General features: G+C 36.4%; 5 protein-coding genes across 5 annotated transcripts; all 5 read right to left on the bottom strand.

The window, feature by feature from the left end:
• Positions 1-867: 867 nt before the first annotated feature.
• On the bottom strand, positions 868-3,425 carry LOC113328160 (phenylalanine ammonia-lyase-like). Its single transcript, XM_026575246.1, has one exon. The coding sequence runs from the start codon at positions 3,336-3,338 to the stop codon at positions 1,032-1,034; it is 2,307 nt and encodes a 768-aa protein (XP_026431031.1). The 5' UTR covers positions 3,339-3,425; the 3' UTR covers positions 868-1,031.
• A 2,718-nt stretch (positions 3,426-6,143) lies between these two features.
• Positions 6,144-10,332, bottom strand: LOC113328243 (PHD finger protein ALFIN-LIKE 4-like). The gene is made up of 5 exons (XM_026575351.1): positions 10,102-10,332; positions 9,951-9,983; positions 7,861-8,089; positions 7,088-7,223; positions 6,144-6,698 (listed from the first exon to the last, which is right to left on the bottom strand). Exons 1-5 carry the CDS (start codon positions 10,223-10,225, stop codon positions 6,423-6,425), a joined length of 798 nt encoding a protein of 265 aa, XP_026431136.1. The 5' UTR covers positions 10,226-10,332; the 3' UTR covers positions 6,144-6,422.
• Positions 10,333-41,132: 30,800 nt separating this feature from the next.
• On the bottom strand, positions 41,133-45,124 carry LOC113328172 (PHD finger protein ALFIN-LIKE 4-like). Its single transcript, XM_026575260.1, has 5 exons — positions 44,864-45,124; positions 44,691-44,723; positions 43,079-43,307; positions 42,018-42,153; positions 41,133-41,749 (listed from the first exon to the last, which is right to left on the bottom strand). The coding sequence occupies exons 1-5, from the start codon at positions 44,961-44,963 to the stop codon at positions 41,483-41,485; spliced, it is 765 nt and encodes a 254-aa protein (XP_026431045.1). The 5' UTR covers positions 44,964-45,124; the 3' UTR covers positions 41,133-41,482.
• Positions 45,125-48,558: 3,434 nt separating this feature from the next.
• On the bottom strand, positions 48,559-50,695 carry LOC113328170 (6-phosphogluconate dehydrogenase, decarboxylating 2, chloroplastic). Its single transcript, XM_026575259.1, has one exon. The coding sequence runs from the start codon at positions 50,513-50,515 to the stop codon at positions 49,043-49,045; it is 1,473 nt and encodes a 490-aa protein (XP_026431044.1). The 5' UTR covers positions 50,516-50,695; the 3' UTR covers positions 48,559-49,042.
• A 1,138-nt stretch (positions 50,696-51,833) lies between these two features.
• On the bottom strand, positions 51,834-56,027 carry LOC113328348 (alpha/beta hydrolase domain-containing protein WAV2-like). Its single transcript, XM_026575465.1, has 7 exons — positions 55,623-56,027; positions 55,040-55,075; positions 54,829-54,907; positions 54,551-54,722; positions 52,937-53,101; positions 52,515-52,758; positions 51,834-52,144 (listed from the first exon to the last, which is right to left on the bottom strand). Exons 1-7 carry the CDS (start codon positions 55,858-55,860, stop codon positions 52,128-52,130), a joined length of 951 nt encoding a protein of 316 aa, XP_026431250.1. The 5' UTR covers positions 55,861-56,027; the 3' UTR covers positions 51,834-52,127.
• Positions 56,028-72,089: the final 16,062 nt, after the last annotated feature.

Genomic DNA, 72,089 nt, shown 5'->3' on the forward strand with positions numbered 1-72,089 from the left:
CGAAACTGGGTAGGCATGTGTACCAGTACGCATACCTATGCAACTGTCTGTGAGCTTAGGTTGTTTGGGTTCGCATAATGATTATTTAACCTTAGCCATTCACGAACTCAGGACCTTGGGGTGCGCATATTGAGTATGTGTACCTCCCCACATTCACGAACTCAGATCCTTAAGGTACGATACTGGGTATGCGTGCCTATGTTATTCCGGAACTCAGATATCTAGGTACACGTATAGGATATGCGTACCTAACCTGTGTCCATAATTTCAGCAATTCTGAAAACTCTCTTTAAACAATTTGAAACATTCCCAATCACCATAGATAATGAATATCATTGCATGACAATTTCCAAATGATCAAGTTAAAACTAAAATAGTTCATTAATAATAAATTGTTCTTAACCGAGAATTTTAAGGATGTAAACATCCATTGCCTGAGAAATTTATCAAGACAAGCTTGACTCTAAATTTCTTATTTTCAATATAAAATCTACTAAAATTATATGATATAGTCTTATAAGATAGAATGATAAATGTCGTGAGTAAATAGGATGGTTCATGTCTTCGCATACCTCTTTATCGACAAAGTTTATATTTCTTCATTTGATCTTTAATCTTTAAACTTCGAGAGTTACTCAGTGATATCTAATACTTAACTACCATACTCTAATATTCCTAGTCCCAAACTTGAATTTACAAGATTAGAAATCGAGGTATATTTTTATGTATCTAGTATTGAGAGAAAGCTTGAGATAGCAAAATTTGCGAGTTCGACCGAACAGTTCTCCAACAGACTTGATAAGATGTTAAAACTTATATGCACCCTAATTTACTGATAAAAACCAGCACAACAAAAGAAGATGTATGTGACAACACAAATTAAAATCATTTATTCAAGAATATTTTAACAAAGAAATGGTTTATTACATTTTTATGAAAATCCAAGACTCATTACATTGACAATGAAATAAAAAAGTTAACCAAAACTAGCCAATAAGATTTAACAAACTTAAACCTTTGTCGTTTCCTCTCTATAGATTCCAGAATCCACGACCACTTGTTGCAGAAGGAGATTTAGCCTTGTCGAACCAACCCCAGTATTCGGGATTGTTATGTGCCGGTGATGATGCATCTGGCCTTGGCGTAAATGGACCGGAAGATCCACCCCAGAATGCCAAACATTTCTTCAAAACATCACCAAGTTTACCTTCATTCACAGCTTCATAAACCTTTTCAATATCTTCTCCAGGACTTATTTTCTTATCACCACTTAGCAATGAAGTCCCAACTTGTCCCCTGACGAATTGGTAAATCGGATACGTTCTGCATTTCTTGATTCTGTTAGCAATTGGGAAGTCGCCGTTATCGAATTTCTCTCTTGCCTTTGTTACCTCATCACCTAAGGTTGCTTTCAGTTCATCTTGAAATATTGGAATTCTCTTGAATACCAAGTACTTATCTTCCTCGCTAATCTCTTCTTCGCCTTCTTTGGCCGGACAAGCGTTAAGTGCTTTCTCTACTAGTACTTCGCGGAGTTGAAGTAAAAGTGCGTAAGACGTGTTGGTAGGATCATCAAGATATGAGAACACGGGCTGGTGTTCAATGACTTGCAAGAGCTCCTTCTCGCAGAAACGAGACGCTAGCAACGACCCATCTGTCTCATTGCTGTAAAGCGTTTTCTTTACTACTTGTTGCAGAACATGCTTAACAACTTCTCTCATGTTCTCCTCCAAATGCCGAAGATCGATTGCTTGGCACAACGCCACCATGTAAGTTGACGACATGAGCTTCAAGATATCGATAGCCTCGGCACTCTTCCTTGCTGAAATCAACCCAAGAGAGTTCACATCCTGGTTATGTTGCTCAGCACTTTGCACATGAGTTGTCACTGGATTCGCCAAGTATTGAAGCTCCGAGCAATAAGAAGCCATGGCGATTTCGGCACCTTTGAACCCGTAGTCCAAACTTGGATTTGGGCCACCACTTAGATTCGATGGCAACCCATTGTTATAATAATCACAAACAAGCTCGGAGAATTGGGCAAACATAAGTTTACCGATTGCAGCAAGGGAAATTCTAAGGTTATCCATTGAAACTCCGATTGGAGTTCCCTGAAAGTTCCCTCCGTGTAGTGCAAGATCGCGAGAAACATCGATCAAGGGGTTGTCATTAACGGAATTGATTTCTCGTTCAATCGAATGAGTAGCCATACGAATGACTTCAATTTGTGGTCCGAGCCACTGCGGCGAAGTTCGAAGCGCATATCGGTCTTGTTTCGGCTTAGTTAGTGGATTTTCTTTGATCTTGATTTTTGCTTGTTTCATGTAATCGCTCTCATCTAAAAGGAACTCCATGATTGCTGCTGCTTCAATCTGGCCAGGATGATGCTTCAATTCATGAGTAAGAGGATCGGTGAATTCAGAATTCCCATGCATCACTTCACAGAACAAAGCCGAGAGAACTTCTGACAAGAGCGCCAGAATGTTTGCGTCAAAACAAACGGTGGCGGCGACCGCCGATCCGACTGCGGTACCGTTAACTAAAGCAAGACCTTCTTTAGCTTGTAACTCAAACGGAGACGGAATTCCGGCACGTTTCAAAGCCTCCAAGGAAGTGATGACATCACCTTCCGGAGTTATTACTTGAGAATTGTGTCTTCCGGTTAGTAATCCGGCAATGTACGACAATGGAACGAGATCGCCGGAAGCAGTGATAGTACCCCTCAGTGGCAATTTTGGCACCAAATTTTCGTTCATCAATTTAGACATACCTTCCAAAACCTCCCACCTTATGCCGGAATACCCTTGCATAAGAGTATTTGTTCTTACAAGCATTGCAATCTTGGCATAACTCGACGGTAAAAACTCTTTTCCGATAACTCCAGCATTGAGAAACCGTATAAGTTCCGTCTGAAGATCAGTAGTCTTATTAGTACGCCGGTGAGAAGTCGCCCCAAAACCAGTCGTAACTCCATAAGTATCAGTTCCACGAGCAATATTATCAGCAACCCAGTTAGCACTCTTGGAAACACGTTCATGAGCCACAGCCTTGTCTAGACTGACTTTCACTTCGGGTCGTCGAGCAATCGCAGCAACTTGTGCAACAGTCAGAGTTGTTCCTTGAAGATTCACGACCTGTGCTTGTTTGAATTGTGATAACATTTTCCTAACCTCATCAAAATGAGAAGATTGGAGTGCTTCGGCTGCTTTTTTCCAGTGTAACGGAGCGGAGACGTAGGAATTAGCGGTTCCGCAAATTGGGTTTACTCCGTCTACCGGAAGTGGAAGTGTTGGTGGTAGAGATATCTCACTTGGACGAGGAATTCCACTCTTTTCCATCTCTAAAAAATTTGAATCAAAAAATTAACAAAAAAGTTTGCAAGTCTCTGTGTGATGTTTTTGCTAGAGATGAAGATATTGTTAGATTGGTTAGACTTATATAGTGATGGAATGGGGTGTAAAAAGGTCTAGTCTTCTGGTGTATAAAATTCATGGTTGGTGAAGTTGAACCAATTGCCTGGAAATAGAATGGAAATTTGCAATTTTTGACTCTTGACTCGAGAGTGCTAAAAGGTTTTGAGTGGACAGGATTTTCCCCTCATGCAGTGTAGTACTGAATGGGGGAGTTGGTGGGTGGACACTGTTATACTCTGTATGGTCATGAATAAAATTGGCCAACTTTTCACATTTGGTTGATTCAATTCTTAATTGGAAATTATTGGATCATAAAGTTATTAAGAAAAGGGGCAAGTTGGTTTTTTTAAATAACAATGTTATCATGGTTGTGTGATGGTATGATTAGGAATCCACCATGAAGCCTAGTTAGCAATTCGGGATTCGGCAAACGCACGGAACGGCAAACGTACGAGTATTATACGGTTTTGTAAAATCCAGATTCGGTCCAAAATTCGGTCAACGGGACGTGATTCGTCAGTAATTCGGAACGGCATACGTACGTGTATAATTCGATTTATAAATGTGAGTTCAGCTCTGAAAATTCGGTATCTATATATAACAAGTAATTTGTATTTATAAGGTCATAGACCAATTTTTATGCATATGTGTGAGTTATTTAAAGAAAAAATAAACTTAATACGATGATATTAATAATATATACAACATTAGTTATCCAAGAGGACGTCGTATGGTGGTTTAGATGCTTGGTTAGTGAGTTTGAGATCTCTCTCACCTTCACCTTCAAATCTCTTCAGTCATTTTTGTTTCATAAAAATTACAACACGTCTAATATTCGGTCGTGTATGCTCGGGAGGTAGTAAAGCTCAAAAGGTGGAGTCTTTGAAAAGTAAAAGCTAAAGAATTTATGGAGAACTAAGCGGACGTATCATTCGGGATACGTAAAATTCGTGAACGATTCGCGAATAATCCGGGAATGCCACATAATACGCGACTTGGGTTCGGAGTTGCAAACGTACGCGAATAAGACGGTAAAATTCGTGATACGGAAAAATTCGCGAATGATTCACGAACTTACTAACTAGGCCATGAAGTACTAGTGAGCATATAGGTTGCTGATTAATTCTTTTAACTTGTTTGACTCAACAGTTAGAAATCCCATGGTTAGATCCAAGGGGTTCACAGTTTCATGACTTTCGTCTGAGATTAAACCGTTAGACTTAAGGGATTTTTCTCGACATTCATAATTCATCTGATTTTAAACTCTTCTACCTTTGGGATATTTTTCCTGGATTTTTTCGGTGGGTGCAGAATGACTGATAATTCGAGGTATAGTTTTTTGAAACTTCTTTTACTCTGTGGTTATTACCAAGTGGAAATTAGAGCCTTCTGGCTCTTGGTATTAACAACTCAACTGTCGGATGGATACGTGAAATTTTGATATTACCTCCGTCCCTAATTAGATGATCTATACCATAAATAAGTGGAGTAATAGATTAGTATTATTATAAGGAATATGTAAAACTTGATAGCCATATTTATATTCATTAGGTAGTTGTTTTAAAATGCTTTTCAATGAAACAAAATTTACGAAAATTCGTTGTATAGTTTGAGAGATAAATCATTTCTAAATTTACAAGTAAATTTTAACTAGGTCATCTAATTAGGGCCGCATGAAGTATAATTTTGTGATGGGTTATAATAGTTAAATTTAGATTTTAAGCAGCCACAAAAAGAAAAAGCAAATGATCAATTAAAAAAATGCGTTCTTTTTCTATGGATTCTCGTGTGAAATTCTTAGTTTTTATTGTTTTTAATGAATCATCAAAATGGACCATACTTTGGATATTTGAAAATTATGTGCATGATGACACGCTTACATGAAATAGTTGGTGAAAATTCTGCAAGTGGAGAAAAGACTTCGGTCTCGAGTCCTGATGGTGATGGTGATTTGTATTTGTCGATCTTGACCGCCTCTTTCCTAGGTGTTTTATAAACAAACATCACCGAGGTGTTCTTCCATATGCTTCCTTCTCAATCACATGTCAGTAGCACCTAGCAAGAAAAGTTGTAGAAGAAGAAGAGGAGATCATGGCTCGTGGGGGTAACTGAGTTGGTGGATTATACACCAATTAAGCACCAAAAGCCAAATAAAACAATCATCACAGATTGATAATAACGCATATAAAGAGCCAAAACCAAGAAATTTAGGTTCACCAACTCAAGGAGTCTGCGCAATACTAAAAGGTGGCCGCCATAACAGAATATCGGAGTATCTCTCTACAGTCTAAAAGTAGCATTTTTCAACGATTTTTCTTTACATATAGCAGACAGTAAGCCAATGTTTCTATATGAGCAAAATTTTCAATTGAATACAGGCAACAATTCTAGTCAGTTCTAACTTTTAAGCAAAAAAAATATAGCTTCTTCAAAATATTACAGACACGAAAAACCTATCTCGAAACGTTCAGTCAGGAGCCTCAGTTAGTCATAGGCCGTTGCTGCATGGTCTCTGTATCCTACTAGTTTCAATTCTCAACTAGCAATTCTACTACACTCATGCAAATTGCAAAGAATGATGCATATGAAGAAAAAATAACTGTTCATGTAGGTATATTATACTATAAGCATATGGAAGAAGACCGAAATCTTGATATCAACAAAGGTCGAGTAGAAAAAAAGGGATAAAATTAATCAAGGAAATGAACAGTTATTAAATAGAACATACGATACGAGAAAAATAAAGGTCAAAATCAATTTCCTATTGAAGGGAAAAATATAATTGTGACCCTAAAATTAAGAATCCAATAAAGGACAATTTTTAAGACCTAAACATAGAAATGTTCAAGACAGACACAGAATTTGCAAAATCCAGGAAACTCAAACACATGCTATGCCTAAACAAGGGCAGGCGAAAGAGATAAAAGACAGTTAGTATTTTAGCAAGACTTCACCATTTTACGAAGAATTACAAATAGTGAGAGATAGGAAAAGGCACCACTGTTATTATCAAGGGCGTGATCTCTTGTTGCTGCAAGATGGACATTTGTATTGCTTGATATGTTCAGCCCTAGCTGGAGTTATCTTCACACATTTTCCATGGAACCATTTCTCGCAGATGTCACAGCAGATCCAAAACTCATCCGCAGCGTAGTTCTCACCACATGCACCACATAAAGCGTCCCCATGTTCATCCTCTTCGTCGTCCTCTAAACCCTCATCGTCTTCCCTTGGGGGTGGTGTTGGCTTGGCATACTTGGTGAGCTGAGGCTCAGATGCTCGCGGCTTTATTTGGCAAAAGAATGACAATGTTAATGCAAATTACCATAAAATTGAGAAGCTTGCAATTAAGGGAAATGGTGCGGCGTGCCTGGGGCATACATTGGGATATCCACACGATTATCCTGTGCAGTAACTGCGGGAACATCTCAGGCCTATGCCATCGACACATTAAAGTAAATCTCCTTGGAGAAATAGAAGAAACTTTCACATTTTATCTTTCTACAGATAGAATATATTTCATTTTCCAAGATGAAAGGTCCAAGAACTACGCCATCATATGCCTGGAAAGCAGCATTACTTAAAGGGCGAGTAGCATTCATTTGTCTTCCCAAAGAGAGCTTTCTACTTATTATCTATCGAAATGGTAAATGGCTATTCGAGTAGCTACTTACCATTTTGGAGTTCGACTTGGGTTTGTTGCTGCTGTGATTTGAAACTGAAGACTTTTCCTTCACATGTTTCTTTGCATTTCCAGTCACAACTTCAAAGATGGTTGGGAGATCATTCATCATAGTAAATAAACGTTTCCTGATCACAAATAACAGCAAACAACTTTGTTAAGTTGATGTGAACCATGGTACATGCACCACAGTAATTTGTAATTCAAATATAATGTTACATGGCTATGTGGCTCATCTTAGTGGGGGTGGGTGATGCCATGGTAAATATGCTATTTCTTTTAAGTTCACAATACTTGATTCTCAAAGGCTCCAAAATCTACCAAATTTCAGCCATAAGACTATTTTGAGATGGACGAAAATTCTCCTCCGCTAACTAAATAAACCCAGTGGCACTTCAGGATACGCAAACTTACTACCACTAAAGTTTGTCTACTTATACCCAGTCGTAATGCAAGAAAAAGGACTGAATGGTAGCCTTATTTATACTCATTTGTTAAGCTAAAAGCAGGTAGGTAAACTGCTTTAGCATAAATGTTAAGGCTATTGCAGCATCAATTGCATGGACGTGTAAATAATGAATATCGCGCATCTCAATGAATTTTGGAACACTAACAGAATAAGGACAGTGTCAAATTCGAGACTTCAAGCTATATGATGATGTTAGTAACAGGTCACCCGTTCAAAAAAAAAGTAACAGGTCAAGAGGTTAACATGGGCATACATCAAATAATTTTGAAGATATCTACAATTGAAGAAAGACGTACCTTTCATTTTTATCAAATCCAAATCTAGCACCAAAATAAAATGCAACAGCTAGAAGCCATGCATCGCTGTGGACTGCAACTAAAGCTAACCAGTCTTTTTCTTGCATTCCATCTCTAGCAAAGTTAATACCCAGTGCAGGTTCTGGAAGTTCAGGGGGGACTTCTTCAGCAGGCAAATTGACCTCCCACTGCTCACTAGGAAACCCATACAAGCACAAGTTTTCCTTCTCTGCGAAGTACAATATAAATTGAGTGATACACAACAAGGAAGAGATACTAATCACACAATGCGAGAAAAAGAGCAGAAGGACAAGAAGAGTCCAGGAATGAAAATTCTTTCCAGTTCAGAGATCTAACATTGTTCTATACGAACATAAATAACATGCAGATGCAACATATAGAGTAACTACCAATTACTCCTCGATAACAACCACAGGGCTCTAAGCGATAGATGCAAATAACCCAAGTAGCATCTAATCCACCTCAAAAATAAGTAGTGGTTTACTGACATGACAGCAGGTATAATCCGAGAAAGACTAAGACGAAATAGCAATATAAGCAAGACTTTACAGAAGGGTGTCATCAGTTCCAGCAAGACTTAAACGAGGTAGAAATGATCAACTTTTAAATCAAATCAACGAGGAGGTAGTGATGATCGACTATTAAATGTCTCCCTTAAGGAAACTCAACAAATCAAAAGCTGGCATTGGAAGTAAGTAACCCGATTATGTAGCTATAAATTGGGAAAGACCCAGTAGTCCATCAAGGAATCGGATGATTGATGAAACTTGCAACTTGAAGTAAACCATGCAAAAACTTTCTCTGCAAAACGCAATGTGAGTACGCAGGATTTTTTTTTCAAACCTAATATGGTAAACGAGCTCATACCCTATATATTTCCAAAAAATCAAGGAGCCGAAAAGATTAGGATCACGACTAACTATATCTCTGAGCATATAGAAAAAAGAGGTTCAAAATCATTTTCTAGGTCCAGCACTAACACAGCTGAAACTGCACTACCACGTACACAGAATTGATACCTATCCAGTCAGGAATTACTGTCAAATAGACCCAGGTTTGGAGGAAGAAAAAAATTTCCTTGAAATCATTATCATTAAAATGATATTCTTTTATACTACTAACAAGATGCCCTTCACAGAAATCGTACCCCAGAAGAAACAGAACAGTTTATAACATATTTCTACAACACTCTGGGTTACATCACGAAGAAAGAGGTAATCGCCAACAAACACCAACTTAAACAGTACACCTCAAGCTCTCAAGGTATCAATGCAGTTTAATTCAAGTGACACCATCAAAGGTAACCTATACGCCCACCATGCCCTCCCTGTACAGTCTAAGCACATCACCATATATTCATATAATCCTGAAAGCAAGGTAACCTTTGTGAACATATTCTCTTCATTCAAATTAGTTTGGGACAACACAACTCATTTTCATCTACAAAACCAATAAAACCCCAGTTCACCAAAATTCCGAATTCAACTACACCCCCTAGTTAACACATTTCCAAAAGCTATTATCCACTCCTTCCTATGCATCAATAGAACCAACACTGGTTTTAGCAGAGTCCCCCAAGTCCCATTACAGTATCCAGGCAACTAAAAGAACCTCTTGATACTACAATAACAAAATCAGCTTGCTAAACACACAGAATAACTACATCTTTGAAACTTGACCAACGAATTAACACCCTGTAATCCCTCAGGTCCTCCAAGCCACAATTGGTCTTTCCATAACAAAATCAATAAACATATCCTAATACGGAATCAAGTGATTCTCTTCAATAAAAACTAGGGTTGAACAAAAATTAGATACTGATATTCCTACTGTACAATCGAATTGCACCATTTCCAAGTACCCCGATTACCCGGAAAAAAAAATATATAAGCAGCTGAGAATTGGAAGAAACTAACAACACATCAGAATCAGTACTAGTATAAACGATTCCACAAAAATGACAAAAAGAAATTGGAAAAAAGAAATTCAAACAAAAAAAAACTCAATTTCTAATCTGAGAAATGAAAACCCGGAATAATAAAACATGCAAGGAGATATAAAACCCTAACCAGGATCACATTGGCGGTAAAACTCTTTAACATCTGCACAAACAAAAAAAACCCAAAAAAAAAACAGTTAAAACCCTAGAATTCAACATCAAATAAAAATCCAAAACAAACCCAGAAAAGAAGGTGAAAAAAAGAAGATAACTGCAATTACCTTGAGTAAGAGCTTTAATCATTCCACTTCTTCTTCCTTTGAAATCTCTAAAAACTTCTTCCACTGTTCTTGGATTATACTGTCCTACTGCACCACCGCCAACAGCTCCACCACCTCCGTCCATGATTTCAAAGCCCTTCAAAGATTATAAACAAACAACAGAAATTCTGATTTTTACAGATTTTTCAGAGAGGGGGGTTAAGGAGGGAAGAGAAAAGAAGAACTGAAGAAGAAGAGGAGGAAAGAATAAGGGCTACTAATTTTACATTAAATGCCCCCTTTTTTAATTACGTTATTTATAATTAGATCCTTACATTTAACATGTAATTTCAGATGAGTGTCTTGTTTTGAACTCCGTTGTAGATGTTCATAGTTTTTGTTTTGCTACCGTAAGTTTTAAGTCAACCGTTATGAATAATTTGCTTACCAACCCCACGCCTGAATAATTTTGTGCGATACTATAGGGTTTTTCTTTTTTTCTTGTCTGACTCAACTAGCTCGTCTGGATTTGACCAATATTACCGCTATAATGACACTTGGCTTATAAAAAGGATAAGATAGTAGAGTTATAAGAAAAAATTGATTTTGGTCGGATATGTGGCCAACAAGACAAAATAATAACTGACTAAAAGACGCTGAATCAGATGTATGAATCAAGTCAGATGCCGAGTCAAACATTAAAAAATAGAAAGACATATCTAGCTTGCCCTAAATCAGATATCGAATCAGATTCATACCGCGAGGCAGGCCTATACAAAATTTTAAGGTCCTTTTTATTCGTACTTATATAGAGATGGTAGTTTATGTTTTCTTATCGTAAGTCAATTGATTGGGTTGTTTTTTGTATTGTACTCCAATAATATTGGGTTTTTTTTTCCTGACTCAACTGATTCATCTGATCTATCTGGATCTAACTTGTAACGTCTGAATCTGACTCTTCATATCTTAATAAAAAATTATAAAATAGTAGAATTACTGTTTTTTTTACTTAAGTCAAATATGCGCTTAGCGAGTCAGGACTCATTTCAGAAATCAGGAAATAAAAAAAAACGATTTCGCATCTAACTCACTCCGAGTAACATTTAGATAGCAAATTATATCCAAACAAACATCGCGCACGTCTCCAGAGGTGCTAGCAAACTGCTCCTCAATTGTCTTGGCACATTTGATGGACTAGACCTGGGTGGTTTGTTGGTTATATGTCTTTCATCGGAATAGATCTGTGTTATTCTCTGAGAAATTTGTCGTTCTCGTCTTTTCAGATAATATTTATTCTGCGAACTCAAAGAATCAAATTGTTTGTTCCATACACAAAATCACATTACGTACTACAGCGTGGTGTCCAGTATGCTTTATGAAACCAAAAACCTTGACATTTTTATTTTCTGAACAAAGGGTCGGACTCACATACTTGAGGGCCATATGTTCAAATCAACCACAACTAGATTTTTTTTTTATCTCTTAGAAATTCTCACTAACTTTATCCAAAAAAAAAGGAAAGAATTTATTGAATAGATCTAATGTGAATCCAACAAGTACTTATTTGCAATAAATCCAACAGTCAAATATATAAAAATCTATATCCATGATTGTCAAATTAATTCCCTTCAAAGTTCTCATAAACAGATAAAGACTCTCACATAAAGAGATCGCTCTAAGCATCAAAATCAAAGACATTAAAACAGAAAAACAACAAATTGGTAGGTACACAGAAAAGAAATGAAAACAACATTATAAACAAAATTTAGAAAGCGACAAAAACTAACCACTACATAAAATTCAATCTGGAATAGATAACATTGATGTTTATAGCAATGGAAATCTAATTCCCATACAGTTTAACAGAACTACGAGGACAATAAACCATTAATTATCAGTTCAATAAGAACTCTCCTCATGTGAGTTGTTATTCCATGCAAAAATAAAAGAATAACAATCAAAAACAACCTTTACCAGAGAAAAGTTAAATCGGTTTTAGCTATTATGTGCCAATAGTAAAAGTCTAACCGAAACTCATATGCCATACAAAATACACAACTTATGTAAACATAAATTGATAATAGCATCATTGTGACTTTCACACATGAGTTTTCGTCAATATTTATCTCCTTATGATCCTTTGATAAAGCATACTAAAAAGTTAAAATTAAATCCTGCTATATCAAAAAGTCACACAAATCATAAGGGATCACATATTATGAGACCGGAAATTAGGATTAGTGAAAACCGAAATAAAATCTCATAACTGAATACAAAGCATAAAATATATTCATTCATAAAAAGATATGCAATCGAAACCATCAAAGCGAATGATATAAAAAGATTTAAAAATAAATCTTAATCATTCATATTATTGATAGATTTGAATAGACTTTACACAAAATATTGAAATAAATCAACAATTTGATTAGTCTATTCATAAGGTTAAGTATTACAGCAACTAACGTAATCCTTAGTGGTGTTCTGATTGTTCACTTAGGTTTTTTCAGTTTTCAAACTCTTGAAGCATGTCTCGAGAAACTTGTAAGCAACCACCTCTTGTTATTCAAGTTTCTCAACTTGTCCTTTCATGTCTACAAGATCAACTATTGTCTCTTAATTTTATTCTTTAACCAATCTTGATTTCGAACTGTTATTATGAGATTGGTTCTCAGTTCTTTAAAACCGTTGATGAAGTTCATCATACTATCAGTTCGTAGGTATCCACTTGGTTTCTTTCAAATCTTGAAAATTGAAAGCAAGTAAGCAAGACTCCTCTTGAGATCCAGTAGAACTGTCAGACTCATACTCAGACATGTATTGATTTCTATACATTTTTTAACTTTTAGAGCTTCCTCCTTATTAGCCTTCGTTACACTGCGAGTTATTGAAGGCATGCTCAAAGATTTAAATAAGAATTTATCATGGTTTTTGAATACATATAAGAGGGAATTTTCTCATAAGTTATAAGAAAATATATTTCAGACCAGAATTATCAAAGGATTTTCCGTAAATCAAAATATACACATTATATTTTTTTCATAGGTTATTGTCTGAAATCCCCATGCTATGAAGAGAGTATTCTTTAAATGGTAATATTTAAAATCCGAAAATCTAAATAAATCTAAATTACAGAAAACTAGTGTTAACATGAACGTTGGACAACATGGATTCTTCATATGGCATATTATGTGTACAAATGTATAATCTATAATGTTAAAATTAAAATAAGAAAAAAAACACAAAAAAATCATTTCCAAACTTCTCAAGGGAGTACAAAATATTAAATACGGAGTCCAATTATTAAAAAAAATGAACAAAAACATATAACCATAGGTGCGTATTTTAATAAGCATCATATAGTGGAAATTTAAAATCTTTAGTCTTACAAATTTAGCGGGGTTATTAATTTAGCACACTATCTTAGCGAGGATACTAATTTATCGCAGATTAATTTAACGAAGTTCTACAGTAATTGGAATTTAGAAAGGGTAAAAATAGAATAAATTTTTTTTTTTGAGTTTCCTTCTGGAAGATAGGAATATTTATAAATTAAGGCTTGTCAAAAGTAAGGGTATTTATTTAAATTCCCTACTTGGCAATATATTTTTGACAAATTTTATTCATGGACAACAAAAATTACAAGCAAGCAAAAGGGACATCGATTTCCCAAACTTCAACAGAAACAAACACACCACAAACAAAGAAGAGAAAACCAAAGCAAGGCCAAATAAACAAACGAACATGCAAATGAAGATTAATTATTGCGTGTGAACTAAGGCGAGTGTTGCATGTAATTAAATATATAATAGCGTAAGAGCAATGCATTTCTGGTCAATCATCACAGTCATCATCATCGATCACCACCACCACCGAGCTTTGCTCGAGAGGAAGCTGGACAACCTTGTACGTATAGCCGACCATTGTGGCCGATAAAAAATCCATCGTTCTTGTCATTAACTTTTGTACTTCCATTTTCCTAAAGGTTATGTTGAGTGTACGAAAAAGATATGCCGTAAGAAATCCGTGTTGCCATCATACTTCCCTTCACCCTAATCATAGATGGAACATTGACAGTTTTCACAGACCTTTGGTAATGTCACCTGAAATCTCAATCTCACGTGAACCCGATTTAATGAATGGGACACCAAAGGTTACACTCATCTTGACTCCCACTGATAATGAAACACTTGTACTCCAATTGGTCGTATTAGAAAATTTAGTCTTGAGATTTAATTCCAATGTTAAAGAATTTGGAGTTTTGTTGATCAATTCATCACTGACAAGTGCAATTTTGTGCTCATTGTAAATCCTTGCATCATTGAGGTGATATCTGATATTTTCGATCTTCCTTGATATAACGGGCTGCTCAATATCCATGTAGCTCCAATCGTCGGGATAGGTATTAAGTGTGGAGAGGTAGTTCTCCTTGTTATCTGCTGAGTGCATGTTACAATAACAGTTGCTCTGTAGACTTCAGATGATGATGCGGTTGCCACCAAGTATCATGGGGAAAAACATAGTCCTCAAGTCATGGAAGTTTGTGGAGTTGTCCTGCATTAACAATACCCAATCACTATGATTCATATTCATTTAATACTTTCAAAAGCGACTACTCTTCAGGCGAATGCCTCCGTCACGACTTGGAGACTCTTCGAAGTCAAATAGTGAGGAGTTGTCAGCTTTGTTATTGTAGTCCATATACCTGTCTTCGAAAGCCTTAAGGTGGTTTCCGCTTTTTACGCCCTTGATCCTTGTAAGGTCAGGCAGTACAATGATAGAGTCCCAGTCAAGGGAGGTGCATACATTATATTTCCCAACGTCATCGTGATAATGCGACAATCTAATATGTACACTGCTCAAAATCACTTTTTGGTATATTTTTTTTTCCTTTTTCCAATTTACATAGAAAAGTGTTGAAGAAAAAAAAGTCTTCATTCATTTGGATGTTCTCCATGAAATACTAATTGCAGTGAGGTTATAAAAAAGATATGAAATTCAAGTACAATATTTCCAATTTAGAAAGATACATCAATCTATATATATATATATATATATATATATATATATATATATATATATATATATATATATATCTAGATATCAAAATCAAAGACATGAAAACAGAGAAACAATAAATTGGTAGATATAATAAGATTAAAATGAAGTCAACATAATAAGCAAAAGTTGGAAGGCAACCAACACTAACCATTACATGAAATTCAATCTGGAATAGATTACATTGTTGTTTATAACAATTGAAGTTTGTGTATGAGCTGAAATATGATTCCATGAATATACCAATTTTGACTGCTCGATAGATAGCATACGACGAGACTCAACCTTATATTTCATTTTCTGTTGTTTAAATTTCTTTTGGTTCCGATATACAAATGGGAAATTTATTTTTAAGTTAGATATTATCTTTTTCAATGTGCAACTTCTGACTGTAAAACCATTTATATGCTCGTATTAATTACATAAGTAGGTTTGTACGTAATAACTGCGTAATCGTTATTCAATTCATATTAATAAGTCATACTCATTAATAAAGAAATTCCTCCGGACTCACTTCTAATTTTTGTTGTCGGGATCACCTCTTTCAGCAACCTCAGTAGGTTTCTTTTGTTTTCTTCATCTTCATCTATTTTAGGCATTTCATCATTCTTGAATCTTCATCTTCAATATGTTTCCAACATGTGTTTCTACCTCCTGATTGATTGTATGAATAACATGCAGAAACATGTAAGTTATGATCAGTTAATTCATAAATTCATGTATCATCTTTGAATGTTATTTAAACTACTTGATCGTAACTTTTTGTTGTTGTGTACTGGGTGCGGTTGAATTTCTTAACATTTTATGTACGTTGTCCCATAATGATATTTATCAATCGATTATCATGAGAAGATATTAGACAAAAATATAAGTATATAATATAACAGCTAATGACATTTTGGATTCGTAATAACAATAAAAATATATTTTATTTAAGAATTTGAGGATTAAAGAGTTTCAACTTTTTTACTTTAATCTGTACATTATTCAAAATCACTTTTTGGTAAAAACCTTATCTTTTTCTTTTGCAAATTTTTATAGAAAGATATTGAAGAAAAAGTCTGCATTCATAGATTAACTTCTTGGACGTTCTCCATGAATCGTATAGTTTAAATCCTAAAGTTGCAGTGAGGTTAAAAAAAAAAAAGTCAAGTGTAGTATTTCCAATTTAGGCAAATGGAGTTTTGTTTTGCTCCAACAGAATTGTGCCGTTTTATATTATCATCGTTAGCAAATAGTGCGGTATAAGATACAGATTCGTTTTAATTTTTAATAATGCTTTCAGAATAACAATCTTAGTTACAACGGTAACTAGTCAAGATTTTACATTGCGTTCTTACCGATTCCTGGGTACCCATCAATTCCTAAAATTGAAAACCCGTCTTTACCGAATCATAAATTTCCTTCATGCCAACAACTGAAACAACATCTTCTACATATGAAACTCTACCAATACATACATTACCCAAGTCTACTTCCCGATAGACTCAGCGCAACCATGTATGATTTTGCCAAAAAGTGATTTTGGATAACATATTAATCTTTAGCCATGAAGTCATTGGCGTGTAACGTAGATACGCAAAAATTAAAGACATAGGAGTGGGATTCTGTTGCGATGACAACAATATTTAATCGAACAAATAACCTGTGTGTAATGTACGTAATTGAACAAAAATCTTTTCTTCCTCTATTTGTTCCTTATTTTGCTACATTCTGTTAGAGCACTGCTCGGTCGAACTCGCATACGTTGCTATCTCAAGCATGTTTGTCAATGTTAGTGATCAAACCTATAAGTCTTGATTTCTAGTCTACTATAACTAAATCTCGGACTAGGATAGTAAGTGTATTTGATCTCAAGAACTCCATGGAAATCATCATATAAGACGAAGAACTACTCAAGGAACTTGTGGAACTTCATCGACTAAAAGGTATGTGGAGACTTGAACTTATCTATCACTCAAAATCCAGTCTACTTTATTTCCTATTTTGAGACAAAAGTCGTTTTGCTATGTAGACTTTGATTATACACATTTGCTATTTCGAGCCGAGTTTATCTCGCTTATCTATTTCTCGAAATATGTATTGGTAGGCTTTCGCTTTGGAAAATTTCATCTTTACCTAGTGACGAAATTCATGTTATGTTTCAATCACTTTGAAAATTGCCTTGATGAAAAATGGTTTGTGAATAACAACTATATAACGTCCTCTAAGAATGTTTCAATGATTGAAATGTGAGTTTAGATTATATAACCATTGTTGGATATAAGCATTGTGTGGAAACACATATATGTATAAGTCCTTATTCCTTGAACCAAAGTATGCGTACTTTGTTGATCAGGAAAACCGGAACAAGAGTTCTGAACTCAGTCCGCAAACTCAGTCCGCGAACTGGTAGAGGTTCTCATCCCGAGAAAATCTGCGGGAGTTTGTGAACTCCTTCCGGGAAATTAAGTCCGCGAACTAAGTCCGCGTACTTGAGTTGGTTATATCTAAAGACGATAATTTGTGAACTTATATTTATATTAACTAAGGAATGCAATTTGCAAACCGGGGCTATAAAGTTCATGAATCGATTCGAGTTAATCAAATCGTTTTTGCTTCAATTGTGTCTTGTATACTTCTATAAGATTTATGCAATTAAACAACCCTCTAACTAGTTCATTTGAGTCATTTGAACTAGTTATGGTGAAGAAGAATATATGGTTGATATGAAAGTGCTCATATGGCTAACCATTTGGTTAACTATTGTTGAACCAACAAATGCACATGTTTGGGTACGGTTACATAGACCTAAAATCGTGCATTTCATTTGTGTGTAACAAGCTAAGTTTTCGATCCAACGATTGAAAGATATTAGCTTGAATCTAATCAGGTTTTCATCTAACGGTGAATATTGAATGCTTTGTTACTAAGATAACATTGATTCCAAACCCTGATTTGAAAGACTATATAAGGGAGAACTCTAGCAACTGGGAAACCTAATCCCCACACCTCCTGTGTGATACTAGTTGTATAAGCTAGAGTCGATTCTCCTTTAACCTTAGGTTTCTTCTCGAGACCCTGTAGGTTAACGACTTTAAGACTTCATTGGGATTGTGAAGCCAGACCGATACTACTTTCTTGTAGTTGTATGATCTGATCTTGCTGATTCTATCGTGTTGAGTACAATCGTAACGATTGGCTTGAGATTAATATCTCTGATAGGCAAGATATAAAAGTAGTCATAAACATCTTCGTCTCATCGTTTGTGATTCCACAATATCTTCTTTCGTCGCGTCGATTAAGATTATTGTGAGGTGATTGATAATACTAGGCTGTTCTTCGGGAATATAAGTCCGGGTTATCAACTGGTTCCAGTTCACCTTGATTTATCAAAAGACGGAATAAAACTCGTAGGTATTTCTGTGGGAGATAGATTTATCTATTATCGTAGACTTTTCTGTGTGATACAGATTTGTTTATTAAAATCTTCGACTTTGGGTCGTAGCAACTCTTAGTTGTGGGTGAGATCAGCTAAGACAATCAAGTGCTTAGTATCCTGCTGGGATCAGAGACGTAAGGAGTGCAACTGTACCTTGGATCAGTGTGAGATTGATTAGGGTTCAACTGCAGTCCAGACCGAAGTTAGTTTGTAGTGGTCTAGTGTCTGTAGCGGCTTAATACAATGTGTGGTCAATCTGGACTAGGTCCCGGGGTTTTTCTGCATTTGCGATTTCCTCGTTAACAAAACTTCTGGTGTCTGTGTTATTTCTTTTCCGCATTATATTTTGTTATATAATTGAAATATCACAGGTTGTGCGTTTGAATCAATCAATTTGGAATCCAACCTTTGGTTGTTGATTGAAATTGATTGATACTTGAACATTGGTCTTTGGTATCGTTCAAGTGATTTCTCTCGTATTTAATCAGACTCCCAGATTTCTATTTGCTTGAGTAAGTATTGAATCGAGAAAGAGAGATATACCTCTTTGATATACTTTCATTAAGATTGAGTCTGACTGTCTTGATGATTCTCTTAAAAGTATATTGGAGTTAGTCCATACAGATTGCTAACCGATATATTGGGAGTGGTTGTTAGACCCTCGCTTTTTCAATTGGTATCAGAGCAGGCAAACACGTTTAAAGACCTTGTCAGTCTGTGGTTGTAGCGATCTGATTATGGACGAGTCTATCTCTAATAAGGTACATGTTCATAAATTATCAGATGATTTCAAAGCTTGGATTCACCGGAGAGGACTGTCACATCTAGGTCAGTATCTAAACATTCTCTTAATGTAAAACCTGTTGAAGTCTGGGAAACACGCCTAGAAGAACAGCTGGATGAACTTTCTGATGAAGGTGATTCAGATATTGATTGAGATGTTGATGAGGAAGTCTCTGAGTATGTCAAGGTTTTGAATTCGTTAGAAAAGAAGATGACAACTTCTCATGTCACTCCTCTTCTGACTCCTCTCTGTCGAGAAAACATGAAATTGAGAAGATATTACGCAAGTGTTTATCTTTCGAATCGTTCTAACAAATCGATCCTCAAGGATTCTAAGGAAAACCTACGTATGAAGTCACTTGAATGTGATAATATCTATCAAAAGTACTGTTTGTTGGAAGAGAAACTTGCAGAATCTGAAGAAAGGATTAACTCCCAGCAAACAAGTTTTGGCGACAAGAAAGCGCTTATATCGCTCGAGAAAAACGCATTGAGGCTGATTTAACTGCTGCTCTTGATAAAATCAAGATGTTGGAAGATGACTTGAAAAAGTTCAATACTAGTTCAAGAAATTAACCACTATGCTAGGATCAAGTAAAAGTCATTGTGATACACGAGGATTGGGTGATAGGCACATTTTTATGTCTTATATAATCTCAATTGTATATATTATTAGTGCTCGATTTTATATTTATTATGGATTTTTATGTCCATGTAGGTATTTTTGGAGAAATAAGCTTTTGCGGCGAAATTGGCTAAAAAAGTGGTTTTTGCGCTCGTGGGAGAAAATTACTATACGGACTCTCACTTTGGATAATGGGTAACCTAATTACTAAGGGGTGACCCATTTCCAGGCATCTGCTAAAGGGATACCAACCACAGATAAGGGGGAGGTCACTTTCTTCCCAAATTTAAATAAAAAAATTTGGCGGGAAAATATTCATCACGTCTGCATGATTTTTGGGTGATGATTCGATCGAGTTCCAGAGCGATTCAATGGCTGAAATTGATTGGGTTTACTCCATAGGCCTAAACAGGCCTGGTGAAGTCTTTTGTTTGAACCCAAATCGGCTAGAATAGCCGGAAAAAGAAATAGAAGTCAAGTTATACACGGTTTGCTGTTGGAGCTATTTTTGGGAGTTTTAGGGAGATTAAAAGAGGGATATCCTTCCCAAAGATACATATTTATCTAAGGAAGAGTTTGAGATAAGTTGGAAAGCTCAGAAACGCGTGAAACAATTTTGGGAAGAGATTATTGCCGTAACTTCCAAGGAAGGAAAGAAGAGATTTCGAGGATTTTTGGGGAGATTAAATCGCTCTGTTTGTTATATATAAGTTGCTGGGAGGTCAAGGAAGGAGGACGTACTTTTTGGGGAAGTTTGAAAACAGAACAGAGCTAAGAAAAATTCACAGAGAAGAATATCCGAGTTGCAGTCGAGAGGAAGAGGAAGAACAGAAAACCATCACCTTTTCTTTCAAACTGTAACAATTACCCAATAATTATTACTGTTAGTATTTCTCTGTAACACTGCTTTCTGTGACAGTGCGTTTTGTAACAATTACAACTGTTACAAACACGCTGCTTCATAGCTTCTCTTCTATTTAATCAACTTTTGAGCAAAAAACATGTATCTTGAGCAAGTGATTAACATGAGGAGATAAACCCCCTTGCTGAGGCGACGGAGGAAGCCGTTTTTCTAATTATTATGTGGTAATTTCTATTTTTAATTATTTTTGCAATTTCTTATATGATTTTGTGCCTTGAATAAAAATAGTTTTAAGGACTAATAATTGAGTCGTTGTGGTTTCTTTTGATAGAGCATGCTTAGCCTAGGGTTCTTGATGTTTTATGCTTCAGATATACAATTGTTACTTTGAAAATCTACTTTTGCAATATTAGAATCACTTTAAACAGAAAAGAATTGAATGATATTGATTAGATTGAATCACTGATAATTGGTTAATGTGGAATCTTGAGTCTCAGTACATTTTATAATCTTGATAACAACTTTGATTGAGTTTTCTATTTTACTTTGAGTTTAAAATCGAATTTTCACAAGTCTGAGTGAACGACAATCTTATTTACCACTTCTACAATTATATCAATTTTTGGCGCCGCCGACGCGGACTTGTATTTAGATTTGTGATAGGTTTCTTTTTATTTTTATTATTTTTTGTTCTTTTTTACACGTTTTGGTATTTTTCAATTCTTTTCAGATTTGGAGCGAAGCTACAAGAGAAGAAATAGTGTTATAAAAAGAAAGCATCGCCAAACAAGGAAAGAAAAGAGAAATCCGAAAGGAGTGAAGAATAAGATTTTGTGTATAGTTATTTTGTTTTATTTTTAGAAACTGTAAATAGGGTGTTATTTTTGTAATTTTTCTTTTCCTTTTTGGACTTTTTGGACATTCTTGGACATTATTTTTAAACTCTAAGGAAGGGTCAAAATTAAATATCAACTGTTTGCAGGGAAGGACGACAATTACGATACTGTCTCGGCCCCTCGGGTTCGTACACTGACATCGAAGTCGGTGGCCTGAGTCGACTTCAACGGTTCATCGCCCGTCTGGTACGGGAGGTAAGATTCTATCCACCCACGAATCCCCTGTCAATGGATTTTATTTTGTGTGACAACTCACACCCCTGCAATAGAATGTCGAACTGGTATTACAATAGCCAATACAACGAATATCAGATTGAGTTTCAAAATGGACGTTGCTACTTTGACCATAGTGTGAATAATGGTTGGGAACATCAGCCTTTTGAAGGTTATGGTCCATACCATAGTGAGCAATTACTATCCACGCCAACCTGTCATACGAGCAAAATTACTCTCTACTAGAGTCAACACGTAAGTTAGCTGATTCGACACGTAAGTTAGCAGAAATGAATAACTTAGTTATGGACAAAACCAATGCAACGAGTGAACTCTCTTTCCTAGATTCAATCAGGAAGTCATGTGAGTCGACTCAAAATATTTTGTTAGAGGCCCAGAACATAACTGCTCTTAATTTCCAATATAGTGTTTCCAATAGTACCTTTGAAAATGAAGACAATTATTCACATAATCAAGATGACGAGGATAAAATTGGTAACACTACTTGTTTAGATGAGGTTCAACCATTTTCATGTTGTTATAATGATGATTATGATGAGGATAGTGTTGATGAAGAATTTGAAATAAGTAGGCATAGTGATCAGGAATTTGTTACTCCAATTGAGCTTAATAATGATAATGTTTCTAGTTCAAATCTAAATAATTTTAATAATTATTCACATATTCAAAAGGACGAGGATTTGACTAGAGATACTCCTGTTTTAGACGATGCAGTATTTCCTTTTGATTACGAAGCTAATAATGGTTTAGAGGAACGAGTTTTTTATGAGAATATTGTTTTAGAGTCTAGCGATTTAGAAACATTAGTCTTAGACAAAGAAAGTGAACTCATAGATATGAGTGAGGATGAACCTGACTTAGAAGAATCAATTGACCATTTTAGGGAAGTTGTGACTAGTCTTTCTAGAGACACTAAAAACTCTAAGTTTGGGGGTGATTATCATTCTCCATGTGCTTTAACTGTTACAAAGGTCCCTCATTTGGGACTTGACATATGTGCCTCAACCATTTTACAAAATTATCTTCATACACTTTTTTCTGAACCTAGTGATGTTCATAAGGAAGTTCAGTTGTTAGAAACCCATCCTCTGGTTGATGTTGTTTACCCAGGCTATGATATCCAGATTGACTTTGTTTTCCCACCAAATATTTTTCAACTGATTGTGGGAATGTGTAAGTTTCAGATGTGTCAGTTATTAAGTTTTGAGACTAAACCTAATTACTTTAGGAGATTAGGGTCGGCGCATTTGTTTAAGGAAGACCACCACTCTCGTTGTAGTCAGCTGTGTGAGTCAAAACTGATTGACTTTAAGGATCCAAAATTATTCAGGTTATTATTATGTGCTTTTAAGTTTTTATTTGAGTTTTTCCAGACTCTAATACCTGAACCGGATCTTAGCTTTGAGGAAATGCAGACCATGAGAATATTTTATTTGGACCCAGTCACAGAACCCGAACCTGAACCACAACTACATATAGTTGTCTTCAACAGGAAACTAGACAAGGGTGTGCTTTATTTGTTCATTCTCTTGGCATGTTGCAGATTCCTTTTACTTGTGATAACTTTATTTGGTTTTAATGACCCACAGAAATTTCGGCTATTACTTTAAGATTTTATAAGGTAACTAATCCTTTCTTAGTCTGGTTGAAGACGTTAAACTTAGCACTTCTTGGGAGGTAACTCAATCTCATGCAACACGGTAATATCTTTCCTTATCTCTTTTGCTTTAAATGGTAACAGTTTCTCCTAGTTCATGCTTTAAATTTTATCTTTAGAACATTGAGGACAATGTTAGATTTAAGTTTGGGTGTATGGGAGAAACTTTTTAGTTGCATTAATAAACTCCAGAGCCTAGAAATTTATGTTTATTAAGGATCGCACTAACTAATCTAAGTGGATGGAAGCATTTTGGTTGTAGGAGTTGAGGAACCAATCTGATTAGATGCAACATCTAAAGAGTCTATTCATAAAAGCACAGCGCTCAGTTGTTAGAAATAATATGATAGTTTCACCATATCTCGTTGAGTCCTTTTCACTTCTATTTGATGTTGTTTTGTTTTTAAACTATGTTTCTCTAAGTGATTAGGTGGGGCTCACGATTCAAGTTGTTACCAATGCTAGGGTGAATTAGAGTGATTGAGATACCATGAAGAAAAAAAAAGGTTGAAAGAAAAAGAGAGATGAAAAAAAAATGAGACCAAACCATTTGACCAAAAGGAATAAATTCAATAAAATCGACCACTGGTACCCTTGTATATGCCAGTTGTGTTGACCTAGAGTTAGGTTATCGACCACTGGTTCCCTTGTATATACCAGAGTATTGATATTAGTCAGACTAGTACCTCAATCCATTAGGATAGGTTTATTTTAGCGGAGGCCTTCAAACAGATATGAGAAACACCGTTCACTTAGTAAACATCAAAACCATCTATGTTTTTCTCTATTTCCATCTTCTTGATCTATCCATGTGATTAGTTTTGACTCCGGATATTGATGTTCATAGTGCGACTATCTGAGTAGAGCTCTGTCACTTATATATGAATTTTAGTATGCTTGAGTGCAAACTCGTGTACAACAATTGGAATTTCGCATCAGGGTACTTCCTCTTGTAGTCAATAAGTATGCCAACCAAGGAGATTCTTTAGTGCCTTCCAAGGTTATGCATAGATAGTTAGGGTCTGGAGTATAAAGGTTTTGTGGGTCTACCTCTGGTAAGCCCTCCCGAGACTATAACTCGGCCACTAGGGCCACCTAGGGGTTTAAAGGCTTATTGCATACGCTAAATGCAATCGACGATGCCTGCGACAGTGAGTTAGGATTTTATTTTCTATTTGATTTGCTCGTGGACTGGCAAATAATAAGTTTGGGGGTATTTGATAGGCACATTTTTGTGTCTTATATAATCTCACTTGTATATATTATTAGTGCTCGATTTTATATTTATTATGGCTTTTTATGTCCCTGTAGGTATTTTTGGAGAAATAAGCTTTTGCGGCGAAATTGGCTAAAAAAATTGGTTTTTGCGCTCGTGGGAGAAAATTACTATACGGACACTACTTTGGATAATAGGTAACATAATTACTAAGGGGTGACCCATTTCCAGGCATCTGTTAAAGGGAGACCAGCCATAGATAAGGGGGAGGTCACTTTCTTCCCAAATTCAAATAAAAAATTTTGGCGGGAAAATATTCATAACGTCTGCATGATTTTTGGGTGATGATTCGATTGAGTTCCAGAGAGATTCAATGGCTGAAATTGATTGGGTTTACTCCCTAGGCCTAAACAGGCCTGGTGAAGTCTTTTGTTTGAACCCAAATCGGCTAGAATAGCCGGAAAAAGAAATAGAAGTCAAGTTATACACGGTTTGCTGTTGGAGCTATTTTTGGGAGTTTTAGGGAGATTAAAAGAGGGATATCCTTCCCAAAGATACATATTTATCTAAGGAAGATTTTGAGATAAGTTGGAAAGCTCAGAAACGCGTGAAATTTTTTTGGAAAGAGATTATTGCCATAACTGCCAAGGAAGAAAAGAACAAATTTCGAGGAGTTTTGGGGAGATTAAATCGCTCTGTTTGATATATATAAGTTGTTGGGAGGTCAAGGAAGGAGGACGTACTTTTTGGGGAAGTTTGGAAACAGAACAGAGCTAAGAAAAATTCACAGAGAAGAATAGCCGAGTTGCAGTCGAGAGGAAGAAGAAGAACAGAAAACCATCACCTCACTACACCATTTTTTCCGATTCGAAACGGTTTTTGAGCGTTACGAATCGGGGTTGTAACGGTTCCTGACCGTTACGAAAAGGGATGCTACAATTTTTTCGCAACGGCCCACTAGCCATTACGAATTTTTTTTCGTAACGGCCCTTGTAACAGCTTAGAGCCGTTACTACGTGGCACCGTCGTAACATGCTCAAGCCGTTACGAATTTATTTAGTAACAGAACGTTGTAACACGTTAAAGCCGTTACGAATTTTTTTGTAACTGTAAAAATATTACTGTCGGTCAACCTTGACCTGGTCAAAATCATTCAGCAATGACCAATTTTGACCGGATCAAGGTTGACCGGCAGCTCATTCTCGACCGGGATACGCCGGAATTCCAAATAAATACACATTTCATTCTACCAATCATCCATATCTAAAAATAGTTTCAATCAATTCATACTCTACTCAATCAATTCATATCTAGACATTCATATAAAAAACACAAATTTTTCTAAGTACCAATTTTTTTTTTTGTTAAGTATCAAATTCTGAGGGAATACATAGATAGAAATTTACTAAGTTCCAAAGTTCAGTTCATAGAAACTTAAAAAACTTTCTAAGTTCATAACTTATATCTAAGTTTTCCCATGTCACATGCTAACAGGAACAAAAACACGACTCACATAAAAGCCTTCTCATGCCGCAGACTGATGCATCTGAAGTAGGATTCACAAAGCTGATGGAATCCAACGCGACAACAACTATGCATCTTCAATCCAATGGCCATTGCTCTTACAGAATCTCTCTACCAAGAAAGAAGCAGCTACGTAGTACTTCACCTGCAGACACAAAACACTGTTAACAACGGTTTAAGATGTCAAGAGAAAAGCTTTAAACTACAGAACTGGTAAAAGGTTTAATGCATACATCAGGTCCACGAGAGATATAATCACCAGCGTAACTGGTGTACATTTCACTAACATCATTGCTGCCATAAGATCCTGGCACCATATCATTCATGTAAATAGGAATCATACACACAATTGGTAAACACTTAGACCACCCAGAAAAGACTCGAACTCGAAACAACACCAAAAATAAATAATTAAACTCCCTACCTCCACTATAACCTAGACTCTGACGACTGCCATAAATCCCATGCGAGTCCTGAGCAGAGAGAGAACTTCTGCTGCTAGCACCATACCCCAGGTGAGATCTCCCAAGCCTAAATCATAACAGGGTATTATAAATAGGTGCTCAAAAGATTCCAATTACAACTACTAGCAGTAAGATGGAACTCACAAACCTGTCATTGTAAGCTTCCCCTTAATGAGAAGCACTGCCACCTACCCCATAATCTAGCTGAGCCCTTTGGCGCGGACCAGCATCAGCATAATACATCCCCCTAAGGTAACATACATACAAAAAATAATCATACTACTAAAAAAACAAATAAGTACAACTATTGCAATAACTGTACTCAAGACTAAAACCCCTGAAACTAATCAAACAAGGACCAAGGTTATTAGATGTGCGTACTTGGTCTCCTTGTGTAGGACCAAAGTTTGATAACCATTTCACCACAGAAGATGGTACATTTATATCCATGGCTTCTGTTGGATCTGTTTCGCATACACGAGGTAAAGACAACGCAACAAGTTCACAATCACATCAGGCTGGCAATACATCATTAAACTTATTATAAGATTTTGAAATCAGTACAATGATTGCCCACATCAAAAATTAAAATAATTACGAGTTTGAAAACCTTTTCAAATGTAGTGGATATTGAAATCAAGAACCTTGTAGTTTGTAAAAACCCAGGACTATATGTAAAACTTATGCAGGACTAGGAGCAGTTCCTATTTTGTCTGTGTCCATCGGCTCGCCTGCAGCGAATTCACCCTCCCCCTGTGCTCGCATCGACATCAGCACCATCGGTTTGGGGTTCGGCTGTGCTTTTGTGGTGGAGGTAATGGGTGATTTGCTGGAGTAGGTGGCTTTGGCGCTGCTGCTTGGGTTTCGTCATCACTGGCCTGCAACAAACCTGTTCCAACGAAACAAACAAAATATATTCATCACTCAGAAAGAAATTGGATGAGGCAATCAATCACGAAGCCAAACTTGCTTGCAAGAGTTTCAAACAAAGACCCATCCAATAAAATGGCGGACCTCAGCGAATCACGAGACTCGTCAAGTGCAGTAGCTACCAATCGCAGATTACCAAACTACAAGAGTTTTAAACAATTTCACATCTTCAGAACAATAAATCTTTGAAAATGGAGAAAAGATAATCATAAAACAGAGAGGAAATTAAATAAAATTTATCCACCTATTACATTCTGCTTTTTTTTCCTTGTATACGTTCAGGTCCACATATTACGAATAATGGCACTGCCGTCCTTCAAACAAACTGGGTTTTTCAGAGGAAGAGTACAGTAGTCAATGACCTGTCACAATTAACATTAGAAATTTATCCATAAGAACGTGTGCTGGATGATTCTAAGAAATGAAATCCAACTCAACACAGTAATTCCAGAACAATCAAATCAAAATATAGAAAAGACAAAAAAACCTCCAATTTAACGAAGTTCTGGTAACCAAAACGTACTTAAAAACCATCAAGAGTGGCTGGTCTATCACATGCATAAGTTAATACAACAACATCTTGCTAACTTTAATTCTTGACCAAGTGTAAATTGATACCTATCAAGGGCATCTACATTCCTATTACGTCAGCAGACAACAAACACTAGGTTAGCATATTTAGCAAAGAGTCTTCCTGTTGTGCTTCTCTCTCAACCATGCTTCTGCTTCCACACACTCCTTAATGACCTGCCACATTAAGTCGAGTTCTTTCCTAAGTGAGTTGCATACAAATATACAAACAGAAACTCATTTTTTTTCTATAAATGAAGGAAGCTCATATTTGGCTAATACTAATAAGTGGAAGTGCAATAATTAGGCATCGATAATGGGCAGAAATTGAAATAAAAATTACCTCCATAGCATTCAACAAAGCATTGAACAAAGTAGGAAGTGCTCTATTTGTAACAAACGCATCCCCTTCCACCGACAGATTCTCAAATCGCACTTCAATTTTAGGAATATCATTTCCAACCCTGGTATAACAAAACCGAAACCAATCAGTACCTTAAACAAACCTTATTTACAAGTGAAACTCCCTCAAACTGATTAACAAATTGAAACCCTTAAAACTGATTAACAAACTGAAACCCTTAAATCTGATTAACAAACTGAAACCCTAAATTCGAAATAACCCAAACCCTAAAACATATGACGAAAGACTTACACAGATGAAATACAAATGATGAAATCGAAACCCTAAACTCGATTAACAGATGATGAAATTCAAATTCTGAACTTGATTAACATATGTGATTCTACAGGGAAGAAGAAAGAAAGATAAGGAAGAGAAAATCTAACAGACAAAAAGAAGAAACATATACCTAAAGCTGAGATTCAAGATCAGTTCTTGAAATCTCCAACCCGATGAACCCTAAAATGAAATGGAAACAAAAAATGGTATCAGATGAAACCCAAAAATCTGATTTAACAGATGATAAAACCATAAAATCGAAAAATTGATGATGACTTATGCAGATCGAAACTAAAATCGAAACCTAAACTCGTTAATCTTACACAGTTCTTCAAAGATCAGAAGATTAACGAGTGTGGAGACGAGACGAGAGGAGAGAAGAAGAAAGAACAGGAGCAGAAGAGAGAAAAGAAAAAACTGAAAAAGAAATCTCGATTTGGCTAAGTGCTGAGATATCCTCAAAAGCACGCATGTGAATCGCACACGCATGGGAGGAAATATCCTCTGGTATAACTCATCGTGGGTGGAAACATAACGCCACACATGTGAATGGCAAACGCACATTTTGAAGGTGTTACCACCCAAGTGTGACCAAGCGTGTGACTTGCACGCGTATAAAAAAATTCGTAACGGCTTAGCCCTGTTACAAATTTTTAAGAAATTAGTAACGGCTTCCACCTGTTACGAATTTTTCGTAACGGCCATTTGTAACGGGAAATTCGTACGGCTCATAAGCCGTTACGAATTGTTGTTACTAATACGGGAATTTGGTGTAGTGCCTTTTCTTTCAAACTGTAACAATTACCCAACAATTATTACTGTTAGTATTTTCATGTAACACTGCTTTCTGTGACAGTGCGTTTTGTAACAATTACAACTGTTACAAACACGCTGCTTCATACCTTCTCTTCTATTTAATCAACTTTTGAGCAACAAACATGTATCTTGAGCAAGTGATTAACATGAGGAGCTAAACCCCCTTGCTGAGGCGACGGAGGAAGCCGTTTTTCCAATTATTATGTGGTAATTTCTATTTTTAATTATTTTTGCAATTTCTTATATGATTTTGTGCCTTGAATAAAAATTGTTTTAAGGACTAATAATTGAGCAGTTGTGGTTTCTTTTGATAGAGCATGCTTAGCCTAGGGTTCTTGATGTTTTATGCTTCAGATATACAATTGTTACTTTGAAAATCTACTTTTGCAATATTAGAATCACTTTAAACAGAAAATAATTGCATGATATTGATTAGATTGAATCACTGATAATTGGTTAATGGTGGAATCTTGAGTCTCGGTACATTTTATAATCTTGATAACAACTTTGATTGAGTTTTCTATTTTACTTTGAGTCTAAAATCGAATCTTCACAAGTCTGAGTGAACGACAATCTTATTTACCATTTCTACAATTATATCATTGGGCTATAAGGGAATAGATGCTCCAACTACTAGCAAAGAGGTAAATTTTGTCAAGGCTAGTGATGCTTCTCAACAAAAGGTTTTTACTGATGGAAAAAGTGAAATACCTTCACCAGACGTTAAGGTTAGAAAGATCAAAGTATATCAACCTCCAAAGTTAGCACTCACAGATCGAGGTAACAACATTCCTTATATTTGTCACTATTGCAGAAATAAAGGTCACCTGGAAAGGAGATGTCGTTTCCGTATAAGGAATGAGAAACTTCATGATGTTCTTGTTTGGGCATCATAAGAAGTTGTGAAATCAAGATCATATGTTAAGACTAATCCCTTTAACGCTACAGGTTGTAACTTTCCAACCTTTAGGCAAAGGAATCAATGTTGTGATAAAACTATATTTGCCTATAAACATCATACGAATCCTTTTCACAATCGTAATGGTTATCAAAAGGATAACTTCGTAAATACTAAGACAAGCTCCGATGCTTCCAATTGCAGAAAGACTAACTTGCAAAAGAATAGTCAATCCAATTCTCTTCCGAGAAATCTTGAAGAGAGTAATGAGAAGAAGGTTCTGGTTGTTCCTAAACGCACTCAGAAGTGGGTACCAAAGAAAGCCAATGATGCTTTGAGTGTGAAAAGGAATGATCTTCCAGAAAATTCCATGACTATGGAGAAGGCAGTATCCATGATGTTGGATGTTGATACATGAAAAATATTACCCCTCAGCCGGGATAGTGTGTCCCCAAAAGGGAGGAAAAACCCAACATAAAACATGGGAACTTGGGGACTAAATCCCAAGTCCACTAAGAAAGTATCCATAAGATGGAAAGGACAAGGGAGGAATTAATAGGAAAGAAGGAGGTTGTATTAGAAAAAGAATGACAATATCAGTAATTAAGGAGGTCTAGGACATGTGGGATGATATGATAACAAGAGGGGTTTTTGAAAAGTCTATATAAAGAGGCATATAGTACAATAGTGGGGATCCTTTTCTCTCTCTTTCTCTCTCTCTCCCTCTCCTCTTGGCAAGTTGGGTGTGTTGTGGCTAGGGCTTGTAGAACCAAAATAAAATTCACCCCTCAACATTTGGAGACCACATCCGGAGGCTCGTGCCTAGCCCAGCCACCCAATTCCCATAATATCCGGCGTCCCTCTTTTCTTACAATATCTCTTCCTTTCTAATCATTACACCCACTCACGCGCTCATACATTTTAGACGCGCAACCATTGTTTGCAAGACGCGTCTATGCCCAGCCGCTCATCTGTTTTACAATAACCTCTCTCTCTCTCTTACACCTGAAGACTTCTCCCCAACTCATCTCCCCGCGGTTACCTCTGCGCCCATCGCCACTGCCACCATTAACAAAAGCGCTTCTTTCTTCTCTCCGGCTGCACCAAATCAAACTAATACATGCTTAATCTATCCTTCAAGCAATCATTTCGACGAAAAGGAGTTCCGGCATCATCTTGAAAAAATCTTAAGTTGCAAAGAATCGAGATACTCCTGTTCTAACGAGCCTATGCAACAATGGAGATTAGGGAAGACATCACCAGCGAATGATTAAATCAACAAAGAGATAAGTTTAATTCCTCCTCCCCTTCGATAATCATCGTTCATTTTTTCTGCTGTGAAAAGAAATTTTTCAAAAAAATCATTTTAGGGTTTCAAAAATAAAAAACGAAGATCCTCAAATTGGTTTCAATTAGCTAATATGACTTAAAATCGGAATTTAAATTTGCAACAATCTATTTTTGTAATCATTTTAATGAGAAAATCTTGAAGAAATGCTTGTTCTATCACAAAATGTTGGATATTTTCAACAAACCCTTAGTTTGTAGGCGCTATACAGAGTTTCAGTGATCTTACTAGTAGAAATCCCATTATGGAAGAAGCCAACTCCTTCATTCATGATTAATTGTGATAATCAGGCTACTATTTATAAGGTCTCAAACAAGACTTATAATGGAAAGTCAAGACATGCTAGTCTTAGACATCAGATTGTAAGACAATTACTCAAAAGGGGATTAGTTGCAGTGAACTATATTGAATCGAAAAAGAACTTGGCAGATCCTTTTACGAAGTGTCTACCAAAGGATGTGTTTTCAATAAAGTGTAAGGAGATGGGATTCAGGTCTATGAGAAGTTCGATCACCAATAACGGAAACCCAACTTATATCTTGAAAAGATATACTAAGTTCAATGTGGTACTAACAAGTTATTGAAGTGGTTATGGTACACTAAACTAAAACTTCCGATTGTCCTTATAGTGTAGTGATTCTGCATGATCTTAGGGATGGATGAAAATCCTTAATAAGTCTAACTTTTATTACAAGGTATCTCGCAGAAACACATTCGAGAATTACTTATATGAGTATATGGAAATCAGGTCGTTTCCTATGAGAATAAGACCGTTCTCATAAAAGGACTCATGAATCCAGGAGAAAGCACGTGGCCATTAACGTGCGAGCTATAGAACACACTACTATCGGAATTCAATATGTGTGGAGGTTCCGATTTTATCACAAGGGGTACTTGGTTCAAGATTAAATTCACCATAGGACCTCGATAAATCTTTGAATATCTTGCACTAAGTGAAGGTTCAAACCCAAAAGGTAACTATCATTTATGTATTGGTTCCAAAGATGATGCTTTGTCTCATCTTAGCTTGAACTACGTTGGCTTGATCCCACTCGGGTACGTAGGTAGTCACTTGAGTGATGCAGCCATTCCAATTTCAAAACTTTTTATGCTTTGTTTTGGTTTTTTGAAAATAAGGGGAGAATGTTGGATATTTTCAACAAACCCTTAGTTTGTAGGCGCTATACAGAGTTTCGGTGATCGACAGTTAGAAAAACTGAACAGAAACATCGTTTTCCCAAACTGACACCATTGATGAAGAGATATCTATTCACTTTCATGTTGGAGATGAAGAGTCGTTTTCAACAGATGTTATACTCTCTATAAATTGCGTCTTTGTTTTCCATTCAAAACACATCAAAAACTCTCTCTGTTTTCTCTCTAATAAGCATCATCAGAATCAAAACCTGTGTGTTCTTGGTTAGGTCAAGGTTGTATAAGCTTTGAATCTAACATTGTTGTAGGGATTCATGTATCCTGGAGGCAATATTCATTGACCTATTTGTACTCGCCAATTCAATTGGGAAGGGTCGAATAACTGTCGAAAATAATCTATTTTTAGAGCCTTGAACCCAGAAGACAACATTCTTTTCTTCACCATGTTTTAGTGTCAATTTTCCAACACAAAATTCATCGCTACCATATGTACCTAACCTTGAATTTAAAAATTGATTGCGATTTGTAGTTAGCACATATACCTGATCAACACCCATCAAAAACTTTTTATTACAAAACGAATTGGAGTTTGTTGACATAATTAGAGTTTTCTGTCCTTAAAATTTAGATTCATTTGAGATTGCATTGGGTAATAAGACTCTGACCTCACTTTACTTCTGATTTTTATCTAATGTACGTTAAGACCGTGTTTAAAAGATTGTGATAGCGGGGACTGAAAAATTGCCTAGATTCTCGATTGTGCTGAAGTAATAGTGTTTAATTTCTAAACTTCAGTAACTCACTTAAGCTTGGCTCCATGTTTCAGAATTAGTTATAAAGTCTCTCGAATCTAGTCTTGATTGATCTTATGGTAGCATAAGGGGAGCAAGGAGTAATTGCAGACGTGATTTCCGAGTGTATGATCATTTGGAGCTGCGCCAATGGCTAAGATCTAACGAGTTTGTTCATTTCATTTGTGTGTAACAAGCTAAGTTTTCGATCCAATGGTTGAAAGATATTAGCTTGAATCTAATCAGGTTTTTATCTAACGCTGAATATTGAATTCTTTGTTACCAAGCTAAAATTGATTGCAAACCCTGATTTGAAAGACTATATAAGGGAGAACTCTAGCAACTGGGAAACCTAATCCCCACACCTCCTGTGTGATACTAGTTGTATAAGATAGAGTCGATTCCCCTTTAACCTTAGGTTTCTTCTCGAGACCCTGTAGGTTAACGACTTGAAGACTTCATTGGGATTGTGAAGCCAAACCGATACTACTTTATTGTAGTTGTGTGATTTGATCTTGTTGATTCTATCGTGTTGAGTACAATCGTAACGATTGGCTTGAGATTAATATCTCTGATAGGAAAGATATAAACGTAGTCACAAACATCTTCGTTTCATCGTTTGTGATTCCACAATATCTTCTTTCGTCGCATCGATTATGATTATTGTGAGGTGATTGATAATACTAGGCTTTTCTTCGGGAATATAAGTCCGGGTTATCAATTGGTTCATGTTCACCTTGATTTATCAAAAGACGGAAAAAAAACTCGTAGATATTTCTGTGGGAGACAGATTTATCTATTATCGTAGACTTTTTTGTGTGATACATATTTGTTTATTAAAGTCTTCGACTTTGGGTCGTAGCAACTCTTAGTTGTGGGTGAGATAATCTGTGACGGACCGTAAAATTACGCCTTTGGCGCGTTGCCCTGCAGCCCGTAACTCCATGATGCGCCATGATGATTACTACGATCCGGGCGTTAGAGTTTGGCAAATGCGCGTCCATATTCCCTTGCAAGCATGCTCGTGGAGCATGATGAAGCTAACTTAGCTTCCACACCGTTCCAACTTACATTTGTTCCGCGAAGGGTTTATTAAGAAAACATAAACTTTCCTAAAACGGCAAAAACGGCCTTTTGAGGCCCTAAACGATGGAATTTGGCTAAATTCTGGTGACCCTGTGGATCTATATATCTTGATCCTTGGGCCGTTTCCTATCAAAATAGACCTCTTGAGCTAAATTACGACACTCGAGGTTTTTCCTATGTCGAACGCCTTGATAGGAAGTATGAGCATCCAGTGAATGGAATGCAACTTACGCCTTGATAGGAAGTATGGAAAGGGGACCATATTGACATTCCTGCTTCACTATTCACCGCAATGATTGTGTGCAATGATTCTGCGTAGTGATTGTGCGCAACACTCCTTTGGCCAAACCTCTCTGGTCTGATGCACAATGATTGTGCATTACTCGTTCTGCCAGCCCTTTATGTCCTGATGCGCAATGATTGTGCGTAATGATTGCGCACAATGATTGCGTGTAATGATTGCGCAACACTCCTTTGGCCATCCCTCTCTGGCCTGATGCACAATGATTGTGCATTACTCGTTCTGCCAGACCTCTATGTCCTGATGCACAATGATTGCGCTGCAACGCTCAAAGCCACCTACCCAACTGGCATAATGCATCATAAATTATGCAAAACTGGCCCTGGGACAAACGCATCTTACTATGCAAGGGAAGATTTAATGAAGCTTCAATCTCGGGCCATGACGCATCTTGTGCATGCTCCATGCTAAAAACACGGGATGTTACATAATCTAAGGGAACCAAGTGCGTAGTATCCTGCTGGGATCAGAGAAGTAAGGAGCGCAACTGTACCTTGGATAAGTGTGAGATTGATTGGGGTTCAACTACAGTCCAGACCGAAGTTAGTTTGTCGTAGGCTAGTGTTTGTATGGGTTTAATATAGTGTGTCTTCAATCTGGACTAGGTCCCGGAGTTTTTCTGCATTTGCGGTTTCCTCGTTAATAAAACTTCTGGTGTCTATGTTATTTACTTTTTGCATTATATTTTGTTATATAATTGAAATATCACAGGTGTGCGTTTGAATCAATCAATTGGGAAATCCAATCTTTGGTTATTGATTGAAATTGATTAATACTTGAACATTGGTCTTTGGTACCGTTCAAGTGATTTCTCTCGTATTCAATTAGACTCGCAAATTTTTATATGCTTGAGTAAGTATTGAATCGAGAAAGAGAGATATACCACTTTGATATACTTTCATTAAGATTGAGTCTGACTGTCTAGTTGATTCTCTTAAAAGTATATTGGAGTTAGTCCATACAAATTGCTAACCGAAATATTGGGAGTGGTTGTTAGACCCCCGCTTTTTCACATTCTACATGAAAAAATGTCAGGAACTTGGGGACAACATCAACTCAAAAATACTGCAACGCATTGTTCAATTTATAAAACTGTGTTGTTTTTTGCAATTCAGATAAACAAACTGAATCGTGGACTTAAACCATGTGTTATGGCATTTTTGATAGCGTGTGGAATGGAGTAACCAACCTAAAAAATGTGCAAAATTATAGAGAAGATTTCTCGCAATCATATATACATATATAAGGATTGCTGGTTTTTTTCTTCAAATTGGTAATTTCATAAAAAATAAAAAAAATTAGGAGGTTAGTAACCCTTGATACAAAAAGAGTTGAGACATATAATGTATGGTTGTGAGGATCGTTCTTAGCATTAGATTTATCTACTGATAGCTTAAAATTAATACAAGTAGGAGGATTGCAATCCTAATTTAAAGTTCTACTCAAGTGTTTTGCTTCCTTGACCAAAATATTTGTTATATTATTTGCCGACCTGGGAACAAAAAGGAAACCAAGAAAGTTTGAGCAAAAACTGATTTTCTTTTTAACTTCCTTTATTATCGCTTGGTTTTTGCCATGTGATGGAAGTTTGAATATCATTTAGGTGATCCAAAAGATTTTTGTAGTCCCCTTCGATGCTGAAATTGCTGAAGTTGTTCTCCTTAGCCATTGAGCTGCTTCTAGCAGTCCTATTGCTTCTGTTTCTTCCGAGAATGTTGTTGTGCAAGATCCTGCTATTCCTTGTTCATATTCACCTGTAACTCTTCCTGTTACGCCTAAAATACAAACCTCTTTTACAGTTACGCCTAAAATTTCAAACTTCACACCAAAAATACAATTTTTTTCATACACGTGAAATGATTATCCTCGATAAAGCCTTCTTAATGCAATGCGAATCTACTTCACTTTTTCGCAACTTTAGCTATTGAGCATGGAAGCATTCACCTCACTTGCCAAACGAAGACTAAAGATCTTAGTCAAACGAAACTCATTCTTGATTTTTGAGCGGCTGAGGCACTTAGTTAACTTCTTACTGATAATATACAAGTACATACATATTGTATAGTTCTCTTTTTAAAGCATAGACATATTATATATGAGGGTGCAGACTCGTAAGTCTGATTTTAAGTGGTTTATATATTTTCGTTTGAATTCCGAAGGTTATTAGCGGGCTCATTGAATGATTTCAGAATGACAGTAGGATGGTAGCCTATAAAATCAAAATAAAAAAAGAGAAGAAAGGAAATTTAATGTAAACTTTCTTAAAAAAATTAAAGTTGGATCTAGGCGCAATTCAGCGCAGTTTTATAGTACAGGCTTGAGATCCCTTTGCTTGAGGAGGGAGGTGTTTTTCCATGTTGCGATAGAGAGATGGATGTTTTTGGTGATCATGCCCTATATTGTGCTTATGTGGTTGGCCTGAAGTTCAGACACGATCTTGTTCGAGATACTATTGCTGACATGTGTTTCTGTGGGGGTGCCCCATCAAAAAAAAAGGCGACTTTGGGTTTTCCACTCGAATGTTGGTTCAGCTTTAAGACAAGCAGACATCCTTGTTTATAATTGGGATAATAAGTGCGATGTGTGCTAGAATGTTACTGGTGAATCACCTTTTACAGGTGGAGGAATCCGTGCTTTCAAGCTTGGCAAGGATATTAGCAATGTTGTTGCTCGTAAAAACACTAAATATCTTGAGAAACACAAGGATCAGGGTTACAGTTTTAACACTCTTGCCCTTAGTACCTTGGATGAGGTAGTGATATCGTTAATTTTCTATAGAGGTTGCGGAACTACATGTCTAGTCATGACACGCATACTAAAGTGGAGAATTTTCTTTGTCACAGATTAGGGGTCGATATTCAAAAAGGGGTTGGTGCTCAGTTTGTAGCTAGGCTTCAACCTAATATTTTGTAATTCTTTCTTTTACTATCTTCTTTATTATATTAGACATGGAATATCATTTTTCTATTTTCTAAAACAAACTAACCAAAATGAGATTTGTTTATTAAGTAAGAACATACCTATGATTTAAAAAAAAATTTAAATAAAAAATGAAAAAATTAAAAACAAGTAAACAATAATGAAGTAAACAAATTAATCTTTTTAACAGCTCTTCTTAACTAGGAGTAGGAAGTAGGAGCGTATGCCTCTTGGTTGGACCTATCCAACCGGTCGTTTTTTATAAATCTTTCTTAAAAGAGCAAGCAAGTTCCTCAATGCGAGGTAGTGACCTTGAAAGGACCAGCAAACCTAGGATAAAGTGGGCACAATCCGTTTAGTCAGGGTCTACCTGTTAGTCATCGCCGGTTCTTAAAAGAGAAAAAATGATAGGCTTGTGCAAACCCAAGCCCAATTACGGACAATCCAGGCGGACCAAGCATGCCTAAACAGGAAAACAGAAGAACGATTTTTTGGGATCATGGTTTCTTTTTTGATAAAGATATTAGAAGTAAATCTAGGTCACCTCTTATCTAAATACTTATATTAATACCTAAATTATCCTCCTGATTAATTTTGGATGGTGATTAGTTAGTGTTAATAATAATTAGTGTAATGATTAGTGAGATGATTAAGTTAAAGATAATTAGTGAGATTACAAAATCAGATGTTTTTTTTAAAGAAGTAGAATTATTGAGAGAGTAAAGTTAGAGAAGATGAAGAAGGAAAACATGAAAAACGATGGATTTTACCAACCACAACCGGAGGAAGGGTATTTGGGTACCCAGGTATGCTTCAAACTTAGATAATGTTGGTTGAATTGCTCCAAACTTTCAAAAAAAATGAAATTTTTATATAGATTTGGGCCAGTTCGGTTACCATATGTCAAGAACATGTAACCGAACACACCTGAAAGTGTAGTTCGGTTACGTTTTCCAAACACGCAGGTTACCGAACTCGCTCGTTAATGGAGGTTTTGGTCGTACAGTGTAACGTTCGGTTACCTAGGATAAAATGGTAGGTAACCGAACTTTGAACTTAACAATTTATTTGGGTACATCTTGTGTGTTCAGTTAGGTCGCAAACTTCAACACAACCAAGTTCCCAACCGAACTGCAGGTTAAAAGTAACCTAGTGTTAGAAGTTCGGTTGGTTCGCAAACTTCAACATATTTTGCGAATCAACCGAACTGGGCTTATATATGCATATATGCAATTAGGCAAACGTTCGGTTACTACGAAATTTATTTCTTGGCGAATTAGGTAGAGTTCGGTTACGAAGTTTCAAAGGTAGAGTTCAGTTACAAAAAAAATGTGAAGTTTCAGCGTCTATTGGCTAAATTCGGTTACTTTGTAGCTTTAAAAGTTTTTGCGAACAAACCGAACTCTATTGGCTAAGTCCGGTTATTTTGGAACTCAACATAGTGGCCACAACAACACAGTTCGGTTAGACTGGATTTGTTTTTTTCGGTTCTAAGGGTGGAGTTCGGTTACTTTGTAGTTTTAATTTTTTTTTGCGAAACAACCGAACAGAGAGTTCGGTGACTTAGTTTTAAATCCAATAGAACCGAATTGTTCTTCGTGTTCTTCATTTTCAAGAAGTTCGGTTAGTAAACTAGGATTTTTTGGAAAATCGGCCTAACCGAACATTGCTCTGTAACTCCTATTAAAACCCTGTTTTGATGATTTCTATTCGATTGAAGCAATCAAAATCAAATTAAAGCGAAGGGTTTGTTGGAAAATACCTTCGGAGTGGTCCCATGGCAGAATCAGGTTGCGGTTATTGTCTTTTATACTCGATAAAGTTATTATATAACCGAACTTAATTGTGATTGCATTGATGTTACATTTCTTAAATAGGCGGTGGCGGTGGTAATCGGTGGTTGGTGGTGGTGATAATCGGAGGTGGTGGTGGTGGTAATCGGCGGCGGTAATCAGTGGTGGTGGTAATCAGCGGTGGTGGGCGGTGGTGGTAGTGATAATCGATGGTTGGTGGTGGTGATAATTGGTGGTGGTGGTGGTAATCGGCGGTGGTGGGCGGTGGTGGTTATATATATATATATACGTGGTTATTAGGTTGGTTTTAAATTAAATTAGGTTAAAGGTAGGTTAGTCATTTCAACGTTTTAGGACTCACTGTACGGAAGGTGGCCTAATAAAATGGTCCCCTAAAAAAAAAACCATGGTCCGTAAAAAAAATCATTCAAACAGAAACGGAATCTAGAGAATATCTAGAGCAGTAGTCCAGTTGTGGATTGCGCCCCATTGGTAGACCAGTCTTTTAAATTCAGTGATCAACCATTCCTTGGACTAATGATACAACATGCTTCACAAAGCAAAAACTGCCAACAAAATGTTGAGAAAAAAATGGAAAAACATACATGTAATGACAATGGAAAGTAAGATTACTGAAGTATGAAAAGATGCTATTGAAATCCTGAACTGACAACCATTCCTGTGGCTTTTAAGTGCACAATTCAAATTCCAGTCTAATTCCATTTTCCTTCACATTTCCGTCCATGATCATCGACCAACTTCTTCTCAGTTCCTGACATAACTGATTGAACCTTGTCAGAGATACTATTTTCTTCAAAATAGATGCAGCATTCTAACAGATAATTTTGCCATCACAATATTCATCTTTAGCATTTAAATACCAGAAGTAGTTTCCACAATCAACTAAGAAAACCCTAAGTTAGCTATTATTTGGTTCAAAATAGCAGCAATTCAGCATTAGGGTATCAACCAAATCAAATCCTAGATGAGCCAATTTAACAGAACTTCAAGGACAACAAAACATTTAAACAAATAAAACAGGATTCACCCTGAAAACGTCTCCAATAAGACTGAAATTTGATATTAACAGAAACTTGGTCCAAAGATAAAACTACAATAAGTGGCTGCAACAAGGTAAAATTCAATTTCCTAGAAAGGAAAATATATATTTATACTCCTAATTTGAGAATATAAAAACCTAAGCATAGAGTTGAATTGTTCACGACACTGCCAGATTCCAAAAGCCAAGTACTCAAACACATGCTACGTCTTCTAACCACGGCACAATATAAGAGACAGTTACCAAGACTTCACCCTTAAGGAGAATTACAAAATATTGAGGGAGAGATAGAGAGAACCTTCACGCCGTCTCACTAGCGTGATCTCTTGTTGGTGCAAGCTGGACATTTGTATTGCTTGATATGTTCAGCCCTAGCTGGGGTTATCTTCACACATTTCCCATGGAACCACACCTCACAGATGTCACAGCAGATCCAGAACTCATCTGATGCATAGTTCTCACCACATGCCCCACACAAAGTATCCCCATGCTCATCCTCTTCGTCATCATCCTCTTCCTCTATATCTTCTTTTGGAGGCGCTGGCTTGGAGTACTTGGCTGGTGGGTCGGCCATTCGCTGCTGCAGTTGTCAAAACAAACAAAGAAACGTGAGTGCTTGAACAAACGAAGAACTTTTGCAAGACCAACCTCAAGGTTGTAACTATAAATTCATAAATTTCGGGAATTGCAGCAAACAATAAAGCATTATCTCCAACATCCATGGAATGTAACAATTTTCAAGTACATGGAGTATTTAAGTTGCATGTAGTATGAACTAGAGTAAAGTCTAATAGCTTAACTTTTGAAATCAAACAATTAGATAGGTAATTGAAACTGAGGAGTTTTACCATTTTTGGAACGGGCTTAGATTTGTTGCTGCTGTGATTTGAAATTGAAGATTTCTCCTTTACTTGTTTCTTTACAGCTCCAGTAACAACTTCAAATATTGTTGGAAGATCATTCATCATGCTAAATAAACGCTTCCTGCACCGCAAATACAAACGCCGAGTTCAGTAAGTTCACAAATATATGTTACCAGCATTCAAAGGTGAAAAGAGCAGGGAATAAAACACATTGGATACGCATAAAAATTAGGAAAATTCACAAAAGCTTTCCACATCAGAATGATCTCACAGGGGCATATATATACTGACTAGACACTGGCTCTTAGAAACTATAATTATTTCAAGTTCTGGCCATAAGTTAATGCTGCAGAATGACAAGTCAAACTGAATGGCACTTCAACATCCACAGAATTACCATCAAGAACCAAACAGGACATTTCAAATCTATCTGAATATCATCAAAGTAAGCACACGACTAACACTCCACGGAACATAAAACACACGAACACAAATGTAATGACTGAAATGTCGAAAGAAACTGCAACAACCCAATGACATTAACTAATATACGGAACATTAACAACCCAACAACCCAAAGGAAACTCATAAAGCATCAAAGCTTCCAATGACATCGACATGTATAAGTAACTAATATACAGAACTAGGTAAAAAAAAAATCATCACAAGAAATAACCATGTATAAGAACCACCAAATTACTATGAAGAACCAAACTGATCATCTGAATAAATTCATCAAAGTAAGCACACGACTAACACTCCATGAAACACCAAACACAAAAGAACGAATGTCATGATTGAAAACTCGAAAACGTACTGCAACTCAAATGATTACAGCACAATAGGAAACACATAAAGCCTCAGAGCCACCTATGACGAAGACATGTATAAGTAATAGAAAAATCACCACAAGGAATGAAAATGTACAAGTGACATATGCACAACCGAACACAGTTTGTAGCTGAGAGCCTGTTATTCGTAGAATAAATATAACTCAGATTAAACATGTACCAAACAGTGCTGAAGATATCCACATTCAAGTATACCTCTCGTTTTTGTCAAATCCAAATCTGGCCCCGAAATAGAAAGCAACAGCAAGAAGCCATGCATCACTGTGCACTGCAACCAAAGCTATCCAGTCTTTTTCTTGCATACCGTCCCTAGCAAAGTTAATGCCTAATGCAGGTTCTGGGAGTTCTGGGGGGACTTCTTCAGCAGGTAAATTGACCTCCCACTGCTCGCTGGGAAACCCATACAAGCACAAGTTTTCCTTTTCTGTAAAATAAATAATCAAATGAATTAAACAGAATGAGCATTCATTGTATACAAAATAAGTGAAAGCAAGAGGAAACGAAAGAGAAATTCACACATTAAGAAGAGTCTAGAAACATAGCTTTAAATTTTCCATACATTTAGTCAAGTGATATGACCAACCCTAGGGCGGAAAGATCAAGATAACCATAAATCAATGCACCAATAGATGTAAAATCCATAAATCATCTTATTTACCTCATATTAAGAAAGTAGTGGTTCAAGTGACATGACTGCGCTAAACCAATGAGGTAAAATATTAAATGATTTGAAGGCTCCATCAAACATATATAAACAAATAAAGGTACAGATTAATCAGATGTAGATGCCTAGTGTGACAATAGAAGAACTGTGTTCGAACCACTTCAAGACGATCAGTGAGCATTCACGAGTATACATTTAAATCGTCTTTCACTACCACTAAGCTAAAACCGCATTTCCACTGATGCTGGTTAATCCAGCGAGTACCATGTCAAGCTTTTCCTAAGAAGTCATTACTTTGTTCACCAACAACACGAAGTCTAATGAAAATAAACCTCTGTTCGACTTGGCTAGTATGGCATATTATCCTTCCTCATTGTTGTGCAACCAGAAAAGAAAGGCATTACAATCTCCAACTCAACTTATAACTGCAATCTTATCAACAAAAAGAGAAATTCACACTTATAAAAAAGCAACAACTAACAGTAGACCTCCAACATTAGAGGCAACCTGAAGCTAACCCACATTATTGCCCCCTGTAGAACATAAGCTCACCGATCACTTCACCAACAATTCCAGCTTAACAGGATCAATAAACCCCAGAATTTGACTACAACAACCCAATTTTCCAGAATTTAACTACTAGAACCATATGTATACGAGCATTCCTCAGTATCAAAACCCATTATCTCAGACTAATACAGGATACCATCACTCATTTTCAAAACCCCACAAAATCAACAAAAAATTCCTCTACAAATACAAACATTCTTTGTTAGAAACTAAACCAAATTCCATTTTATAAACATCAATTTCAACACACCATTATCTAAGGCTCTGAAACACCACAGAATTAACTAAAAAATCCTCTTCAAACACTAAGCCAAATTCCATCTTCTAAACAGGAAAATTCAGTCAGCTCATCAAATCAGTAAACAAAAAATCCAGAAAATCAAAACCCTAACCAGTAAAAACCCCAAATCAACACTAATCTAATAATCTTACACATTTGATAACTAAGAATTTAAAAAATCCAACAACAAAAAAAAAAAAAAAAAAAAAAAAAAAAAAAAAAAAAAAAAAAAAAAAATCAAAGATGGTGTAAATAGAAAGAGAGACAAAGAGAACGAGAAGAAAAATCCTCACCAGGATCGCACTGCGTGAAAAATTCTTCCACATCTACACCACACAAAACAGAAACAAACATTAGAACAAAAACCCATAAACCCTAAAATTCAAACAAAATCAAAAAAATCAAAATTAAAATCAAACAAGAAATTGAAGATGAGTAAAACGAGAAAAGAAAGTCAAACACTAACCAGAAGTAAGAGCTTTAATCATCCCAGCTCTTCTACCTTTAAAATCTCTAAAAACTTCTTCAACTGTTCTTGGATTATACTGTCCACCATTTCCATCCATCTCTTCTCTCTTCAAAATTCCGGAAAGTCAATTACCTGACAACCAAATTACCACTACTACTTTTGAGAACAACGGAGATGAAATTCCGGCAAGTGAGAAACCGGAATCCGGATTCTGGAGAGAAACCCTTGTTTGACAGCCACCAACACTAATGAGGGAGGAGGAGGTGGAGGAATTTTTGTTTTTATATTTATTTATTATATTATTATAAAGTTAACTTGATAGATAAATTTTTTTCAAGATCTGTTTTTGAACCGTTGATTTTTAAGATTCTCTGCTTTGGAATAACATCGACGGTTGGGAAGGTAGGAATTGGAGACGAGTCGTATTTGTGGCTGGTGTTTTAGTATTATCACTATTACTGTGATTTTGAAATTGCTTTTTGGTGGGACCGACTTCAGATTGCCACGTGGTTTTGGGGCCCACATGAGGTTTTGATGTGTTTGCAACCGTTTTGATTTTTTTCAAATTTTGAGATCATTTAGATGTGTTTCACTGTAGATGAGGATAGCTAAGTTTGATGGGGAGATGTAAATTGGATTTGGCAAGGTGCAAAATCTGATGATGATCATGATGTGGGACCATGAAAGTTTGGATTTTGATTGGTTGAAAATGTGGGGTCACTGTAAAGAGAATTTTGATTGGTTACTCAGTTATGATGATGATGAGCATCATTGATTTCAACGGTTATACTCAGTGTAGTCAATATCTGCCGTATCGGCCGATATATCGGTGATATTTCGGATATCGGCCTCGGAGCTGTAGGATAAGCATTGTATCGGCGATACGATATCTTGGCGATAATATCGTTCGATATTAACCGTATCGGCCAATATACCGGGAATATTTCGTGATCCTATTTTTCTTGATGAGCATGATGAAAATGATGAATGCTTGGATCCGAACTTGGAAGGCTTGGCGGTAGAAGGTGATAATGTAACTTTGGATGATTTGCAAGATATTCTTGGTGAAGAAAGTTGGCCAATTGGTAGTAGAGGTGCATGTAGTTCTCGAAGTAAGTCTACTTACCCAACCGACTCTGAATATGATGGATATGATACTGATCAATTGATGCTAGACACAGATTATGAACTACTTGATGGAGCTAATGGAGTTACTGAAAATGATGATATCAATAGTGGCTCGTATGATTTTGAATAAGACTGTAATATCCTTGTTTAATTACCATTTTAGGTAGTGAACTTTAAAGTTGTTGAAGTTACTCTCCTGTTTTTGGTTTGAACTTTTAACTTGCTTAATTACCATTTTAGGCAGTAAACTTTTAAGTTGTTGAAGTTACTCTCCTGTTTCTAGTTAGAACTTGTTTATTTATCATTTTAGGTAGTGAACTTTAAAATTATTGAAGTTACTCTTGTGTTTTTTGATAAAATTGATGGTAGCTATAAAATTATAGTCTCTAAATTTGGAACCGATATTATACCGATAATATCCCCAATATAAAGTCGTACCAGTGTATCGGTCCTGGCCGAGATAAACCGATATCCGATGTTAACTACATTGGTTATACTATGTTTTAATGGGACCCAAAAGTGATGATAATCACGAGACATTCGTAACTGATTGGATGAGATTTAATTGCATTACAGCCGTGAAAGTCAGAAGCAAAAATAGTTTGCTGGGTATCTAATTGCATTTCAGTATCGAAAGTCAGAAGCAAAAACAGTCTTTAGGGCATCTAATTACATTTCGGTAGCGAAAGTCAGAAGTAAAAATAGTTTGCAGGGTATCGGCTTTGCTATGAAATCGCATTTCAGTATCGAAAGTCAGAAGCAAAAACAATCTTTAGGGCATCTAATTACATTTCGGTAGCGAAAGTCAGAAGCAAAAATAGTTTGCAGGGTATCGGCTTTGCTATGAAATCTTCAGGGTATCATCGGGTTTGCATCTATTGCATTTCAGTAGCAAAAGTCAGAAGCATAAACAGTTTGCAGGGCGGCTTTGCCCTGAAATCTTCAGGGTATCAGCTTTGCTATGAAATCTTGACGGCCTGACCGTTGGGTCTCTGGATTGGTATCAGCCATAGTAAAGCTGATACCATCTTTAGCAATCAGATTTTTTTTTTGTCTAGAAATCATTCTAAAAAAATTGAGTTTCGTAAAGTTTTTGAAATTGTGTATCTGAACGCCTATTTTGGTATATCAATTTGTCAGGCCAAACAGGGTAACAACATATCTCGGAAGAGACATTCAAGAAATGCATTTCAACGCACGTTTTCAGTTTATGCTTTATTAAATGACATCAATTTATAGTATTGGTTCTCAATCCAAAGATAACTGTAGTGTATTTGACAATTCAAGCAACAATCACTGCAAGCATCCCTGTAGAGATATGGAGGAACAAAAGACAAACCGGAAATTGGCACCAGAAAGAAGGGACGAAAAGTGAGGAAACAGATTCCTCAGAGCTTAAGCATCCCTGTGTAGAACAGTACTGCCCAAAGAATGCGAGAACAATAGTGGTGAACCTCCTCAATTCTATTGGTTATATCACTTATCAGAACTGAACTTTCCTGACACTTGAAACAGCAGAAGAGAAGTACTAGTGCAGAAGAATTAATTTGCATTATCTAAACTTACTGACAGTGGCATGCATACTAAATGAACCAATATTAAAATCTACTTATGCTTGGCAGTAAAATCAGAAGCATCATGTATCCTCCAGTGAACCACTTTAGGAGGGGTAATGGACCCCTGCCTAGGTTAGGATGGATGTGAATGGTTCTGCAATCTGCATCCAAATGAGAAGATAAAATAGAGATTTATGACATAAAAGGAGCACAGTCCTCAGAGGTATATTTGCATTTCAGCACAAAGGTATTTGCTCATTCAAAAATACCTCTGCAGTTAACGACAAGTAAACTATAAAGCAACAGTGTATAACTTTCGCCTGCATTTGGATAGCTCCTCATCATACAATTGCAAGAAGGCGTAGAAAAGCGGTTAAATCCGATTTTACTTTTACACTAGCAGTAAAGATTAATCATTCACAATTTTTCATATCAGAAACTACCAACTATAAATGATGATCACAAGAACTCTACTTAAACATAACCTGTATATATGCAAAGATCTATCAGCAAAATTCGCAAAGCACATATCTACCAAAACAGCAGCACTCGACCTCTCTTAAAAACTGGAAAAGTTCAAAATAGTGATAGTATTAAGTGTAGAGCCATTTAATCATTCCCGTCATAACCAGCTACACCTAAATTTTTAGGAGTAACAGATTCAACACTTCATTTTATACCCTTCTGCTTATGAAAGTAGAAAGTAGAGTTAAAAATGACACACTAGGAGACCTTACACCCTGCCTGTTTTTGTATAAACCCTTACAGTAGTTATATCTAAGTGTTACTTTATAGCTGAGAATGAATCTTAAGTTTATTTGCAGGTAATTGCAGTATCAAACTCATGCAACATGTGTTTTCTTACAGTATAAGACATCCAAGCCATAAATTATACAATCAGTTTATCTAGAGTGATACAAAGTTCAGTTTGGTGTACCATAACGAGTAGAAAATATGTTTCCAGAAGAAACTACTCATGAACAGAATAAATGTGATTTCATTAGGATGTTTCAGACAAGAAACAATATCCAATTAGAACTCAAACATTAAATGAAAATTGCTCGGCCCGGGGCAAATGAGAATGAAGGTGTTGAATATCAGTTTTATGTTAGCAAGAGCATATGTTCCGCTTAAGCATGCCTAGACCATTACTGAGATTTTCCCAGTGAACTAATGGGAAGACCATTATAAACAACACAAAGAAATCACTTGGTTTTTTAAATCTCGCGACAACAAAAGCAAAGTACATTTGGCTCATCTATCACCTCCTAAATTAGGAAGGTCGGAAATATTTTCAGAGTATTCAGAGCACCTCTTATTAACAAACAAACTAAAGAGCTAGAACAACAAAGAAAAGCCTAAGCAGAAAATCCACTACAAGAAATTCTACTACGATTAAATCTCTATAAAAATGCAGGAAAAATGAAGAAGCATTAGTAACTCATAAACCAAACTAACCAGCATCGAGCCGATAACGAGGAAAACTGCTTGCTTATTTGAAGTTACTCTGCCTAGCAAGCTTGGTCCATTCGGTGTGGAATGCCCCAGGACGATCAATGCGCTCGTAAGTGTGTGCACCAAACAAATCTCTCTGTGCTTGAACAAGATTAGCTGGCAATCTTGCACGCCTGTAAGTATCAAAGTAAGCGAGACTAGCGCACATTCCAGGAGTACTAATTCCAGCTTGAACAGCCAAACCAACAACTCTCCTCCACGCGGCTTGTCTCTGCACCATTTCCTTTGCGAATTCAGGATCAACAACCAAACTTGCCAGTTGTGGGTTTCTCTGGTAGGCTTGTTTAATCCTATCCAAAAACACAGCTCTAATGATACACCCGCCTTTCCAAATCCTAGCCATTTCACCCAAATCCAAACCCCAACCTTTCTCATTACTCTTTGCTCTCAGCAAATTCATACCTTGAGCATAACTACAAATCTTCGAAGCATACAACGCTTGTCTCACATCATCAATCAGTCTCTTCTTATCGATCCCCGACCTGACTGGTCCAACCTGATCAACCATACCAGCTTCCTTCAAAATCGCCTCCGCATTCTCCCTCTCCTCTTTCAACCCACTCAAATATCTACAGTCCAACGAAGCAGCAATCGTTGGTGCAGCAACAGACAACTCTGCCGCTTGCTGAACAGTCCACTTCCCAGTCCCTTTCATCCCAGTCTTATCCAATATCTTATCAACCAACTCCCCCTCACTCAAATCATCCTTGACTTTAAAAATATCTGCAGTAATCTCAACCAAAAAGCTCTCCAACTCCCCCTTATTCCACTCATCGAAAATCCTCGCCAACTCCTCATTACTCAACCCACCAACATTCTTCAACACATCATACGCCTCACTAATCAACTGCATATCACCATACTCAATCCCATTATGCACCATCTTAACAAAATTCCCCGACCCACCTTCGCCAATATACGTAACACACGGTCCGTCCTCCACCTGCGCGGCAACCTTCTTCACAATCTCCTCAATATTCTTATACGCCGTCAAACTCCCACCAGGCATCATACTGGGTCCATTCCTCGCACCCTCTTCACCACCACTGACACCCATCCCCAAATACAAAATCCCCTTCTGTTCGGTCTCCCGAATCCGACGCTCAGTGTTCTCGTACCATTCGTTACCACCATCAATAATCGTATCCCCTTCCTCCATGTACTCCGATAAAGTCGATATGGTCTGATCCACCGGAGTACCGGCTTTGACTAAAATGATAACAGATCTAGGTTTTTGCAAAGATAATACGAAATCACGAGGCGAGTAATGACCTGTTAGTGGAAGATCTCCTTCTGATTTTGCTCGTTCGATTGTTTCGTCGACTTTGGAGGTGGTTCGGTTGTAGACTGAGATTGGGAACCCTTTTTCTGCTATGTTGAGTGCTAGGTTTTGGCCCATTACTGCTAGACCTGCTAGTCCGATTCGTGATAATCCTGCTGATGCTTCCATTTTTAGAGATGGAATCAGGAAATCGGAGATGAAATCAAGAAATGGACAATTGAGAAATGGAGATTTGGGTAAAGAGAGTGATTTTGGAGAGGGGATTAGGGGAAGAGATTTATTGGGGTTTTGATTGGGCGAGAGACGGACTCATCGAGGGAGTGAAAGGTCAGTGTGGTTGGAAAGGGTAGTCGTCGTTGGTTGGTTTCCATGGCTCTATCTGTTTAATGTTATGATATGGTACAACTAGGTGTAACAGAAATTCGGTGAGAACAATGATTTGGTTTTGTCTTACTACGCCTTGTTTGTTTTGAGCTGACTCGAAATCTGAATGTCATTAGGTATGACTCGGAATGAATCAGATGCCTATCATTCCGATGTCTTACCAGGGTCATCTGGTTCCGATGTTTTTTTTTTTGATTCCGATGTTTGATTTCAAGATATTGCTAATCACCACAAAGCAACATATATGTTTCAGCTCAATAAAAAATTTATAATTTATAATTTTTATCTTTTTAATAAATTTACGCCAGATTCAGATATAATAAATCTGATTGGTTGAGTCAATTCATCAAGTCAGAAGAATTTGATCCATAACAAAGCTTCATAGGTACGAATTTAGCTTTATATCTGAGTCCGTATACACACATTGACGTCAACACTCAAAACCTTCATGTAACTTTACTCTTTGGCCACTCACAGAGAATTTTGTGCAACTTCGCTCTTTGGCCCTTTATTATGCGGATAAATCATGAGTCAGATTCATCGAGTCAGACAAATTCCATCCTAATAAAAAAAAAAAGAAAAAATCTAATCTTTGACTCTCTTTCACAAAAGGGGGACCCACATCTGTTCACGAATTTGATTAAGGATGTGATGGAGATGAACGGCGTGGATTACAAGATAGGAGTGGAGTTTGTTTTTCTCTGGTGGTGTTTGATGTATGTTATAGTATTTATGGTAGGGAACTAAGGATGGTTGGTAAGATTCCGTTGGAGAATCTTTTAATTAACGGCTGTTAATTTATCTTAAGTAGTGATTTGTTTAAAATGGACGGGTAAGATTAAGTGATTATGTACACCTGGGTTTTGTTATCTTGGCCCTTAGTTTGATCAAAAGAGTGTATTATCGAGATTTGATTTCTCAATTAAAAAACAAAACAATAACAAGTGGGTGTTTGGAATCAAGTGCAGTAAGCATGGCAATCAAAGACATAGAACACTTCAACGACAACCCGGGACCGGAGTGAAACCGAAGAGCCATTATCGAGCCAACAGCTACACTGAGGTCATGTTCCAAAGAACGGCAATGCCAAACCTAATGGCAATTCTAAGAACAAATTTCTTATTTCATACATGGGACTAAACACAAGATGATAGAAGTTTTTTAACAGGTCTTTAGTTCACAATTTTCTAATAGTTGTTGTGTACATATCAAAAGTGAAACCCAAAACCATGTAGAAAAGAATCAGCACGCAAAATAGAGAAAGAAAACTTAAGTCTGAGCAGCAAGGCCAAGGCGAAGTTTTCAGCCCCAACAACCTTTAAAAAACAGGTAAGAATCATCTGGTTCCTACGATGGATGATAAGTTTCACAGTTCCATCTGTCTAATGCTCGCCCGTCATCTTGTCTCAGAGTCTGATTTAGCAATAAAATCGTCAAATAATAGCATATTAAAGAAATGCATTAACTAGAGTCGAATAATAGAATATATTATAGAAATGCATTCACTAAACTTCAATACGTTTCTTCCAGACATTATAAAGTTTGGTGAAAATGAAGCTTAGTTATATACAAATGTGGTCATGTCATTATCTGCCCTTTATCTTGTGCCCCAGGTGTCCCAAAGGGTGCCTTACCCAGACTTGTACATCAATGACATAGAGGCCAAATAAGATAGTGTGATAGTCGCAATAATGATCAATATAAGAAGATGGTTGCAATGATAATGATTTAAGAAAATCAATAACTGTGGGGAACTTAATTATCAGTTGAGAATAAAAATTACCATTTTCACTCTGGTGCATAATATTATGCTTCTTCCCCGAGGCGTTTTGTTCCAAGAACTGCCGCACTGTATTCCAGTAGAGATCTCCACCAGACACCCAAGTGTCCATATGCATGCCATTTGGGAATTCCACAAAAATACACTTCTTATTACGTGTGGCTGCTTTCACATATAACGTCTTCATGTGAGATGGAGGAACCATCTCATCTTGCAATCCAGATAAGAATAGGATGGGCTGTTCAACCTGAGTAAAATATAAGTTTCAGAACCACTAATAATAAGAAGTGACCTGCAGTGAAGTGGGGAAAAAGGGATGCGAGAAAGAGAAACACTTTGACCTCAAGATTCTGAGGAATTAACATAGATTCTAGTTTAGGGTACCACAGGATCATAGTGCAAGCATTATCAATAGATAGTCTCACCTGGCCAACAATATCAACTGTACTCCATGGAGATCGTACGACACAATTCAGAATCCTTGGACCTTTTGCGCTACTGCCTCCAATGAACCACTTTAGGAATGGTAATAGAACTCCTGCCATATCTAGGATGGAAGTGAAAGTATTCTCTAATATCAGAGCTGCAACCTGCAGTCAAAGGAGAGGAGGAAAATAGTAAATTTTACAGCACAAAATAGCACAGAGGTATTTGCGTGCGCTACCCCTGCATTTAATGACAAGTAGAAGCATGATTCTTTTATCATGCTGAAGGTTCTAGTCAGGTTTTACATCAGTCTACTAAAGCAATGTTACATTGACTGTTCTAAACAGGCAAAGCTGCACAAATCAAAACATAAACACCATGATGCTCCATCTACTAGTCTAAGCTATAAACATGTGTCGTATTGCAACTCCAGCATCATTGTCCTCAACATTGTAGGAAGCTTAAGTGATCCAACAACAAACACAGAAGCAGTAGAAACTAATATGTGGTTCATAAAGGAACCAAATACTTAGGACCAAATAGTATATTTTGGGATAACCATGCATTTATTTACTGAAATAGTTCTCTTAACAAATTCTTGTAATGTGATACTACCAATGGATTAGGTTACAATGACACTTTAGGGAATGAGTAGAGTGACTCAAATCATATTAAGAGCAAGTAAACTACAAAGTAACGATGTACAGCATTTCGTTCATCATATGATAGCAAGAGAGCAGTACGAATCTATTTTTACTTTTCACACTAGCACCAAATATGAATCATTCACAAAATTTCATTTATTTTCAGGAAAAGTTAAATTACATATTATCGTCCAAGAAGGATGATCAGAATGAGCTTTACGTAAACATATGCTGTGTCTGTATATATAGTCTGATGCAGGGGCATATTATGACCCTTTAGAGTGTTTTCCTATTTAGGACGTTTGCTAGTTTATCTCTTAAGAAGGGGTATTTCTGTACGTTAGTCTTAGGGTTTTCTCTTTTTAGGTTTTGGTTGCGAGTATAAGTAGGTTATTATCCGTCTCTTAGAAGGCAGACTTTATTATTGATTTTAAGAAAATAATCGTTAGATTATCAATGAGTAATTTGGCTGCTAGCCCTAGACTCAATTTATCAACGTCTTGTTGATTTCCTATCGTTCTATTCTTCAAGTTTTCTGTCTATTGTTAGTTTATGCCCTATGTTGCTAGCCTAACTTCATCATAGTCTATTACAAAAATTCAAAAAACAAAAAGTTATCTGCCAAAACAGTAAGAATCCACCTTTTCTTAAAAGCTGAGAAAGTTCAAAATAGTGATTGTATCAAGTTATGGAGACATTTAATCATTCTTGTCACTACTAGCCAGACCTGATGGGAATTAAATTTATCCATTTTACTATTTATATTTTCTAAAGAGCATTTTTATACTAATTTTATTATTTTGTGCTTTTGTAGGTGACTAGGTGTGTACACCTTAAATTCAAGCTTACAAGTAAAATTTAGCAATCTGCTAAAGCCCTGACGGCGTGGAAGAATATAACAGCGCGAACCAATTGATTGTTACTGTTGATCGTTTCATACACAAAAGATAGCAATTTAATGGCACATACCTTATCAGGATTATTTTTGGTAAGCACTGAACCAACTGCGCCCCCAAGTGACCTACCAAAAACAACTATTCTTGATGTGTCAATGTCAGTTCTCTGAGCAAGATGTTCCAATGCGGCTTGAGCATCTCTACTAATACCATGTTGGGAAGGGTAACCATCACTTGCCCCATATCTGTTGATCCAAAAAGTAATTACGCATAGATTTTCAACACACTGAATCTATAATCATACTTGAGAACAAAATGACAAAAACCATAAACATGAAGATAGATGCATACCCTCTGTAGGAAAGCATAAACACATTGCACTGCAATTTCTGCAACATTATACGGACCATCTCAAGACGATGAGCAATATCTGAAGATTAACAGTGAAGGCCTTCCAAAAGATACTGAATTCATTTAAGCATACAAGATAATAAGAATAAACAAAACACATAACCTAGCACCATTTACTTATTTGTTAGACAGCCACAAAACATTAGGATACTGCCAGCATTTTCTTGGAAAAAAAGAATGGTTGGACCTGCAGCAACAATAACAAATATCTCTTAGTATTACAATCGTTTCAATCCATTCAACAAGGCCAATATCTAAATCCAGAAACTATGAGAACTTTCAACTGTAACCAGTTTTGCGATTCAATTAAAATGAAAACGGAATATGATAGGTAAACATAGAAACTTATAACAACGAAAATGTAATCACCCTGACATATGAAGGAACAATGTTAACCTTAAACAGACTACTAGTTACCTTGCATTAACTCGTAAGAGAGGTTTAGTTACTCATCCAAAGTCCAACCCTCTGCTCATAACACTTAAGACAATTCCCACATTTCAGCAATAGAATTACCCTAATTATCTCATTCTGTTACTTCTCATCCTACTCTCAGATTCATCAAGTTTTATTGTTCCACAAAACAAAACCTAAATTCCCAATTTCAATACACAAACCCCAGAAAATAATCAAAACCCTAAAATCCCAATTAAATTCAACAAAAACAAAATCCACAAAACAAAACTCGATCAGATCGATAAACTAGGTAAGAATTGAGTGATTATTGTTATTACCTCTGCAATCAGGGAAGAGTTTGATGAACCAAGCATGAAGACGAACACCATCAGAAGAAGTTAACCAAACATCTTCATAACCAAGACGAAGACGAGAAGGTGTAATTGGATACGATTTAGTTAATCCAGGTAACACCGGTACATATACTAATTTCTCTTGAAATGCAACTAATAATGCTACTCCTGCTACAACTATTCCTCCTACTCCATACAACAACACTCCTATATACGATACCATCTCTCTCTTTTTACTTTTTAGTCTGTGCGCAAATCTTGAAGATGTTCACTGAGAAAAAGAGGATATGACGACGGTGGCAGTGGTGGTGGTGGTGGTGAGTGGTGGGAGAGTGACCACCATGGATGAATGAAGAAGAAGAAGAAGTTGTGAAAAAAGTGAGGAAAGAGTTTCTGAGGAGAGGCTTTTGATCTGGAAAAGCTTTTTCTTTGTTTCTGTCGGGCCCACATTAACCTGAGGTTATGTGGAGATTTGTTGACCGTGTGTTCGTTGACCGGTAAGGTTTGGCAAATTGACGATGTTTCCCAGGTCACCGGACGGCGTAGAATATCAACCGATGAACCGGGCACACTCCTTTAAGGCCTGTTCGTGTGGACATGGTTTAAAAAAATTGTTTGAGATACCAGATGGCATGGCAAATGAAATGCGCCATCATGAAAAAACAACTTAACAATAGAGTTTCTGGCGAAGGATATTGTCATTGTTTTTGTTGACATGCAAAGATATGGTTAGTAACGTCAGTGACGGAGTCTTAATTTATCGATGGCGCTTCAATGAATATCATTAGATATTATCTATACGATAACACTCCTATACATGACAATATCTATGTTTTTACTCTCTGAAAATCTTGAAGATGTTGCTAAGAAAAAGAAAAGATGATGACGGTGGCAGTGGTGGCGATTAGTGGTGGAACAGTGACCACCATGAATGAACGGAAAAAAAAAGAAGAGGTAAAATAGAGAAAAGAGTTTTTTGGGAGGCTTTTGATCTGGAAAAGCTCTTCTCTTTGTTTCCGTGAGATGACACAAAACCAGAATATTATGTGGAGGTTTGTTGACCGTGGATTCATTGACTGGGAAAGTGTGATTCGAATTGACAATGTTTATGTGCACCACTCAAGCATTTTTTAAGGCAATCAACGCAAAGCTCAAGCATTTTTGATATAACATCATTCCAACGAACCATTTTACATATGGTTGGTAGTGATGACATATTTGAAAACACTAGATAAACGAAAATTTTACCTTAGTTTAACTATATTGATTAAATGTCGTTCATATTGTAAAATGATTGGTTGTGATGTTGTTCGATAAAAAATTCTTGAAAATTGCAAGAGCAAAAGATGTTCTGAACCAATGAATGGGCATTAAGAGTGTGGTCAAAAACAGATTCCTTTCAAGATAGTTATATTGATATGCCCATCTGATTAGTTAAGTAATACACGGACGATCTTATAAACGCGTATGCTAAGAACCTCCTTTGTTATGGAACCTCAAAATTAAATATAAAGAAATTGTTAGGTGCACATTCAGAGTGTGAAAAAAAAAAAGACCGAGATAAATGTATTAAAAGTTATGCTACATACAACTTTCATGCATAATGGGAAGTCTCTACATTTCTTTTTGTCTAAAACCTTCTGGGGATATTATTAAATTTAGACTCGGAATAACATTAACTGATAAGACTCTAGATATTCAAAATTAAGACTCGAAAAGATTCCACGTCATCGAATAGATATCAGATCACCAATAGAAAAAGACAAAATTTAAGAATCACGCGTCTTGGAATATATTAGGCACACTGGATAAAAACAATAACAAAACTATGTCAAAGAAAAGAGGTAAAGATGAAACCATCCTTATATATGAGGTGAAAAACGTTGTTTATCCGCGAAGTTCAAAAAAAATGCTTTAAAAAAAAGCATTTATCTTGATAATCGGTATAAATTTCATCAATGACGAGTTTCAGATCCGGTTTGTTCTCAACATGAAATCAATAGGTGTCATGTAGGAGGTAACCATAAAACTTAGTCTAAGAGTTATGCCGCATATAGCCTAGATGTATCTCTTCAACACTTTTTCAGGTCAAGAACTCGAGAATTGTTGTATCAAGATTCGAAATATCATTAACTATTACAACATTTAAATTCTAGACCCATAAATCTGCACCATCATCAAATATGTAGTCGATCAAATATCAATAGGAAAAAGATAAACAAAGTTAAAGAACATGCTTGTTATTTGGGCAACATGGACAATGGGTTGGAAAAAAAACATTATGCAAAGAAAAACGGAAAAAAATGGAATTTTCCTTATAAATGAGATGAAAGAGTCCTTTTTATCTCTACAGAATAAAAAAGAAATCGATAGAGGATAATATACTTTAGTCTGGTAGTGTTACATTGGAAGACCATTAATTAACACTTGTATTTGTAATTTTTTTTTGGAGCTAACCTCTCCTCTTTAAGGCTTATTATGAAAATTTTCTAGTTAGAAAGATGTTTCAACCTTTAGCTTTAACGGAAAAAAAAATGAAAAATCAGCAAAAACAAAACATACAACTTTCATCAAGTTTGCCTCTACCAATGTACTACTCTTCTTTCCAAGGAGAAATACATAAAAACGACTGTAATGAAATACAACTTTCATCAAGTTTGGCACTTGGAGTATTCTGTCATTCGAAATTATCTTTTTTATTAAGATTAAAATGTCTGAAAGTGGAGTAGTGCGTGCAATCATTATAATTACGACCCTCTTCTAATAACCACTGATTTTCACATCTGATAAACCAGCATCAATGATACATTTGATAATATTATAACAATTCTACCAAGCATATACATGACTATGAGTAAAAAAATTCCATCATCTTCTTTAATCTAAGTAAAGATTCGTCGAATTGTAGTTTGATTTCCTTTCTTTCTTTCTTTTTTCAGATTTTTTGCATCAGAAACGTCGTGAAATACTGTGCTACTATTGATTTTGGATGACGCTGTAATTTTTTTTAACTCAGATTTGTTGTAATTGTTTCAACTCAGATTTGAAGTTGGACGTGATAAAATGAGTAGATTAGGATAATTGAGGAATAAATTTGGATTTTAGAAATTTATTTGGTTTTCTTCTTTTTGGTGATATGATGCACAAATGGAAAAGAATATACATTCGACTGATCACAAATACAAATTGGACAATGATGTGAAGCAGAGAGAGGAGGCCAAATCCTTCCTCATTGAGGAACGGAGAAAGACTGACAAAATGTGTTTCTTATGCAAGCAGAATAACCAGTTTCATAATCTTGATCAGTTTTAAAGACACATCGATTCTGGTGATCATGATATAATGGCAAAAGTAGGGAAGATAAAATATGAAAGCGTCAGGTAACTTTATAATTTGAAAAACTATTTTAACACAAATTTAAATCTTTACATTCAACTAGTTTATTAACACAAACACATATATTTTCTCAGACGCCAATCTCGTTTACCAACCGCACCAGTGAGCGATGAAAGAGAAGAGGAGTCTAGACGTGATGAAGTTGGTGATGAGATTGCCGACGAACTTGGTGATGTTTAGCTTTACCATCTGGATTACCTACCACTGAGGACTTCCCAACACTTTCTTTCATCATTCATTCATTGCTTTTAACAACTAATTATGGAATGTGATAATAATAGTATTTATGTGACTTTTTTATGGATTTAAGTCAATTATTAAATCAATTTAATTATGTTATAAAATCATCTTGTCATGTTTAACGAGCCCTAAGTCAAGAACTTTCGGGGAGCAAATAATTTCATCTCTGGGATTTTTCAGTCCATCTGACACTTAAATATAATCCATTAGAGATGAAATAAAAACATTATCCACAAACCTTAATGCACTCTCTTTCATGATTTCTGAATGATCGTAAGAAAACCAAACACATGTTTTTTGGAACATGTATTTACACATATATTTTTTGTTCAACTTAAAAAAGACTAAGTGAAATATTAATTAAAACGAGATGGAAAACCAAAATTATAAGTCGACCTGAGGTTATATTGTTTTTTATATTCCTAGTCTAACCTAGCAAAGTTGACTTCAATAATCAAATCAAGCGATTCCGATTTTTGGAAATAAATTTGACAACCAAATTTGACATACCAACACTTGGTGCTTTCAACCGTGCAATACTCTAACAAATACCAAAACCCAAAAATATTGCAACAGACTTTGCAGTTACTACGACATCAAGATTCCATATGTTTGTGCACGGAAGACTGGGAATCAGGTTCTAATGTGACAAACATACAAACAAACACAAGCTTATGATAGCTTTATCTTATCGTTCGACCATTACAAATAAACACAAACATATAAGATATATCTGTTTCGAGCATAGCTTGGTCGACCTCGCATGCGTTGTTATCTCAAGCATGTTTGTCAATGTTAGTGATCAAAACTATGAGTCTTGATTTCTAGTCTACATAGCTAAGTCTCGGACTAGGATAGAAAAATGTAGTTGAGCTCAAGGACTTCATGGAGATTCATCATACAACGATGAAGATCTACTCAAGGAACCGTGGAACTTCATCAACAAAAAGGTATGTGGAGACTTGAACTTATCTATCACTCAAAAATCTATCTCTTCTATCTCCTACTTCTTATGAGATAAAAGTCGTATGCTATATAGACTGGATCATACACATTTGATATTTCGAGCCGAGTATATCTCGCCTATCTATATCTCGAAATCATGTGTTGGTAAAGCGTTTCGCTTTGATCAAGTTTATCTTCACCTAGTGACGGAAGTCATGAAAAATTTCAATTACTGTGAGAATTGCCCTGACGTGAAACAGTCTGTGAATAACGGCTATATAACGTCCTCTGAGAACGTCTCAATGATTGGAATGCGAGTTTAGATTACATAACCATGTATTCCTTAATCCGAAGTTTTCGAACTTATTTGATTGAGAGAAACCGGAGGAATTGTCCAAAAACCCAGTCCGCGAACTGACGGAAGTTCTCTTACCGAGAATTTCTCAAGGGATTTTCCAAAAACTTGTTTGCGTGCTAGTCAGCGAACCTAGTCCGCGAACTGGCGGAAGTCTCTTTGCCGAGATTTTCTGCTGAGTTTGGAAAACTCTGCCGGTTGTCTTAAGTCCGCGAACTTGTTTGTGAGCTTAAGTGGTTATGATCTAAAGATATGCTCCGAACATGAAACTTAAATTGCTAAGGAATGCTTTATGCAAACCGTGGCTATAAAGTTCATGAGACGATTCAATTGAATCGAATCATCTTTGTTTCAGTTTTGTCTTGTGTAGATACATAAGATCTCATAGCAATTGAACAACTCTCTAACTAGTTCATTTGAGTCAATTGGACTAGTTATGGTGAAGAAGAACAAGGTTAATATGAAATTCTCATATGGTTAACCTTTTGGATTACTATGTTGAACCAACATACACGTACACGTTTGGGCATGGTTTTCACAAACCCAGTAAACGTCTACCCAAGTGTGTGTGACAAGCTAAGTTTTCGATCTAACGGTTGAGAAATATTAGATTGAATCTAAATCAGGTTTTCATCTAACGATGAATATGGATTGCTTTGTAACTAAGGCAAAACCCTGATTTGAAGCCGATATAAAGGAGACATCTAGCATTGTGCAAAACTAATCCCCACACGTCTGTGTGATACTAGTGCGCTCGCTAGAGTCGATTCTCCTTTAAACTTTGGTTTTCTTCTCTAAAACCAGGTTAACGACTTAAAGACTTCATTGGGATTGTGAAGCCAGATCGATACTACTTTTATCGTAGTTGTGTGATCTGATCTTGCATCTTCTATCGTAAAAGTACAATCTATTGATTGGATTGAGATCGTGAGAGTTCTCCGATAAGCAAGATAAAAAGTCACAAACATTTTCGTCTTACTATTTGTGATTCGTCGACAAACCGCATGTGTAGTCAGGAAGGATTGTAGAGAGGTGATTGATTAATCTAGGCTGTTCTTCGGGAATATAAGACCGAATTATCAATTGGTTCCTGTTCACCTTGATTTTATATCTTAAGACGGAACAAAACCTAGGTTTTTTCTGTGGGAGACAGATTTATCCTTCGATAGACTTTTCTGTGTGAGACAAATTTGTATATTATCAAGTCTGCGATTTTAGGTTGCAGCAACTCTTGGTTTTGGGTGAGATCATCTAAGGGAATCAAGTGTGCAGTATCCTGCTGGGATCAGAGGCGCAGGAGTACAACTGTACCTTGGATCGGTAGGAGACTGATTGGGGTTCAACTATAGTCCAGTGCGAAGTTAGCTTGGAGTAGGCTAGTGTATGTAGCGACTTAATATAGTGTGTATTCAATCTAGACTAGGTCCCGAGGTTTTTCCGCATTTGCGGTTTCCTCGTTAACAAAACTTATGGTGTCTGTGTTATTTGTTTTTCGCATTATATTTGTTATATAATTGAAATAATACAGGTTGTGCGTTCGTGATCTTCAATTGGAAATCCAACCTTTGGTTGTTGATTGATATTGATTGATCCTTGGACATTGGTTTTTGGTACCGTCCAAGTTATCTCTCTTTGATAAAGACTCGCAGATTTCTATTTGCTTGAGTAAAGATCAAATCGAGAGATTGAGATATAAACTCTTTAATATATCTTTTTATTGATTGAGTCTGACTGTCTAGTTGATTCTCATAAAAAGTATATTAGAGTTTGTCCATACAGATTACTAATCGAATTATTGGGTGGTGTTGTTAGACCCCCGCTTTTTCAATTGGTATCAGAGCAGCCAAACACGTTAAAAACCTCAAAAGTCTGTGTTTGTAGCGATCTGACTATGTGGACCATAAAGTCTCGTTTGGCGCTTCACCAGGGTTAAAAAACAACCATAGAAAAATATATGATAAATTGGTTACTCTTCAAAAGAAATTGGAAGAACAAATCTGGATCTATTCTGGTCTCGTTACAGAAATTGCAACTCTTAAGGATTTGATATCTAATAAGAGTCTCTCGTTGAATATGAGAGAATCCAGTTGTTCCTTTCCAAAGAATAGTCATTATTCAGATAATGTGCAACAACCGTTTGTTGAGAAAACTAATGTGACTAGGAACCACTCAGACAAATTTCAAGGGTCTGGCTCATATGGATGTTCAACCGATCATCCTCGACGAGCCTGTATGTCTTCTTTAAAGAGTCTGGAGGCTGCAAGTAATCCTTCCAAGAATACTGTGCAACCTTGTATTACTCAAAAAGGACGAACAATACTATCAGGAAATTCCAAACAGAAAAATCCTGATGGAATGGGTAATCTTACTTCTTGTCCTATCTCTCCCCTTCAATGGTTTAGTGACAATTTTTGTATCCCTTTTCTACATGTGTTAGGTGATTCTTCATTGTGTGTATCATCTATCGTCTCTCAACATGGAAAAGACTCTACAACCAAAACAGAAGGACAACTTCCGATCGGTTGTTATTCTTCTCTATTAGAACCAGGAAATATTGATATAACTATGAGGAACTCCTTTTGGGTAAAAAACATGGATGATGAGTTAGATCAACTTCATAGACATGTTGTGTGGAACCTTATACCATGCAAGTCCAAAGTCTATAATATCGGTTCTAAATGGGTATCCAGGAATGTGGGAGATTATTTAGACACTTTCAGAGATAATCTCAGGCTCATTCCTCAAGGACGCTCACGTGTTGAAGAATTTAAGTGTAGAGAAAGTTTTGGTCCTATGGAATGTTCTTTTTCCATTCAATCTACTGATAACTATCACAGGTCCTACATGACAAGCGTTTCAGGGGACAAAAGAAGAAGAATCTATGCTCATGTATCTAACCTTGAAAAGTCACAATGTGATAAGAAATGAGAGATTCTGGATCTCATTGTCTCTATCTAACCCTAGACATTTGCATCCTCATCTTTATCTTGAGAAAATGGGGATTTGCGTCTTTTTAGCTCAAGAAGTGTATTTTTAGTTATTTTAGTTTATATATCTATATAAATCTCTAAAAATGCAAAAGCTTTTGTTTGTATAGGGTTTCAGCCGTACACGAACGGTGCGTCTCAAAAGCTTCTGTTCCATGGCACCTGTTACTAGATGCAGCTCAAGCAGGATTTCAACTTTGGAAGATAACGTACGTCGGTGTACTGGAATCCCCTCCACAAGGTTGAAGAAAGTGAAGGCTACAGTTAATGGTAAAAATCCTTCCTCAAACTGGTTCTTGGCTTCTTATCAAAGTGATGAAAACTTCCGGAACCTGGTAAAAGAATTCATCAGCAAAAGAAACAGCTTAAAAATCTCGGATCGCTGCATCCTTAGAAGATATAATTCACTATGAACAAATGTTGTCTCAATCTACAAACACTCTACAAAAACTGGAAAAAGAACTTAGTAAGTTCACAGTGTTTTCAAAAGATTTGGAGGAGTTGAATGATCCTTTGTCAATGTATTCTTCAATAACGAGAAGGAGTTCTCTGAAGAAGCTTTGGAAGAGATCATTGTTGCCTAGTATATCTTCTTTTTGGTTTAGTTGGAATAATAACTAGTGCTTTCAATAGCGATGATTGTGACTACACATAGCTATTTTTGTTTTCATCTTCTTATGTTATTTTTAGGTTTATTTGTTTTAAATTCTAAAAATATTTGGAGGATGATGTTTCTGCAGTATTAATCTGTTTTGAAGTATTGCAATATTTTTATGGGATATGTATTATTTGCATCCGTAAACTTGAAGGTCCCATATGTTGTCAAAAGTAAAGTTGTTCATGAGTTGGTATTCGTATTGATGAAAGAACGAATGGACTTTTGACAAATACAAAAGTTATGCCTATGCAGTCATGTATTTGATGGAAAATAGGATGAAATCTTTTGTCTGAAAAGGATAAAGTCTATTATGTCGTTATGATGGAAAATAGAATAGATCCTTGTATGTTATCCACGGTATCGATCTTCATTGATCCATTTTGTTACGTTTTACCGTGAAGGCTCTATTGTGTGTCTTATGTTGAGCACGATACAACTAAGTCGATTATTTTTATTGGCTTTGTTGGTTGTTCCATAAGATGCTATATGTTGAGCATTATGAACTAAATTAATCCTCTTGGTTGGTTATTTAGTTATTTGCTCCGAAAGTCTTCTTTTCTTGAGCAAAACTTTTGACAATTAAACTGATTACTTTCATGATTAGTTTGGTTGTTTGTATCCCAATTAGATTAATTACAAGTTCTCTTGAAATTAGTCTAGTTGAGTTTTCATATATTCCACAATTTCTTGTGTTGAGTGATATACGCATTTATGTGTCTAATATAGCCCAATTGTATATATTGTTAGTACCCATTTTTGTACTTATTATGGTATTTTATTTATTTGTAGGTGTTTTTAGAAGAATAAGGTTTTGCGGCGAAATTGGCTAAAAATGCGGCGTTTGGACCTCCGTTGATAGAGTACCGGATGCACCTCAGAAATACCCCGGAGGAACCCCGAAAAAGTGCGGAAAATGTCCCAGAAAACTCACTATACGGACCCTCGATTTTGGATAAGGGTAACCTAATTACTAAGGGGTGACCAATTTCCAGGCAGCTGCTAAAGGGACACCGGAGCTGGATAGGGGGCATCTCTTCTTCACATTTCAAATGAAGTTTTGGCGGGAAAGTGAGTTTGTTAACTGGCAGTTTTTGATCGGAATTTTTGAAGGAGCTATAATGCGATTAAAGGGCTGGAAATGTTTGGGCTTACTCTATGGACTTATAGGAAGCTAACAGGGGTGATTTTAAGGGCCAGAAGTGGCTGGAATGACCGGGAGAAGCAATCAAAGTCTAAACAGGACACGTATGTTGCTGTTCACGTTCAAATATTTTGTGAGAAAATTTTGGGAGACTTTCACGCTGGATATACATGTATTTGGTCCTGTTAAAGTCATAAGAAGAGTTTGGTGACTATTTTATAGCTAATAGACGCGTACAAAGCAACAGAAAAGAGATTTCTCTCTCAACTGCACGTGAAGAAAAAGGGAGATAAACTCGGATTTAATCGAGTTATTTGGACCCTGTTGTGTATATAAAGGCTGTTGAGAAGTGTTAGAGGGTTTTATCAAGAGTTTGGGGTCGATCCAGATCCAGGAGGAGAGAAGAAGAAGGAAAAACAATAATGTTCACCTGCTGCTGCTGCTGCCATTAAAAAGCTTCAAGAACACGAAGAACAGACTCTCCAGGGCAGACTTATTTTCAGCAGCGTCAACAGCAGTTGGCTTGTGTCGTTGTTTACAGCAGCAAAGTATTGTCGTTGTTCTCTGGACGCTTATAGTGGGTCGTAGATCTACTGTTTATCCTTTTTCAATCTTTTAAACACCTTGTGAGCTTGAATTATTATTTTAAGTGTTTGTTTGATATGAATAGCTAAAACCCAATACTGGGATGAAGGAGGAAGCCTTATTTCACAAACTTTTGGTAACTATAATCGATTCTTTATGACTTTTGCACTTGTTTTTCATCGTTTTATGATTTTTATTAATTAGTTGTGATTTCGTTTGATGGTGTATGCTTAGACGTAAGAGCTTTTGATGCACCATGCTTGTGATTTACAATTGATTTTTTACAAAATCTATTTTTGGCAAATAAAAGAGTCAACAAAAGAGCTAGAATAGTTATGAGTCGTTATATGAACTGATTGAATGTGGTTAATGGTGAATCCGAAGTCATAGTATCTCTTGATCGTGTGGCATATTTTGTATTTATTTTTGTTTTCAAATCTTTACAAGTCCGAGCAACGAACTCTTATTTACCGCAATTGAATTATTACACAACAAAATGGCGCCGCCGACGCGGATTTGTACATAGATTTGTTTTTAGGTTTAATTTTTTATTTATTTATTATTATTTGTTCCTTTTTACGTTTCTTTTTGTGTCTTTGATTTACAGGTTCGAAGTGGAATACTAAGGACTTGGGAACAAAAAGCTTAAAGCTAAAAGCTAAAAGAGAAGAAAAAAAAAAGAAGACATAATTTTTTTTTAGGATTTAATTTTTATTATTATTATTTTTTTTTTGTATATAGCTTTTATTTATTTTTTTTAGAATTTGTAAATAGGCTTTATTTTTCATAATTTTTGTAATTTTTGGACTTTTTATTTGGACTTTATTCTGGACTTTTGGACATTTTTTTTTAAACCCTACGGAAGGGTATCCTTAAATACAAACTGTTTGCAGGAAAGGACGACCATTACGATATCGTCTCGGCCCCTCGGGTTCGTACATGACATAGGATTCATGGCCCGAGTCGACTTCAACGGTTCATCCCCTGTCTGGTACGGGAGGTAAGTCCATCGAAACACTCGCGAATCTCTCCTGTAAGCGAGTTACTGTATTCCTTAAGGTGATTCATTGATTGAGGACGAATTTGGACCGTTTTTAAATTCCTAGTAAAGGGCAAGGCCTGGCCAATACAAGATAAGGGTTCGGATTTCATCACCGCTCCCTTCTTGCCCGCCTTAGGAAAACGAAACCTAACGCGAACCCAAGCTTAAAATTTGGAATAGAACGAGACCGATAGGGTAACGAGCTTAATAGGAAACTTGTTCGAAAAATATTGGTTGCTCTTTAAGCACACTCCAATGTTCATGATGGTTTATGTGAGTTGAATGCATGACTGCGCCGCCTTGTGTTAGCGGTGAGGCCTTGGGTATCAAAGCTCCACTGAGCTTCCCTCGCCTCAATTCAACTTACTTTGACTCGGATTGATTCCAGATGGGTTTGCTCAAATTGCAATGAATTCCCTTTCGAAAGATAGAAGCTGATCTAGAAACAATCTAAGTGGAGCCATCATGCTTTTTGTTTGCTAGAAATCTTTAGGTTTGTTTTGGTGGAGTCGAGTCGGCCTTGTTTGTGGTTGCGTAGAATTCCCCTGCAATTAAGAATGTCGAACTGGTATGATAGAAGCCAATACAATGAATATCGACCTGAATTTGATATAGAAATCATCAGTATTATGACCATAGTGAGAATAGTGGCTGGGGACGCCAACCTTTTCAAGGTTATGGTTCATACCATGGTGAGCCAAATTACTATCCGCACACGCATCAGTCATACGAGCAAGAAGATTATAATACTAGTTCTTCGTCTTTAGAGGATACAATCAAACTATTGAAAAGTAGTCCTTATTATGATCCTTCAGTTCCTATTCCTTATCTAGAAGAGACTCTCAGGAATTTAGCCGAGTCATCACGTCAGTTAGCTGAATCAACGTATAAATTAGATGAGGTGAATAATGTAGTTATGGACGAAAGAACTGCAACAACAACTGAATCTGTAGAAGATATCCTCAATATATTAACTCAAAACTTAGATCCTACACTAAGGGAACTTTCTTTGGAAGAGACCCTTGAGAGGATAGCTGAGTCGACACGTAGACTTGAGTTAGAAACGAACGGAAGTATTGCTCGAAATAACTTGAATTGCCAATATAGTGTATCCAATAATACCCTTGAGAATGAAGATAATTTTTCACATAATCAAGATAACGAGGTTATAATTGGTAACACTACTTATTTAGATAAGGTTCAATCATCTTCGTACTATTATGATGATGAGGATAGTAGTGATGAAGAATCTGAAATATGTAGGCATAGTGATCAGGAATCTAGTAATCCAATTGAGCTTTATAGTGATTATATTATTTCTACTTCAAATCCAAATAATTTTTATGATTATTCACCTATTCAAAAGGACGAGGATTTGATTAGGGATACCACCGTTTTAGAAGATGTATTTTTTCCTTTTGATTACGAAGCCGATAGTGGTTTAGAGGAACGGGTTCATTTCGAAAATACTGTTTTAGAGTCTAGCGACTTAGAAACAATAGTCTTGGAAGAAGAAGATATACCCGTAGAGATGAGTAAAGATGCACTACCTGATAATAACTTAGAAGAATCTCTTGAATATTTTAAGGACTCTGAAGATACGGAAATTCAAGAAATAATTAGAGGTCTATCTAGAGAAACTGAAAACTCTAAGTTTGGGGGTGATTATCACTTCCCTAGTGCCTTACCTTTAACTCTCAGAAAGTCCCCACACTTAGGACTTGACATCAATGCCTCAACCATTTTACAAGATTACTTTCATACTCGTTTTCCCGAACCTAATGATGTCCAGGAAGAAGTTCAGTCGTTAGAAACCCATCCTCTGGTTGATGTGGTTTGCCCAGGCTATGATCCCCAGATTGACTTTGTTTTCCCACCAAATAGTTTTATTCCAACTGTGGGAACGTTTATATTCCAAATGTGTCGAATATTAAGTTGTGAGACTAAACCTAAATGCTTTAGGAAATTAGAATCGACACATTTTCTTAAGAATGACCACTATTCTCAATGTGGTCAATTATGTAAGTCATATCTGATTGACTTAGAGGATCCGCAATTATTTAGGTTATTACTTTGTGATTCAAAGTTCTTATTTGAGTTTTTCCAGAATCTAGGATCTAATAATTTGGATCCAACCTATGAAGAAACGCAGTCAATGAAAATATTCTATTTAGACCCTTTCATAGAACCTGAACCTGAACCACAATTAGCAATAGTTATCAGGAAACTAGGTAAGGGCATGCTAGTGTTGTTCATTTCGTTGGTTCACTGCAGTTTCCTTTTGTCAGCTCTTTTTGGTTTTAAAGACCCACAGTTATTCCAGCTACTGTTATACGGTTCGAGTTGACTAAACCTTTCCTACCTCTGGCTGAAGACTTTAAACTTAGCACTTCTTGGGAGGTAACCCAATATTCTTGCGACATGGTAATATCTTTCCTTATCTCTTTTGCTTCAAGTGGTAACAGTTTCTCCTTGTTCATGCTTTTAATTTTATCTTTAGAACATTGAGGACAATGTTAGATTTAAGTTTGGGGGTATGGGAGAAACATTTTAGTCGCATTTTTGAAACTTCTAGCGTCACATAGTACCCGGTTAGCTAAGTTTACATACTGTTTCTCACCAAAAATATAGAAATTGGAATGCTAGAGATAACAACCTATTGCGACATTAGAGAAAAAGACATTGAGATCCTTGAAATTCAGGAGAGAACTTGTTCCTTTTAGAGGGTAACCGTGATGAACCTAACCATACATGATGGAAAGGCAAGTAGGTCAGGGAAATGCCAGAAAGACAAAGCAACCTCACAATGTAGTCTTAGTTACTGGATTGCGACTCTCTCTCAGTAGAAACATATCATCATCAACAAGCAGAGCGACATCAAAATCTATGAAGAAAGTGAATACGTTTTAGGTTTAGAAGAAACAATAGAAGAGAATAATTCAAAAATCAAAGTTGAATTTATAAGAGAAAATGATATAAGTTGTTAGAATCCATGATACCAAGACATCACAAGTTGCGAAGATCCAAGTTTTGAAAGTCCTTCTCTCATGGCCATTGTAAATTTTTGTCTTGTAATATTAATGAAAAAAAAACAAAAACAAAAAAAAACAAAAAAAAAATGAAAAATAAATAAAAATAAAATAAAATTGAAACATCATTACGTTCTTTTTGTTCAATAAGGCCATAGGGAAGAACAAATTTATAAGTCAAGCAAGAAATCGAAGAGAAGAGTTAATTGTCAAGGTTCTATGAGGTTCGAGAGTTTATCATCAACAGTTGAATACCGAAGAAGGCGTTGTTTCTACTGGGCACTTTGAGTGAGTCGAAGAAAGATGCATTTTGGTTGTTTTGTTAGTCTGCTTTCAATCTGGCACAAGATCTTTCTAGCACTGGTTTAACTCATCACACGTAATTAGTCCAGCTGTGTAGCAGATGTCTCTCTCATTTTTATCTCTCTCCTAATCTTATCCAGCTGTAAAGCAGCGGACGTATCTTACAATGTTTATCTAGCTGTATAGCGGATATCTCTTTATCTAGCAGTCGTGCATATGTGTCTCCCCTTTTCTTCAGTCAGATTTAGAGCTGACACCTTTAATTTCTCTGGCATTCTACTTACTTGGAGATAGGTTGAGAATATGTATGTCCTCATAGCTCTTTGGATACTTGTGACCAATTAGGAGTAAAGGTTTTGTGGGTACATCTCTAGTAAGCCCTCCAGAGACAACACTCCGCCACTAGGGACACCTAGGGGTTTAAAGGCTTATTGCATACGCTAAATGCAATCGACGATGCCTGCGACAGTGAGTTAGGATTTTATTTTCAATTTGATTTGCTCGGGACTAGCAAATAATAAGTTTGGGGGTATTTGATAGACGCATTTATGTGTCTAATATAGCCCAATTGTATATATTGTTAGTACCCATTTTTGTACTTATTATGGTATTTTATTTATTTGTAGGTGTTTTTAGAAGAATAAGGTTTTGCGGCGAAATTGGCTAAAAATGCGGCGTTTGGACCTCCGTTGATAGAGTACCGGAAGCACCTCAGAAATACCCCGGAGGAACCCCGAAAAAGTGCGGAAAATGTCCCATAAAACTCACTATACGGACCCTCGATTTTGGATAAAGGGTAACCTAATTACTAAGGGGTGACCAATTTCCAGGCAACTGCTAAAGGGACACCGGAGCTGGATAGGGGGGATCTCTTCTTCACATTTCAAATGAAGTTTTGGCGGGAAAGTGAGTTTGTTTATTGTCAGTTTTTGATCGGAATTTTTGAAGGAGCTATAGTGCGATTAAAGGGCTGGAAATGTTTGGGCTTACTCTATGGACTTATAGGAAGCTAACACGGGTGATTTTAAGGGCCAGAAGTGGATGGAATGACCGGGAGAAGCAATCAAAGTCCAAACAGGACACGTATGTTGCTGTTCACGTTCAAATATTTTGTGAGAAATTTTTGGGAGACTTTCACGCTGGATATACATGTATTTGGTCCTGTTCAAGTCATAGGAAGAGTTTGGTGGCTATTTTATAGCTAATAGACGCGTACAAAGCAACAGAAAAGAGATTTCTCTCTCACCTGCACGTGAAGAAAAAGGGAGATAAACTCGGATTTAATCGAGTTATTTGGACCCTGTTGTGTATATAAAGGCTGTTGAGAAGTGTTAGAGGGTTTTATCAAGCGTTTGGGGTCGATCCAGAGCCAGGAGGAGCGAAGAAGAAGGAAAAACAACAATGTTCACCCGCTGCTGCTGCTGCCATTAAAAAGCTTCAAGAACACGAAGAACAGACTCTCCAGGGCAGACTTATTTTCAGCAGCGTCAACAGCAGTTGGCTTGTGTCGTTGTTGCGGCAAAGTATTGTCGTTGTTCTCTGGACGCTCAGAGTGGGTCGTAGATATACTGTTTATCCTTTTTCAATCTTTTAAACACCTTGTGAGCTTGAATTATTATTTTAAGTGTGTGTTTGATATGAATAGCTAAAACCCAATACTGGGATGAAGGAGGAAGCCTTATTTCACAAACTTTTGGTAACTATAATCGATTCTTTATGACTTTTGCACTTGTTTTTCATCGTTTTATGATTTTTATTAATTAGTTGTGAT

Source organism: Papaver somniferum, unplaced genomic scaffold (assembly GCF_003573695.1).
Source record: "Papaver somniferum cultivar HN1 unplaced genomic scaffold, ASM357369v1 unplaced-scaffold_107, whole genome shotgun sequence".
NCBI classification, from domain to species: domain Eukaryota; kingdom Viridiplantae; phylum Streptophyta; class Magnoliopsida; order Ranunculales; family Papaveraceae; genus Papaver; species Papaver somniferum.

Coding starts and splice junctions, on each gene's coding strand:
- LOC113328243 (XM_026575351.1), bottom strand. CDS start 10,225: ATGGACGGAGGTGGTGGAGCTGTTGGCGGTGGTGCAGTAGGACAGTAT. Junction 8,090..9,950: donor TTACCGCCAATGTGATCCTG/GTTAGGGTTTTA, acceptor TGTACTTCGCAG/AGAAGGAAAACTTGTGCTTG. Junction 7,224..7,860: donor GGATTTGATAAAAATGAAAG/GTACGTCTTTCT, acceptor ATTTGTGATCAG/GAAACGTTTATTTACTATGA.
- LOC113328170 (XM_026575259.1), bottom strand. CDS start 50,515: ATGGAAGCATCAGCAGGATTATCACGAATCGGACTAGCAGGTCTAGCA.
- LOC113328160 (XM_026575246.1), bottom strand. CDS start 3,338: ATGGAAAAGAGTGGAATTCCTCGTCCAAGTGAGATATCTCTACCACCA.
- LOC113328172 (XM_026575260.1), bottom strand. CDS start 44,963: ATGGATGGAAATGGTGGACAGTATAATCCAAGAACAGTTGAAGAAGTT. Junction 44,724..44,863: donor GATTAAAGCTCTTACTTCTG/GTTAGTGTTTGA, acceptor TGTGTGGTGTAG/ATGTGGAAGAATTTTTCACG. Junction 43,308..44,690: donor TTTCACGCAGTGCGATCCTG/GTGAGGATTTTT, acceptor TTTATTTTACAG/AAAAGGAAAACTTGTGCTTG.
- LOC113328348 (XM_026575465.1), bottom strand. CDS start 55,860: ATGGTATCGTATATAGGAGTGTTGTTGTATGGAGTAGGAGGAATAGTT. Junction 55,076..55,622: donor ACTCTTCCCTGATTGCAGAG/GTAATAACAATA, acceptor TTGTTGCTGCAG/GTCCAACCATTCTTTTTTTC. Junction 53,102..54,550: donor CCAAAAATAATCCTGATAAG/GTATGTGCCATT, acceptor CTTTGACTGCAG/GTTGCAGCTCTGATATTAGA.